This window comes from Capricornis sumatraensis, chromosome 2 (assembly GCF_032405125.1).
Source record: "Capricornis sumatraensis isolate serow.1 chromosome 2, serow.2, whole genome shotgun sequence".
NCBI classification, from domain to species: domain Eukaryota; kingdom Metazoa; phylum Chordata; class Mammalia; order Artiodactyla; family Bovidae; genus Capricornis; species Capricornis sumatraensis.
Window position 1 is genome coordinate 92,577,678 of NC_091070.1, and position 72,089 is coordinate 92,649,766.

At 44.0% G+C, this 72,089-nt stretch overlaps 2 protein-coding genes and 1 pseudogene across 2 annotated transcripts; 1 reads left to right on the top strand and 2 right to left on the bottom strand.

The window, feature by feature from the left end:
• Positions 1 to 1,111: 1,111 nt before the first annotated feature.
• CRHBP (corticotropin releasing hormone binding protein) lies at positions 1,112 to 13,130 on the bottom strand. The gene is made up of 7 exons (XM_068966651.1): positions 13,050 to 13,130; positions 12,583 to 12,682; positions 12,190 to 12,347; positions 10,634 to 10,844; positions 8,797 to 8,945; positions 5,038 to 5,155; positions 1,112 to 1,269 (listed from the first exon to the last, which is right to left on the bottom strand). The coding sequence occupies exons 1-7, from the start codon at positions 13,128 to 13,130 to the stop codon at positions 1,112 to 1,114; spliced, it is 975 nt and encodes a 324-aa protein (XP_068822752.1).
• Positions 13,131 to 36,506: 23,376 nt separating this feature from the next.
• Positions 36,507 to 38,151, top strand: LOC138097296 (ZZ-type zinc finger-containing protein 3 pseudogene; annotated as a pseudogene).
• A 14,765-nt stretch (positions 38,152 to 52,916) lies between these two features.
• Positions 52,917 to 55,059, bottom strand: S100Z (S100 calcium binding protein Z). The gene is made up of 2 exons (XM_068966704.1): positions 54,919 to 55,059; positions 52,917 to 53,075 (listed from the first exon to the last, which is right to left on the bottom strand). Exons 1-2 carry the CDS (start codon positions 55,057 to 55,059, stop codon positions 52,917 to 52,919), a joined length of 300 nt encoding a protein of 99 aa, XP_068822805.1.
• Positions 55,060 to 72,089: the final 17,030 nt, after the last annotated feature.

Here is a 72,089-nt window from a genome sequence, read left to right on the forward strand (position 1 = left end):
ATATTAAATATGTTTGGGGACCTGGAATCAAGCCATTAGTTATGGCACACTTTGCAGTGTTCATCCATTAATCCAAAGAGGACTTGTTCACTCTGGAGTATTTCCTTTGTTTCTCAAGACTTTATTTCTGACCTCAAGGTGTCTTTTTACAGGCCCACATGCTTGGTCTCAAGCTGATTGTGGACAAGCCTCAGTCAACGATAAACCATCTTCGGTACCAAAAACGTACTCAGATTTCTGCTTAAGGCCTTTGTTGACCTTGTTGAAACGTACACTTTTCACTGTGGCCAAGACATGTATTCTCAGTTTTCTTGGAAAAGAGTGGGAAAATGATCCCCACATCCTGCTTCCCTATCACGACCAATCAGTCAGTGTTGTTTGTGCAAACGCTGAAATTTTACCTTTTGCACCTAAAAATTCTACTTACCAACCCAGAGCTCTCTGAGCTCTAAGAAGTCTAAAATGATTTAGCTCAGCATTTGGTTCTCACCTGAGAACATTATTTTCTGATGGTAGGAAGGTAAGTAACTACTCAGGTAAACAAGGCAGGATGCTGAGGTGCCAACATTCTGAATATGTTTATTCATGCTTGTATTTACGATTGCAAAATGTTATCCATACTACAAATGTTTGTTAAAAACAAGCTGTTACAAATCAATAAATAATACTAGCTACAACTATTCTCTACTATAAACAGAATAAGCAGAAAATAAACAAATGCTACTACTTTGGTATACACAGACATGCATTTTCTGTTATAAAACTGATAACACCATCATTTTTATTTCTTTGTAGTATTTTCCCTTGTGATACAAGTTTTTATTACACATTTCTTTGCACTTGTCTTACCAGTTCAGGTTGAAGGCATATAAAAGAATTACAGGAAACTGTTTTTCTACCAAGGGAGAGGGGCTTATTTTCTGCCATGTGGTCATTTATATAACAAATGAAAAAAGAAGCAAGGTACAAAAATTAGTGTGCGTGATATGTGTTCAAAGTTGGGAATACTGACTGGTATGAAAGGTTCTTAACTAGCTGCTCATCAAAATCATATATAATAGCCATTAAAAACTCCCTTAGCTAGCAGCATGGAAATCATTGACTTGTTTATTCAAAGGGTAGACAAACAGAATTCCTGGATACTGTTTCCATTCGGGTTTTCCAGCTCATATGGTTCCAGCTGACGATACTCAAAAGTCACACGATTTATATGTTTTCCACTGGAGACCATGCGCAGCACCGTGTGGTCACAGCCAACTTTCATCTGGGCTATAATTCACAGAAAAAGTAAGTTTCCCAGTAGGTTAGAAACCACAGATTCAAGCCATTTCTGTCCACAAGATCATTCAAACAGGGCGAAAGCAAGGAGACGTAGCTTCCTCTCATGTACTCAAACCAAGTGTCTACCATCAGGTGAAACGGTTTTGTTTTCATTTTCATTATAACATACAGCTGACCCATGAACAACCTGCATGTTAGGGCCGAGGACCCTCCCGCAGGTGAAAATCTGCATATAATTTATCATCTGTCCTCCACATCCATAGTTCCTCCAGATCAGAGGTTCCACATCCTTGGGTTCAATCAACCCAGGGTGGTGTACCCTTGTGTAAGTGGACCTGAGAAGTTCAAACCCGCGCTGTTGAAGAGTCAACTGTGTTATTGTTGAAGAGTCAGCTGTGTAATTGTTGAGTAGTGAAACTGAACTCAGCCTTTCTCCTCGTGTGCAAGAACACTGTCAAATAAAACTAACTATAAAGAAGTAAGATGATATCTCCTTGCGCTTTTTATGTTCTCCTACCTCCAAGGCGTGGTGGTGAAGGCAGAGGAAAGCAACCGTCTGTCCCTGCCGCACCTTTCCTCTAGCTGTATTCTCAGTGGGGGTAGTGCATCCCCTTTGGGACAGGTTGGAAATTTGCAGGGGCTGTTTTTTTCCCTTCTATTTGGGGGCGCACGTGGCATTTACTGGTCAGGGCTAAAGGATGGACTGTACTGCCAGACAGTTCTGTAGACCAAAAATATCACCTGTTTATTGTTTTCTAGCCTAGATAATGATTCTGTTTTACATATAAATAAAAATAGCATTTGCATGGTTTAGACATACACTGCTGCTGCTAAGTCGCGCAAGTCGTGTCCGACTCTGTGCAACCCCATAGACGGCAGCCCACCAGGCTCCCCCGTCCCTGGGATTCTCCAGGCAAGGACACTGGAGTGGGTTGCCATTTCCTTCTCCAATGAATGAAAGTGAAAAGTGAAAGTGAAGTCACTCAGTGAAGTCTGACTCTTTGAGACCCCATGGAGTGCAGCCTACCAGGCTCCTCTGTCCATGGGATTTTCCAGGCAAGAGTACTGGAGTGGGGTGCCATTGCCTTCTCCGAGACATACACTAAATGTACTAATTTTTGTTCTATTGTTCACCTGTACTTTTTCTAATGTTTTCCTGTATTTCTTACATGGAATGACTTTGCGATCCTTGCCTGGCTCCTCTGTCCATGGGATTTTCCAGGCAAGAGTAATGGAGGGGGTTAAATTCTTTTTCAGCTTTGTTGAGGTATAGCTGACAGAAACTGTATGTATTTAAGGTGTACAACATGATGCTTTTATATAAATACACATTGTGGAATGAACATTACAATCAAGCTAATTAACATTCATTACCTCACAGAATTACCTTTTTTTCATTTCCCACTCCCTTCCCTTCTGGCAACCAACTGTTTGTACCTACATGAGTTTCTGTTCTTTGAAACTCAGTAATTATTAAATAATTATTAAAAATTATTTTTAGTTTATTTCTTCAACCTCAAGCTGGTTCCTGAGGCAAGATTTATCTACCCTACAGTAATCCTTCCTGCTATTTTAACTTTCTCAATCTTTTTCACCTCTTTGTCTCTATAAGGACTAAATTCTGAGAAACATTATTATCCTTGTATAACAGCTACTTCAAAAACATGCACCTGGGTTTAAATGAAGTAAAACAGCCAGATAGAGTTATTTAGGTAAAAGTCAATTGGGAGAGATAATAAAATATAAATCCTGTAATTATTTTAATATAGGCGCCAGGGAGTCTAGGCTAAGCTTCTATGACAAGGTCCAAAGTTAATTTTCTTTAAATGATTGGGAAGGTCATTCTTTTCTGATCTTACTCTGAACTTTAATCTACATAACGTGCCTTATTTCCTTTAGTTAATGTGCATATCATTTATTTATTATTTGACATATTCCTAATTCAATCTAAAGGGCAAGATACCTAAGAGTTCATTGTATGAACAATTTAGGAGGGGCTCATGGAAACATGATGAATGAAAGAAAAAAGTGAAGTCTAAAATGAACCAATGAGTCAGATAATTCAAGCCTTCAAATTATCGTAAGACTGGTTTCAATCATTTAGATAAACCAGGCAAAATATTTGGGCTTGATCACACCCTTTTGGAGAAGGAAATGGCAACCCACTCCAGTATTCTTGCCTGGAGAATTTCATGGACAGAGGACCCTGGCGGGCTACAGTCCATGGGGTCACAAAGAGTCGGACTAACAGACAGACAGACAGACACACACATACACACACACACATGTTTACCTAAACCAAATTATATAATTCATGCACCAAAATTACTATAGCTTCAATGATCTAAATTTTAAGGGATGAGTGTTAGATCAGTTCTTAATCCAATCTTTTTATCCAGCTCAACCACATCTCCTCACAGGTGCCCTCCATCAGCATGGAAGGATCCAGTGCCTTTGAGAACGCAAACAGAGAGAAGCCACTGGTTTAAACCAGGGCTCAAGTGTAAACTAGCATAAACTAGCCCCAGATTTTTAGCAAAGTGGGTTTCTAGAAATATTTTCCCTTTATCTATGTATATTAATTCTATTTCAGAGTTTTTGCTTAAGATCCCAGCATTAGCTCAGAGAGTGAAAATACTGGTGGGCAGATCTGGGTTTAATTAAAACAGGTAACAGCTGATCAAAAGGAGGTCTGATTTGCAGTTTCATTATTTAGTTGGTGTGTGATGTGTGCTTACAAGAGGGAAGGGGGCTATGATAAGGGATGAAAGACTGCTCTTCTCTTTGACTTTTGTCTCTTAATCGATAATCTCTGGTTCCTGCATCTGAAGGACAGAAATGGGAGACCTTTATAGAAAGGTGTCACCTAACCCTCTCTCTCCTCACTTGGACTTCATTAATTAATTTGGTCATGAGTCAGCAATTCCACCTTCGCCCCACCCCACCTGAGCCTGATCAAATGGAAACTCCTCACTGATTCATAGTAAAGAAGACCTGATTCTGTTTGGTGCTGCACCATGAGCTAACCCGGTCTTTTATTACCAGCGACCACTTTTAGATTTCAGAATTTACCTCTCTTTTGGCAGTAGTCTTCCAGAGGCTGGTTTTGCTGTTAGAACTTGGGGACATTCGAGCAGTTCTGGGAATTTCTAATAAAGTGAATCATCTTTTGATGTATTTACTATGAGTAATACACACACACATATACATATATATGGTAAAATGACTTAGATATTACTTTATCATTATAGTATTACTAACTGATGATACATACACTATATGAACCATGGTTTTCAGTCGGCAAACTCTTTAGTCTCAAGAGGATGAAAGCAGGGACTTTGAAAAAGGTAGAACAAGCACGGTTCTATGGCATTTTCAGAGTTTTACCTACGGCCAACCTCAAACATGCAAGTTTGTTACTTCACAAGTTTCTCTCCCAATGTCAGATATTGTGGTCGTGCATTCTTGATGCTGTGTATAGGCTCAAATGCAAAATCCTCACATTGGTTCAATGTGCAAAATCAAACTTTTTTTGGTGGAACTTGCCCTTTCATGTATAAATAATTTGAAGTGTTTTATTTAAGGACGAAATCTTGTTGTTCAGTCACTCTCCGCGACCCCACCAGACTGCAATACCCCAGGCTTCCCTGTCCTTCACTGTCTCCTGGCGTTCGCTCGAACTCATGCCCTCAGTCTTTCCCAGCATCAGGGTAAAACTTAATAGGCACATAAATAATAATCAAAGAACCATCTTACCTGGGCCACGTAAAGGGTAGCAGAGATCAGCTAAAAGCAGCATCTTGGAAGGGTCCAAACCAGTTCCTCCCAGCAGCTCCACAAAGTCTCCTATTCCCCCACAGCCTGCGGAGGACTTCTAAGAACAAAGCGGCAGAGGAAGACGTATTTAAATCACCTACCGAAGTCAAACCAATGGCAAATTAGTGAATTCACTCCTTTAGGCCCAGACGTCCTGGAAGTGCCCTTTAACATCCAAGACTCCAGAAATTAAGACTTTTTAAAGAAAAAAAAGGAATTGCTTTTCTAAATTGGTTAAGTAATCATTTTTTAAAATGTGTGTGCATTTAAAAAAATTTTTTTTATAAGTGCAAGGACTAAAATGATGAAATCAGAATCTTTAAACTCCATATACGGTATATAAAAATTGCATCTAAAAGTGGTTTCATTTTTAAATCATTTGGACATACATATTGAATTATTTGAATTTCTTAAAGCATGCAGTCAGCGTTTTTATAAATAGGACTTCCATATCAGTTTTTTCCTTCAACTTACCTCTTTTCCTCTTCTTTATAAAAGACTTTTTTTTTGCTATGGAGACAATTCTTACCCTTTCTACTGATAAGGATTTCGATTAGTTATAAGAATATTAAAGAAAAAAACCAAACCCTCATTTGGGCTCAAATTAGCTAGAGTTACCATCAACTTTCTCCATCCAACTAAAGTAAATTTATTTCAAGCTATTCAAAATAGTTATCTAGTCTAAAACTCTGTGTGATCCACCGTAACCACCTTTTTCTACTTCCCTTCATCCTTTCCACTCTGTCTACAGAACTTCCTGGGCTTCAGTTTCCCAGGCAAACAAAGCCGCCCCTCTCCGCCCCGTCCTGTGATCAGGGCTGGCCTCGTGATCACAAGGCCCAAATCCACAGGGCTCACACTTACAAGGCCTAGAGCTTGGCTTAATGCTCTGTTGTCACTATCTTGAAATTCTTAATAATTTTAAAATAAAGTCCTTGTGTTTTCATTTTGTGCTGTCCCCCACAAATTACACCACCAGTTTGCCTGTGATCCTCTTCTTCATCAAGGTACACTCAAGAGACCTAGCTGAGTGTGGCAAGATGCTTAGAAGTTAACCAGATAGACCATACAACATAGGAACCAAAATCTAAAACAGAGAGTGCTGAATACACACGTGCATAAACACACACAGTCCAACATTAGGAAGATATTGAAATGTAACTGGAACTAAGCAACCAATAGAAAATTATATAACAGCATCTATTTGTCCAGTGAAAGGAAGCAAGTGGTGGTGGGAGGTATACATATTTAAAGCACCCACTATGTGCTCTGTTCTATGCATTTTACACATTTCATCAAACCATAAAATACAGGATTAGTCAGCCCCACTTTGTACAGGGCTCATGTTCTTGTATGAAAAGTAAAGGGAAGTAAAGGGAAAAAAATGTTATTGCCTTTCCCTTGAGTAGAGGGTATCGAGGGAGAACATGACTTAAGACTAAACATTCCAGCTGGTTCTATAGGTTCCAAATTTCACAGGAGGAGGTGAAGGGCAAAAGGCAGACTCAGGAGAGAGAAACGGGAAATAGGAAGTTGGGAAGAAATAGAAACTAAAATGAGGGCAATAGAGATTTCCCTGGTGACCCAGTGGTTAAGACTCCATGCTTCCAACGTAAGGCGCGTGAATTCAATCCCTGGTCAGGGAACTAGGACCCCAAATGCTGTGCGGGGCAGCCAACAACAACAACAACAAATTAAAAAAATGAAGAGAACAAAACCCAGAAACAAAGAGGTGAGGAGCACACACTCCCCGGCATTTGGTGACTTTTCTGTCCTCTTCCCAAACCTCTCAGCTATCCTCAGTAAACAATGGCAGGAGCTGGGTTGTGCAGGGACCTCTAGATTTCTCTGCGGAGGTTCCACCTCCCTGGACTAAGTTACTCTCACCTCTTGCCTAGACTATGACGATGGCCTTTTAGGTGCACTCCTGTACCACTCGGGCCGCTACAGCTCATTCATCATCATTCATGGAAGCCAGAATAACATTAGCACAATCCTCTCCTTCCCATCATGGGCTCTGTGATTTAATTTGGTCATGAAGCCAGCAATCCCAGCCCCCCCTCACCCACCAGATCACGGTCAGATGGATTATGCCCGAGCCCCTTCAGTGGTTTGCCACTGCACAGAATAGACTCTTGCTGGGCTCTCCACTCTGGCTCTGCCTGTTTCCCTGCTGCTGTACCATAGCACAGGCCCCTACCTTTGCTTCTTTCTGTTTCTGGAGCTCAGGAAGCCCCTCCTGCCTCCGAGCCTCTGCACAACTGTCGCCCTGTTCCCAGCGCTCCTGGGGCTGCCAACTCCTTCTTACCTATCACTGAAATCTCACTTTAAATGTCTCCTTTTCAAACGGCTTCTCTCCTGACCATCTTAGCTCAAGTAGTTGCCGGCCCTCTTTCTCCCACCTTCGCCCGACGCCACTCTGCTTCATTTTCTGTAGGGTACTCATCACTGTTTGAAACATATTATTTTTTTGCCTGTCTCATCCCCTAGCATGTAAGCTCCATGTGAGCGGGACCTGTTTTGTTGAGCAGGACCTGTTTTGTTCATTGCTAATTTCCAGCATTTAGAATAAGGCCTTGCACACAGTAGGCACCCTAAAAAAATTTTTTTTGTAAAGCAACAAATACTTAGAACACTGCAGACTTCACACTGTTTTAAATGGTAAGCACCAAGATTACTCCTCATAGCCAAGAATAGCTAAAATGCAGATCTCTCAATCTACCATACTTCTATATTAAACATCAAGAATGACATACAGTCTCAAGCCAGTAAGGTTATGCCAGAGACATCCACTTATCCCGGTCTTTATCAAAGGATTATTCTTCCACAAAGGTTCAACTTAAAAAAATATAAGCACTGGCCTATGAGTTTAGGGCTTAAAGGAAGTTGTACATACTGCTTTTCTCAGCCCTAGTCTTATTCATTTATTAAATCTGTCTGATTAGGAATTTTCTTTGACGACTTTCTTCGATGCCGATGAATATATCAGTTGTCTTAACCTAGGCATAAGAGAACATAAAAGGAGGTGAGGGTGACTCAGAGGAAACGAGCTGCCAGTGCAGGTAAATGTGGTCAAGGTCAGCACAACTGCAAAGTCCATACAGCAGTTCACGAGGGGGGGGGGGGCGGGAAGTAGATGGGGAGTCTCAGCTAAAGTTTTGTTGCAAAATGTATGGCATGAAATGTAATGCAAAAAAAAAAAAAGCTTCAAAACTTTACTGTATTTTGCAATATAAAAATCCAATTTTGTATTTTCTGCTACACTTAGCATTCCTTCATCACACAGTTCTGTCAATGAAGACACTTCCTTCATGTCGAAAGAAAATTCCAATAATCAGAAAAACAGCTGTGTAGATGACTCACACTAGGTTCTGCTAGGAGAGAATTTCTGTAAAAGAGGCGAGTACAAGAGAGTTCAATTGTAATTATATGCCACAACTTTGCCAGTTGGAAACATGTCTTACATCACGAAAAAAGCATTCAAGTAGGCAGAAGGGGCACCTGAGCATGCAGCTTGCAGCATAATAGGAATAGAAGAGGAGTGTGTTCAGGCGGCGACGGCCGGCTCGTGTGAGATGGAACAGCCAGACAGAAGGACCTGCCGCTCCCGGTCATCCACGTTCGCCCTGTATGATTACTTTTGCTCTCAAAAGTTTGCTGGGGCCTTAGGAAGTGACTGGGGAGCAATGAGCAACTCACCTTTAACTGCAGACCATTTAAGTGTCCCAGGGTGAGATCGGATATTTTGATCGCTACAGGATAAATGATGGAGAAGCTGCAGTTGCGATGCTGATGCGGCATGACCAGAGTAAACCTTCCGTTCGGGGTCTGGGAGATGATATTGCAGGCTTTATAGAAAAGCAAAATGACATTTTCACTATCTTGTATGCTGGGCTTTTGTGGAAATTTATCTTATCCTATTCTAAGCTTCTGTTAATGGTCTAGGGGCTTGAGCCCCAGAAGAGAATACATATCACAAAGGTGATTTTGGAGATGGGAAGGACCCGGGGAAGAAAAACCACCAGGGATGTATCTACATTGTTAGGAAGCCCTGGGCTCTAAGGGGCTTCTAATTGTAATCTCAGGGGGTCACCTTATTTTTAACACTCACAAGACATAAATTAATAACCAACCAAACAATACTAGCTGGTATAAGTTCTAGGAATACTTCATTAACTAGGGTCTTAGTTCAATCTGGAAGTCTGGAAGAATCAAGGCTTAAAGAGGAGACCAGAATTCAAACCCCGGTGGTCTGAAACCTTTATTAACTGAACTTGGAGATATATGTTACTTTTTAGATAATAAAGTAAAGAAATATTGAACCCGTTACAAAATAGGCTGAGAAAATCAGAAACCAGGCTTATATCTGATAAATATTTACTGGGTGTTAAGTGGTAAGTTGACTAAAAGGTAAATCTTTAATGTTTATTTATTCCCAAAATTTTCTGAAAATTTTTTTTGTATCTCAGGTCTAGACTTACAATAAATTTATTCTTTTAGCTATGAAATTAAAAGCATCAGAGTTTGTGCTGTTTTCGGCCAATTACTGGACAAAAGTTTCTGACCAGACTATGTCAGAATTATCTTTTGTCTCTTTCTTATATTTTTAATCACACTTAATTTCAAAGGGAACTGAAATTCCTTGATGATTCTAGAAGATTTCTGATTTCTAGCCAAAAAAGATATAGGAGAAACTGTTGTCCTCTAGTATTATTCTTTTCCAGTCCTCAGAAATAGCCCTTCTGGGTGCTTCTTCCATAAAAAGTTACTTTGTTTTTTAAAAATAAAAATTGAGAGATCAGTCAGTAGATTATTTTTTGGCAGATTAGGTAGGCACCATTCTTCAACCACATGAAGTGTTAACATTAATACTATTGTATGTAACCAAAAATGATTATGTTTTCTTTACCTGATTTTTTACAAACATTTTTCTCTTAATGGGGAAAAATAATAAATAGATGAATGAACTCATTCTGATTAAGATAATGTGTTTTAGGCCTGGGCTATTTAGCTTTATAGCATCTTTTCATGTATCCATCAGAAACTAAATAAATTAGAGCAATGGGTTCAGACTCAGAAGGCAACACTGAGGTCCTCCGGTCCAACCCTCTGCTCAGGCATGAAATCTGTCTACACATCCCAGATACCCAGTCTTTCAGCATTTACCTAAGGATCTCAAAGACTTCATATCTGAATCCAGGTCAATGGAATGACTGGAGGGATTAAAGTTTGTCACTGAATACATTGTAGTAACTCAGGAGATCAGAAATAAGACTGGGGAAAAATAGAATTCTAGCCACCATAGGTTAGTATCTTACTTAGCCTGGTAAATAAATTAAAAACTGATTTGATTTTCATAATAATGAATCACAAATATCCTTTAGGTCATTTCTAATTACAAAAGAATTTCCATTCAAATCCTTCCTCACTTCAAATTTCCTAAGTCTGTGCAATGATACTACTTTTGAAAAGTAGAATGGACGCTCTCTCCCCCCAGTTCCTGCCTTCTAACCGAGAAGTCAGGAAGTCCACTTACGGAAGAGGTTAGGCTCTGTCTTCACGGTTATTGTGAATCCGTTTCCTGGCTCATGGACCCGGAAGAAGATCATGGCCACGTTCTGGGAGGATCTGATGCTCCTTCTGCTCAGACCACTGTCACAGAAATCTACGTACCTCTCAGTCGTGGGGAGGGGGTGATCCTGGGAACTGGGGAATTTCTCCCCCTTGAGAATCCAACCATCAAATACCTTCCAACAGAAACACAAAGATGATCACGTCCATCAGCTCCTGAAATTGGAAATGTGTTGAAAAGGGGGAAAAGCTTACCCAGCAATGGACCTCCAATTATAAGTAGGGAATAGACAGACTGCACCCCCCATGCACACTTGCTTTCTATTTGTGTATATTTTGACTGGATTGTTTGCAAGTCATATGATTAATTAATTAATTAATTATTGCTTCCCCCCCGTTTATAAACTCCAATGTGTCCGAACCAAATACTTTCTTATACTTTATCATTTTAGCCACCTTGGTAAATAAAACTACAGATGATATACATTTTTGTATTGGTCATTATTTCTCACACATCCTACCTTCAGAAGAATTCCACAGGATCATAATCTGGACTTCAGTTTTTCTCTTTCCTCATTAAAATATGAACAAAATATCTCAAAAATAGACAGCAAAAGGACAAACTGGAGCAAGAACTTTACCTACCTGCCAACGGTTATACATACCCATTTCCCCCATCTTTAAACTTATCACACATTAAAATGTCAAGAGCTACTTTAACACTTAGACAATAATGTCTGGTATGCAAATTAGGAGTTTTTTCCTTCACTTGTTGAAGTTTGTAGTTTGGCGGGACAAAAGGTCAGAGTCTATTGACTTTATTCTTAAAATCAGAAGTCTCCAATTTAATGAGTTCAACCTAGTTCGAGTTAGTAACATTACCAGCTACAAATTCCTTCATCAGATCAGTTCTCTTCCACTGCATTTGACAGTTTCCAAAATAATTCCACTTAAGAGTTTTAATCATGTTCACTTTCACTGGACTGGAGAAGTCCAGCAACCATCCCAAGCTGACCCCTAAGGCTCACAGGGAACTCGAGTGGGGATGCTATGGGACTGGAGGACTTGTCCACACCTCATCCCTGCCTCAGACTAGATTCCTTTCAGCATGCCTCCCAGTGGCCAGTGCCCTTCTGCTCCAAAATCGGGTCACCCAGGCGTGGAAGACAGCCTTTGGGAGCCTTGAACGATTCCAAGAGAGGGACCTACAGGAGCAAGGCGGGCTCAGATCTCACACGTGTGAGGTCGCCTTCTAACCAGGGCCACGGGCTCGCGGACCTGAGCGCTCCTGCTAAATGGGCTTGTACCACTTTTCATCAGCCCCAGGATGCAACAAGCAGACCGAGAGCTCACAGAGGGGAACTTAAACCACTGCAGGAGGCACCAGCCCTTCAGGGAGTGAGGGGAGGTTCCTTTTGCCTGGGGATCCCGCTCCGGCACCAGCTGAGCGCCTAGTTGCCGGCTCTCGCTGCTGGGTAGCTGGGACACGTCCCTTGCCCACCTGGCCCGGGGGCGCCTCACCTGCAGGATGTCCCCCCTCAGACAGTCGATGGAGACCAGGTCGTAGTGGATGGTGATGAACTCCTCCGGCTCTGCGATGAAGAATGTGGCGCAGTGTAGCTGCGGCCGGTCGGCGGTGAAGGTGAACTGGCCCTGGAGGCTCAGCATGTCCACGCACCCTGGGGGAGGGCAGCGGGGTTGGCTGCAGCCCCCGCGGCGCCGCCTGGGCAGCCCTCTCTCCGCTCCCGCGACTCCCAGCCTCAGCGCCCGGCTCCCGGAGCGTCAGCCCATCTCGCCCAGGGGCACCTCCTCGGACCGACCCTTCGCGATGGGAATCTGGGCCTCGAGCTCCCTCCCAGGGGTCCGGCCAGCCCCCACCTCCCCACGGCCGGCAGCCGGGCAGCCCGCACTCACGCAGAGCGCGGCGGTACAGCGGCTCCCCCTCCAGCTCCCGCTTCGTGCTGGCGCCACCGGCGAGGTGTGGAAAAGGGTCGTGGTCCACTGCTTCCCGCAGCTGGCCAGGAAAATTGGTCAGTCCGGAACAGTCCAGGGAGGGGAAGAGGGCATCAGAAGCGGGGTACCCTCCCTGCCCACGGCACAGAGAAGCAAGTGAGCAGATCAGTGTCTCCAGGGGGATCCGGAGAAGATGGAAAGGTTCAGACCTTTTCCATCAGATCGGGGTACCCCCGAGGGGCCAGAGGGAAAGGGGGAAGAAGTAGGCAGGAAGACCTAGAGGATACCCGGGGAAAGAGGGGGCACAGTGAATGAGGAAGAAAGAGCTAACCCCGACATAATCTGAGAGCAGAGGCAGCCTGCCCATCCCCAAGGCTGGACACTCAGGGCTGGAAGGTGAGATGGGTCCGCCCCAGGGAATCGCTCACCTCCAGGTACCGGCTCTCTCCTCTTAGAGCCAGCAGGCAGATCAGAATGAAGTGACACTGAAGTTTGAAAGTGGGGGCCATGCTGGCCCTGCCTCTGCAGCTGGGGCTTCCTGCTCCGGAGGTCTCAGGCTTTGCTTCCCAGGCTCAGCCAGGCTGAGAGCTAGAAGCTGGTAGGGTCCCTTTGCTGGGTCCCTTTTATAGAGCAGTGAGGAGCGGAGGCTCTCTGCCCCTTAACTGATCTGAGCTCAGTAACCATGGGTTACCTGTCTCCGCGACAAAGTGCGTGGCGATGACGAGGGTCCAGCCCTCAGCCACAAATTTTCAGAGTGGTCCAGCATTATTCACCAAGAATGATTTCAGACACTTACAACTTAGTGAACTAAAGGAGGGGAGAAAGAATGAGGCAGGAACAGAGAGTAAGGGATGGCATTTACTTGACCTGCCACATGCTGGATTATCCTCTCCAGTGGATATGCAGGGAATTTCTGACTTTGCAAAGCCAAGTGACAATGTTACACATGGGCATAAAATGCCCACCCCCACACACAGCCTTATCATACAGCCTTGTCCCATAACCTTAAATGGAATCATGTTGGAAATTGTCAGAGAATATAGTATTCACGCGGTTGCCTCTCAGGACGAAACTTGAGGAATTTTCAGCTCCAAGGAGAAGCTGAAGTGTGATTTTGCAGAATATTGCAGTCATGTAATTCAAGCTTTCTTTCTTCCCTTGGTTGTTGCTGTATCCTGGTCCAGTTTCATGTAAGCATTTCCTTAAGAGAAAGCTAACTCTGGAGTCCGTGGACATCTGGATTTCAGCCAAACTATGTCATATGGCCTGAATGTATAGAGAGGATGGACGCACTCCAGGATCTTAACATCCATCTGAACCCCTGAGAGATGGAGTCCTTCCATTTCATGCCCTCAAATACCCGGATTACTTTCATACTCCAGTAGAAAGAACTCCTGAGAAGCTTTATTAAAATGGCTCATTAGCAAATTTTCAGGGCTAAACAAACGACTTAGAGATGCAGGCATAAGTGAAGCTTATCTTTGCTGATTAGATGAGAAAATTGCTTCTCCTTATGTCCAAAATTATAGGAAATATGAATGTCTCCACTTCTGGTCTTTCCACCCCTCTCCAATCTCTGGGATTCAAGACAACTACAAATTCTAGAAAACTGCACATTTTTACCTTTGCCTGACAGAAAACTTGGTTTCCACCCACAGCTTTCTTTGCTATTAAAATTACTACAGATAATAAGACTGTCATAGTGTTTTAATTCAAGAAAATGGTTGCATATTTAGTATATAAATATTCTGAAGCAGTAATCTGCCCACTGGTTCAGAACTTGATATTTTCTTATTTTTTTCTTTTTATATGTCCTTATTTAAGACAATTCTGAGCTCTGAAGGAGCCACCTCTTTATTGTTTAACCTGGAGGCCTTCCTACCATTGTCCAATTCTGTAAACAGACCTCAGACCACAGAGAGCCTGGGAGGAAAGGGCACCCAAAGGTCATAAACACTGGCCATCATCTCCTTCTACCCATTCTGGGGTTGTTCAGATGTCTGAATTTTAGAGATGATATAAAGAAACCTGAAAGGAATTTTTTTAAAAAAAGTGAAAAACACACCGCTTAATCCCAACTTGCCTGGCCCAACATGCTAGGCCTGTCTCCCACCCTGGCTGTGCCTGGAGGGAGGCTATGCTACTCACAGGCCCATCCTCCTTTCTAGTCAACCCAGCCATGGCCTTGAACCACTGAGAGATGGAGTCCTTTCATTTCACACCTTCAAATACCTGGATTACTTTCATACTCCAGTATGTAGCCCAGTGCTCAGCTTGGAGACCCCTGTGGGTCTGGTTTTATTAGCATTGTCACAGAGACATTCTGCTTCAGATCAGTCCTGCACACACACACACAAGCTCATGGACCCCCGTGATGGTCCTAGCATGCATTCGCGGGTGCTCCTCCTCAGAAAGCACACCCGGGGGGAGCTGGGATGAATGAGGTGAAACTCGATGACAGACGAGCAACATCCTACTTTATGGAAGAATCTACAAACTGTAGTATTATAGAAGATGGATTTCATTCCTGCCAAAGCCTATGTGGGGAAATTCAAGTGTAATTTTCACCAGTTTGATAAATATCTGCTAAGTCAGTGGAGACCATGTTCTATTTTGTTTTTATTTAAATAAGAGTAACTAAAGGATGAAACTAGAACCTACAGGGGAATGTCAAGAAGACGGAATTGGAGGGCAAAGAGAAGCAGTTGGCCATTCTCTATGAACAAAAGCATTAAAAATGGGGGAGAGCGATAGAGGGGGTCAGCTGGGTTAGACAGAATACTTTCTGGACAGTAACTAGGTCTGTGAAGAGGAATTGTTTTTGTGGACCGATTCAGTCATTCAACTAGCTTAATATTTGTTTAACCAAATTTGATTATTTTGGTGTACGTTCTAAGTAAACTCAGAGTCCCCATGCACCCTGGTTGGAAATTATTGGTATGTTCACCTCCATTCTCAGCCCACGTTTTAGTTTCTCTCCATATTTTTCTAGACAACCTCTCCCATGCTGATGTTAATACAATCCCCGGTCGGTGTTTTTTAGATCTTAAATTATTGTTTGGCAGGGTTAAGACATCCTTTTCATTAGGTAAAAGATATTTTCTTTCACAAATCCCCAGAGAAGACCGTCACCATGTAAAGCCTGAAGGTCCAGGTGACCACATGGTACAGAACCATATTCAATCTATGAACATGGCAGGGATGAGGTTTTAAAATTGCGCTGAGGCTGAAGAGGTGCACATAGCCAACTTCTAAGCAGCATGGAGAGGAACTCTGTTGTCACTCGTGGGGCCTATGACATGACTGTGATAGCCAACCGCTTGCTGCTGGAGACTGCCAAGGCTTATGCACTGTGGTGTCAGAAGTAGCAAAGGGAACAAGGTAACCCCAAGTCTCTCTACTCTGGGGTTGGTCCAAGACGCCCTTAAGTATTCCCTATACATAATAGTGGGCTTCCCCAGTCGCTCAGCAGTAAAGAATCCACCTGCAAGGCAGGAGATGCAGGTTCGATCCCTGGGTCAGGAAGATCCCCTGGAGAAGGAATGGCAACCCACTCCAGTATTCTTTGCCTGGAGAATCTCATGGACAGAGGAGCCTAGCAGGGTACGGTTCATAGGGTTGCAAAGAGTCAGACATGACTGACGTGACTTAGCATGCACACATAATAGTACCCTTTTTCTTTTGTTGATCACTTGAACAGACAACGTCACGAACATCCACTCTAAAGATCTTCCTTTTCTCTTTCCTAAGTGGGACATGAACTATTGAGACTGGGAACTATGATTGACTTCTTTTTAAAAACTTTAAAAAATAATTTCATTTATTTATTTACTCTGGCTATGTTGGGTCTTTGTTGCCACCCAGGCTTTTCTCTAGTTGCAGTGAGTGGGGGCTGTTCTTCATTGCAGTATGCAGGCTTCTCACGGCAGCAGCTTCTCCTACTGCAGAGCACAGGCTCCAGGGAACTCGGGCTTCAGTAGTTGTGGTTCCCAGGCTCTAAAGCACAGGCTCAGCAGTTGTGGTGCATGGGCTTAGTTGCTCCAAGGCACCTGGGATCTTCCTGGATCAGGGATCCAACCCATGTCTTTTACACTGGCAGGCAGGTTCTTTACCACTGAGCCACCAGGGAAGCCCAAGAATACTGGAGTGGGTAGCTGTTCCCTTCTCAGGGGATCTTCCCAACCCAGGGATTGAGCCCAGGTCTCCCACACTGCAGGCGGACTAACCACCACCAACGAAAACAAGCTTTCAGTTTCTTTCAAGATAATTTGCTGTTTGAATGAATTTGACTATTTTTTAACAGATATTTTTAATAGGTAAGGTTGAGGCGACTTAGCAAGGTTTCTTTCTCAGATGTGTTTGAGGTCAGGAAGGAAGAGACTAAACTAGCTCCTTGGGGAACCTAATGTAAATTGGCCTTTGAGTGAAACCATCATACATCAGTGATTTTCAACTCAGATCTGTGATCTCCTTTTGTTGTGATTATGACGACCAGCTGTTAATAGAGGTTAGGACTCCGGGCGGCTGCAAGAGACTGATAGCAAGCTGGAACTGAAGGGGAAAGGGAAGTCATTATGCGAACACTGGCTTGCAGAAAGGAAGGGCAGAAAACAGGAGTGGGGGGCAAATGCTGTTTCCAGTCTCTCTGTCTCAAACTGCCTACGCCCAACATCTGTGGTGCCAGCCACCAACAGTTCCTAAGCTTTCAGTTCACTAAGCTTTACATGTTACCATTAGACAAGTAAAATACTCTGAACCAGGGTACTTATAATTCCCAGCCCACAAACTATGTGAGAAAAGGCTCAGAGGCCAAGGGATAGGATCTGGTCAAAACATGACTGTCCTCATGATAGCCATATGGATGGAGAAGGGGAGGCAGTTTCCAGGATTAAAAAAAAAAAAAAAGTGGGGGTGAGGGTGGGGAGGGGGCAGCTACTGGACTCACAAAATAATTAAAATAATAAAATAAATCCACTGTTTCCCCATCTATTTCCCATGAAGTGACGGGACCAGATGCCATGATCTTAGTTTTCTGAATGTTGAGCTTTAAGCCAACTTTTTCACTCTCCTCTTTCACTTTCATCAAGAGGCTTTTTAGTTCTTCTTCACTTTCTGCCTTAAGGATGGTGTCATCTGGATATCTGAGGTTATTGATATTTCTCCCGGCAATCTTGATTCCAGCTTGTGCTTCCTCCAGCCCAGCGTTTCTCAAAATAATAGGGTCTTCAAAAGAGAGAAAAAACAAAAACAAAAACCCTGTTTCAATGCCTTTGTTCATCATAAGTTTTCTCCCCTATAAAATGGTGATCTACGCTAGGCTTATCACAGGCATACCTCATTTTATTGCACTTCACAGATACTGCGTCTTTTACAAATCAAAGGTTTGTGAAAAATCCACATAGTCAGTGATTGGCCTTCTTTAGCAATAAAGGATTTTTAAACTAAGATCTGTACATTAAAATTTTAAGACACAGTGCTATTGCATACTTAATAGACTACAGTCTAGTATAAACATAACATTTATATGCACTGGGAAGCCAAAAATTTTACTTGATTAACTGTAATATTCACCTTATTGCAGTGGTCCAGAACCAAACCCACAACGTCTTCGAGGTATGCGTGCATAAGAATTAAATTCTAATATAATATATACCCTTCAGAGAGAATGGCCTGAAATGATAGCTATTATTAAATTATACCAATAGGGACTTCCCTGGTGGTCCAGTGGTTAAGAATCCACCAGCAATGCAGGGGATGCGGGCTCAATCCCTGGTCAGGGAGCTAAGATTACACATCCCCCGGAGCAACTAAGCCCATGCGACCAACTACGGAGACCACCTATAGCACCACTGGAGTCCGAGCACTCAGGAGCGTGCCAGCTGGAACTACCGAGTCCATACACCACAACTAGACCGTCCGCATGCTGCAGTGAGAGACCCTGCAGGATGCAACAAAGGCACCTTGTGCCGCAACTAAGACCTCAGTTCAGTTCAGTCGCTCAATCGTGTCCAACGCTTTGCGACCCCATGGACTGCAGCATGCTAGGCCTCCCTGTCCATCCCCAACTCCTGGAGTTTACTCAAACTCATGTCCATTGAGTCAGTGATGCCATCCAACCATCTCATCCTCTGTCATACCCTTCTCCTCCTGCCTTCAATCTTTCCCAGCATCAGGGTCTTTTCAAGTGAATCAGCTCTTCACATCAAGTGGCCAAAGTATTGGAGTTTCAGTTTCAGCATCCGTCCTTCCAGTGAATATTCAGGACTGATTTCCTTTAGGATGGACTGGTTGGATCTCCTTGCAGTCCAAGGGACTCTCAAGAGTCTTCTCCAACACCACAGTTCAAAAGCATCAATTCTTTGGTGCTCAGCCTTCTTCACAGTCCAACTCTCACATCCATATGTGACCATGGGAAAAACCATAACTCTGACTAGATGGACCTTTGTTGGCAAAGTAATGGCTCTGCTTTTTAATACGCTGTCTAGGTTGGTCATAGCTTTTCTTCCAAGGAGCAAGCATCTTTTAATTTCATGGCTGCAGTCACCATCTGCAGTGATTTTGGAGCCCAAAAAATAAAGTCTGTCACTGTTTCCACTGTTTCCCCATCTATTTCCCATGAAGTGACGGGACCAGATGCCATGATCTTAGTTTTCTGAATGTTGAGCTTTAAGCCAACTTTTTCACTCTCCTCTTTCACTTTCATCAAGAGGCTTTTTAGTTCTTCTTCACTTTCTGCCTTAAGGATGGTGTCATCTGGATATCTGAGGTCATTGATATTTCTCCCGGCAATCTTGATTCCAGCCTGTGCTTCATCCAGCCCAGTGTTTCTCATGATGTACTCTGCATAGAAGTTAAATAAGCAGGGTGACAATATACAGCCTTGACGTACTCCTTTTCCTATTTGGAACCAGTCTGTTGTTCCATGTCGAGTTCTAACTGTTGCTTCCTGACCTGCATATAGGTTTCTCAAGAGGCAGGTCAGGTGGTCTGGTATTCCTAAGGCAGCCAAATAAATAAATAAAATTATGCCAATAATATTTTATATCTTTATCAGTAGGCTTTCCCTTCTAAGGATAATTTTATAAGAGTACATTGTAAGATATGTTTTTCATATTATTATTACATTAGAATGAATGACTTCATATCAAACCCAGGTCTCCCACATTCAGGTGGATTCTTTACCAGCTGAGCCACCAGGGAAGCCCAAGAATACTGGAGTGGGTAGCCTATCCCTTCTCCAGGGGACCTTCCCGACCCAGGAAAGGAACTGGGGTCTCCTGCACTGCAGGCAGATTCTTTACCAGCTGAGCTATCAGGAAAGTCCGATTAGAACATTAACAGTTATTAAAAGCCATAGTTAGAAAAACACAGAACTAAATTGAAACATATTACAGAACTGCATTTCCAAAGACTAGCTAAGGGGTTATGCGTAAACATATAGCTGATTCACTTTGCTGTGCAGTGGAAACTAACACAGCCATTGTAAAGCAACTATATTCCAATAAAAAATTTTTTAAAAATACTAGCTAGGAATGGGTCCCAGTAAAGATGATGCATCATAATGGATAGTGGCTTACCTGTATCAGAGAGAAAAACTGAAATGTGGGGAACAGAGACAATTGATAAGATTGAGGAAAGGGGAACGCTAAGTAATGAAGCAGAAACAGAAAATAAGGTAACTAGGAACTACCCAAACAGAATAATACTTTGATTCCATATCAGAGATTACTGAATGACATCATCCTTTAAGCCTTGGGGATAGTGGGAATAAGAAAGCAATGATTTGGCAACACGGCCCCAAACAAAGAGTTGATGATGTGAGGAAAGAAGAGAGATTGAATGATCTGCACAGATTATCACCATGAGTCAGAAACAAAGTCTAGGCTAAGAAGATCTCTATCCAGCCAGGTCATCAATCCTGCTTCAAAGACAACAACCCTGGACACTCATCCCCCAAATTATATTTTAGGTTTTAAAATTACCAACAGCAAAAGAGAGATGGCACGGGCCAAAGCGAGACACCAGCAGATCGATAACTACAAAGGAGATGGGGGTGGTTTATGTTTGTGCAATAGCTTCCTTGACTTTGGTGTGACATTGTTATCTCAGGCTTACTCTAAAATATGCCGTGACTAACGTCTAGCCCGTAGATCATAATGAGATGCCATTTAGTAATCCCTCACTGCCTGCATCAAAGGGAAAAGTACAGCCGGGTCCAGAACTGGTGCGCTTCTCATCAGGTCGTGGTGACGCGCATGGGCACGTAAGTAACATCGGCTTCTTCTCTGACGGCAGACAAATCAAGTGTACAGAGGCTCATTGCCTAGTGCCTTAGAATAGATCTAAAGGAGACAAGTCTGCCAGTTATGTGGAGTGACACCAGGGGTTCTAAATAAGGAAAGCAACTGAGAAAAATGCAAGCAAGCACAGCGGCCGTGAGCTGTCTGCTGCAGTGCCTTCTTAGCTGACCTTCATCAGCGGGACCCCTGCCAGTGGCCAGCCTGCTCCTCTCTTCTGCCAACTCCTTCATCCCCTCCCCTCCCTCCCCTTCTCCCTTCTTTTCCTCCTTTCCCTGTGTCCTTCCTTCCACACACTGAGCAACAGACTTGGCTGCTCTAGACTCATGGCGTTTTATATAGATGCCTGAAAGCCTTTACCATATTTTGTCATGACTTTTAACATGCCTGTATTCAACCCTAAAGGTAGACCCCTGGAAGTCTGCCCCTGCATCTCATTCATCACTATCCTCTGCATCTAGTACACACACCCACACCCACACACACACACCCACATACCCACACCCACACACACACACACACACACACACACACACACACACGGCACTCCTAGCACTCCTGGCTGGTAGCTGAAAACAAATTGTTAAAGGGCCTTCTGCTTTTTCCACCTAGTTACAAATTAAAGTACTGTCACCACTCAAATATTAGCTGACAACATCCAAAGACGTGCCATCAGCCAGGTAATGAGAATCAAATGTGAAACCTGGAGAAAGGGGAAGGAGGAGCCGAAGCGGTTCTGGAGTCAGCTCTGAAGACCACAGCCAGCTGCGTGGGGTGGCAGTGAGAAGAGTCGGGGAAAATGGGAAGACGCAGCCGGGATTCGGGCAGGGCAGTTAGGGCAAAGACTTATCATGCTGAACAGCATAATGCAATATAACTTAAAGGCAAATCAGCGCAAAAAATCCAGGATGAACAAAGCACCAAAGTTTTAGATAAAGACACCAGTGCTCTTAGTGACTTCCTTTTGCCTCAGGCTTAGCACTGTGAAGCAGCTCTGTGAAGCAACACCCTGTAGGAGCAATCAAGAATTTCCAGGGTTTTATTCTGGTTTCCATGTACACCAGCTATAGGGTGAAAACAAAAGGGGTCTGGATTAGGTGTCCCAAGCCCCAGATCACTGAGTGGGAGCTTGGGCAAGCCATCACCTGATCTCTGAGAGGGAGATGGATATAATAGCCAATGTCAGAGCAGGAAACAGATGGCGCTCTCAAGGGGGTAGTTGATGGAGCATATAATACAAGGATAGTACAAAGGTGTGGGCAGTGTGCAGGGAAATCATGAGGGCACAGAGTCCCAGGACTAATAGCAGAAAGGGGCTGTCACCCGCTTCCTGGGCCACAGGACTGAGACAGGAGGGTGAGGAGGAACAAGAGTGGTTAGTAGAAGCCATCCAGCCCTCAGGGGCTATCAGGTCTCTGAGGACCCGCGCTGGCTTTAAAACTCTTCTGCGATTCTTTGACACTCTTCTCCCAAAAAGAGGGAGCCCAATTCCTTTCCCCTAGAATACTGCATGATATTAATGACAAGCTTCTAATTGACAACGTGATCCTGTAATCTGAGGCTAAGTTAGGAAAAAGCAACATACCTCCAGCATGGTGTCCTCCCCCTCTCTTGGGACTCGTGCCTCTGGTGGCCTGAGCTACATTGTAAGAAGTCCAGCTCCCATGAAGCTGCCGTGCTGGAGGAGTTATGTGGAGAGAGCACACTGCGAGAGTGGGAGAGAGCTGGGAGCCCCAGCCGTTTCAGTCCCCAGATGTTTTGATCATCCCAGCCCAGGTCCCAGACATGTTCTCAACCACCGTCTGACTGCAAATCATGAGACACTCTAAGCTAGAACCACCCCTACTGAGTATTTCCCAAATACCCAACGCATAGGAGCCCTGAGAGATCATAAAGAACTGTTAAGTCACAAGTTTGGGAGTGATGTATTATAAAGGAAACATAACCAATACTGGCCTGTCTTCGTTTGTTCTGACTGCTATAGTAGAATACCATAGATCAGGAAGCTTGTAAACAGCAGGTTTACTTCTCACAGTCCGGAAGCCCCAGATGAAGGTGTTGGTGAGACTCGGTGTCTGGTGAGGACCCACTTTCTGGTTTGTAGACAGCTGTCTTCTTCCTCCGTCCTCACATAGCAGAAGGGGCAAGGGAGCTCTCTGCTGTCTCTTTTGTAAAGGCACTAATCCCACTTATAAGGGTTTCACTCCTATGACCTAATCACCTCCCAAAGGCCCCACCTCCAAACACCACCACACTGAGGATTAGGTTTCAACATACTGATTTTGTGGGGACCTTAACATTCAGTTTACAGCAAGGCCCTTTCCATGTATAATCCACATTCTTTGATGCTTTAACTTAGGATCCCCAGATGCCCACGCTCTGTGACACAGCCTTTGTCTGTGAAGCCCTTGAGCTGAATCACCATCTTCAAGGCATGCCTTTGGGCCCAGACAGCTACATCAACATCTGTATAAACAAGCTGGCTGGTGCCAAGCTTAGTTTGTGGGGTATAGTTAGTGGCTGGACAGTAGACGTTAATCAGCCCTGGAGAAACTGAACCCTGTGCCTCAGCCCTGCAACCAGCTGGCTGAGGGAATGACGTGTGAAAGATCAATAAACACTGCTCCCTTTAAAATGCTGACCTTCTCCATTTTTAATCATTACAAACGTGCAAACAGAACAAGATTGCTCTAAGGCATTTAAAGGGAAGTGTTAGTCACTCAGTTGTGTCTGACTCTTTGTGATCCCATGGAGTGTAGCCTGCCAGGCTCCTCTGTCCATGGAATTTTCCAGGCAAGAATACTGGAGTGGGTAGCCATTATCTTCTTCAGGGGATATTCCCCACCCAGGATTGAACTCAGGTCTCCTGCACTACAGGCAGATTCTTTACTGTATGAGCCACAAGGGAAGCTATAGGAGGCCATCTAATATTAAAGAAATGGGTTTTAGCCAATATAATAATTATATTTTAGGTCTCGTTCCTGCTTTTAAATCTCATGCTATATAAACTGAGCTGAATACTAAACAGCTTTAGGTTAGAAAGTAAACCTGCAGTGTTAACTGGAAGAGCTTTCAGTAGCCAGAACTAGAACAATCTCAGTGGCAAAACAAGGTATTATTGGATTATAACCCAGTGTATAAAGTTCCTTGAGTCCACAATGATATAAATAAATGATTGAATACATTAGTAAATGGGAAGAAGAGAAAAATCTTCCATGCAGAAGAATTCCAGATAGTTTATCTTACTTAGTATCAAGGAGAGGAAACATAGCTCCCTACTGAACAGGTGTGGGCTGTTCACAGTAACTTCCTTCCCAAGAGTACAGTGTAGGAAGAAGATGAATGGAAGGTAACTTCAAAGCATAGACACCTGATAAACACTATCTCAGCCAGTTCAAGGTCAATATCAAGAGTCATTTCATAAATCACATTGCTAATACATACCCTTGATGTGACGTGATGAAAATGGCACTTCACCTCTGTGACCTTCCTCTCATAAACCCATAACCAAGTCTAATCATGAGTAAAATATCAGACAAATTTCAACAGAAGAGCATCCTTTGATATACCTGATCAGCATTCTTCACAACTGTCAAAGTCATTATAAATAAGGAAAGTCTGAGAAACTGTCACAGCCAAGAGGAGTCTAAGGAGAGAAGACAGTTAAATGTAATACGGTATCTTAGGTGGGATCCAGGAACAGAAAAAAAGTCATTAGGCAAAAGCCAAGGAAATCTGAAAAAAATGATGGATTTCAGTTAATAACAATGTATCGGAATTGGCTCATTGATTTTAACAAAGGTATCATACTAGTGTAATGTAAATATGAGAAACTGTATGCGGGGTATATGGGAACTCTGTATTACCTGCTCAATTTTTCTGTAAATCCAAAATGTTCTTAAACTGTTGCATATTTCTAATAAAATACAATTTCTTTTTAGAAAGTAAGCATTCCTATATGGACTTTCTAGCATCAGAATATATTTGATATTTGCCAGGCAAGACCCAAAGAAATTTTATCTCCAAAATTTGTTGGCTCTTCTCCTCTGTCACTTAAAGGGACAGTCTCGCAATGCTGTGCATCCCTGTGAAGCCTTGTCTCTCCCTCAGCCCCCCTCGCTCCTCTTGTTCGCGCCCCCGCCATCCTGCAGGAACTCCTCCCGTTTTGCTGCTGTTCAATCGCTGAGTCGTGTGTGACTCTTTGTGACCCCATGGACCGCAGCACACCAGGCTTCCCCGTCCTTCACCATCTCCCCGAGCTGGCTCAAACTCATGTCCATTGAGTCGGTGACGCCATCCAACCATCTCATCCTCTGTCGTCCCCTTCTCCTCCCGCCTTCAATCCTCTTACTTAGCTCACTCCTAATTTTTATATCTAAGGGCCACTTTCATTGATCTTTGACATCTCTGCATGATTTGACGCTTTCTCCCTTTTTTTCTGTTTGGAATTCTTATTCTTTCGCTTTTAGATGACCTTGATTTTTATGAATCAGACATATACCAAATTTGAAGACATTGAAAAAATGAGTTGAGCCCCAGTGTTGTTTCATATTACTTCACCCTTTATATGGCTTTCCCAGGTGACACTAGTGGTAAAGAGCCCACCTGCCAATAAGACTAAGAGACACAGGTTCCATCGCTGGGTCAGGAAGATCCCCTGGAGGAGGGCATGGCAACTCACTGGAGAATCCCACGGACAGAGGAGCCTGGCAAGCTAAGGTCCACAGGGTCACAAAGAGTCGGACGTGACTGAAGCAGCCGAGCCTGCATACATGTACCCTTTATATGATAGATACAAATTTGAAGCACCATACTCAACAGTTGATTTGCCTTGGATCTTAATCAGAAAGGCAAAGTCAAAGAAAAGCTTAAAAGTTTTTTTCCTTAAAAAATCTTTTATTCTCCCTAACCCTGAAATAGATGATCCTAATCATTTGCACTTAAAGGTATTAGTTGTGTGGCAGCAGGATGTGGGAGAAAAAGAAACTGTTCTTATATAGAATTTTTTTGTATGTAAAGGAGAAATATCACAAGATTTCAGGCTTGAATTTGAATGCTTTTTGTATGAGGAACAAAGAAAGGGATAAAGGCACATTCTATCAGTTTAAAGATGTGAGTTGCTGAAACAACTGGGTAAAAAAAAAGACTTCATTTGATTCCTACCTCATACCATACATACACAAAAATTCATTTGAGATGGATCCCGGACATAGACATGGAAGCTAAAACTCTAAAGCATATAGAAGAAAACATGAAACCTTGAGATAGACAAATAATTTTTAGGTTACAGAGAGAACTAACCATAAAAGAAAAACTGATAAATTGAACTTCATTAAAATTAAACATTTCTGCTCATCAAAAGATATCATGAAGAAAATGCAAAGACAAGCCACAGAATGCGATAAGTATTGTTAACTAAGATATCTGACAAACCAATAATACAAAGAAAACAATTCTATTTTGAAACAGGTTTAAGATGATGGAGTAAAAGGAATGTACTCATCTCCTACAAGAGCACCAAACTCCCAACTAGCTGTTGACCAATCATTGACAGGAGGAAGGATACTGGAGCCCACCAAAAAGAGACCCCCACATCCAAAGACAAAGGAGAAGCTGCAACAAGGTGGTAGGAGGAGCCCAATCACGATAAAATCAAATCCCATACTTGCTGGGTGGGCAACCCACAAACTGGAGACCAATGATATCAAAGACGTTCTCCCACTCTTGTGAAGGTTCTGAGCCCATATCAGGCTTCCCAGCCCAGAGATCCAACAAAGTGACTAGGAATCTCCAGGGAGTCTGACCTTGAAGGCCAGTAAGCTTTGATTACAGGACTTCCACAGGCCTGGGGGAAACAGAGGCTGCACTCTTAGAGGGCACAAACAAAATGTTGCATGTACCAGGACTCGGAGGAAAGGAGCAGTGACCTCACAGGAGACTGAAACAGACCTACCTGCTCATGTTGGAGGTTCTCCTGCGGAGGTGTAGGTCTGTAGCGGCTAGTCCCGGGGCTGGGGGCACTGGCAGCACCAGTCCTGGGAGGTGCCCCTTGGTGTGAGCCCTCTTGGAGGTACCATAAAGCCTGCAGACTCCAGGGCTGGGTCGCTTCAGGCCAAAAATCTAACAGAGAGGGAGCACAGCCTCACCCATCAGAGGACAATCAGATTAAAGTTTTATTGGAGCATGGCTCTGCCCACCAGAGCAAGACCCAGTTCTACCCAGCATCAGTCCCTCCCTTCAAGAAGCTTATACAAGTCTCTCAGCCTCCTCCACCAGAGGGCAGACAGAAGAAGCAAGAAGAACTATAATCCTGCAGCCACCAGAATGAAAATCACATCACAGAAAGTTAATCAAAATGAAAAGCCTATGTCCCCTAATGAAAGATTATGTCCCAGTGGAAGGGACAAGACAAAATCCAGAAAAGCAACTATACGAAGTGGAGATAGGCAACCTTCCAGAATTCAGAATAATGATAGTGATGATGATCCAGGATGAAGTTGCAAGAAATGTTTACCGAAGACCTAGAAGACCTAAAGAACAAACAAACAGAGATGAGCCGTACCCTAGAAGGAATCAATAGCAGAGTAACTGAGGCATAAGAACAGATAAGTGACCTGGAAGACACAATGGTGGAAATCACTGTCACAGAACAGAATACAGAAAACAGGATGAAATACAAAAAAGAAGACAGCCTAAGACACTAACACTGTATCCTACCATGTATTGACATAACCATGGACAGATATAACCAGGATTAACATATTGGTATTTATATTTTCATATATATATATATATAATTTTCCTTACAAAAATAAAATGGCAAAATGATCTGTTCACATCTTACATCACTAACATGTTTTTGTGTTATTAAATATACTTTTCCCACATCACTTGAATGGTTGTATACATTCTATTGGCATATTTTATTTAACCAATACTCTATTGATAAACTTTTCTATTGTTTCCAATAATTTACTATTGCAACCAAACCAATGAATCATTTTAATTCCTTATTTTGATTCTCTAGACTTAAAGACTTAAATATATCCTTACCATGGATTCTCAAAGGTGACATTTCTTTAAGTCTGGGACCAAGGATAAATCCACACACCAGGGAGAAGATAGTACCATTTACGGTGTTAGAGGGAAAATGAATCAATTTCTTTTCATAAAGTCATGAGCACTCAGAGTCAGATGCCTCCTACAACACTCACTCATTACCTTCCTTTCAACTTAGAAGAGGCTCTGAAAGAAAAGGAGCTGAGGCATGAGGCCAGACTGGGCCAAGTGGTTGCTTTATTTCTGAGGCTGGGTAGTGGATTTCAGGTTGCTACACATGGCAGCTCACAGCACATTATCCCTGACTGTAAAGACCTGTGGGTATTCTGAGAGCAAGAAAGGTCAAATTAATCTCAATGATGTGTCAAACTAGTAATCATATTAATTCCATATTGTCACCTGCTCTTTGGCAGGTTTGATAAGCCACATGTTAAATTGATTATGCAAATTACCTTAGGTAAATTAAAACATCTGTTGCACACATCACCAGATTTCAAGGTGAAAGTCTTTCTGAAGGTGAGCTTTCAGGCCCACACTAAACATGATGTCTCTTCTGGCTACACTGTGCATTGGTTTGCCAGCCTCTCAGCTCATCATCAGTATCTTTCCTTTCTTATGCCATTCACCAGGATGCTACATTTTCACTGCACTGATGACAAGCTGGCTTGTTTTTCATACATAATACATGTTGACACGATCCATAAAAATGGGAATGAAAAACATAGCATAAGTACAAGAGATTTATCTTTTTGCTTCATGAAAGGAGAAGTCATGAGGCCACAAAGGAGATAGGAGTGGACACTGGAAACCGTTCCAGGAGACCCCACAGAAAATATAGGCTTAAGAGCTCCAGGAGTCTTGCTCACTCATTTGTTATTTCTAGTGAAATCACCTAGCATTGAATTCATTATTATGCCTTCTTTCTCTCCACCACCATCATTTCTAAGCTGTGTTTTCAGTAAAAAAGGAATGAAGGGCTTCTCAAATTCTAGGTTTACATAAGAAGCAACTCAAGAGCTAGTTAAAAATACAAAAATTATCATTTAGTAGGACTGGGTTGCTAAAGGAGGGCATGGCACCCTGCTCCAGGATTCTTGCCTGGAGAATCCCACTTACAAAGGAGCCTGGAGGGCTACAAAGAGACACAACTGAGTGACTAAGCACAGCACAGGACCGGGGTGGGGCCCAGAGAGCTACATTTTTGAGGTGTGCAAGGTGACTCTGATGTAACAGTCTATGGTCTGCATTTGGAAGACACTTGTGTCAAGGATGGTTAAGAGCAGGAATCCCAGCATGCGACATCAGATTTGAATTCTTCCTCTGCAGCCATGAAATTAAAAGATGCTTGTTCCTTGGAAGAAAAGTTATGACCAACCTAGACAGCATACTAAAAAGCAGAGACATTACTTTGCCAACCAAGGTCCATCTATCTAGTCAAAGCTATGGCTTTTCCAGTAGTCATGTATGGATGTGAGAGTTGGACCATTAAGAAAGCTGAGCGCTGAATAATTGATGCTTTTGAACTGTGGTGTTGGAGAAGACTCTTTAGAGTCCCCTGGACCGCAAGGAGATCCAACCAGTCCATCCTAAAGGAAATCAGTGCTGAATATTCATTGGAAGGATGGATGCTGAAGCTGAAGCTCCAATACTTTGGCCACCTGATGCGAAAAGCTGACTCATTGGAAAAGATCCTGATGCTGGGAAAGATTGAAGGCTGGAGGAAAAGGGGACAACAGAGGATGAGATGGTTGGATGGCATCACTGACTCAATGGACATGAGTTTGAGTAGGCTCCGGGAGTTGGTGATGGACAGGGAAGCCTGGTGTGCTACAGTCCATGGGGTCGCAAAGAGTTGGACATGACTAAGCGACTGAACTGAACTGAACTGAACTCTGCACTTATTCCCCTTATGGCCCTGGGCAAGTTATTCAATGCAAATATCAGATACCCAGTCCATAAAATGGGGATACTGTTTATCACATTGTACACTTTAGATTTATACAATGTTATGTCAATGATATTGCAATAAAAAATAATGAAATTAAAAATAAAATAACACCACAATATGGGTGACACTTGAAAACACGATGCTAAGTAAAATAAGTCAGACACAAAAAGACAAGCATTGTATCATTCCACTTATATGAGAGTCCTAGAATACGGAGAGGATAGAGACAAAGTTGAACGGTGGCTGCCAGGGGCTGTGGGGAGAGGGAGGGGAAGATTTTCTCTCATGGGTACCATTTCAGTTTGGGAGGATGGTGGTGGCATAACAATGTGAATGTATGTGATTTATTAAACTGTATATTTAAAAATGATTAAAAGTGAAAAACTTTATATGTGTTTCTGCACAATGAAAAGAGAGGTACAGCCATCAGAGAATGAGATAAATAAATTGATGTTGTATTATTAAAAACCGGGGGGGACTCATTTCTTCTCCTGAAGGTTGTTGTGAATCTTGCATGAGAAAATGCATAAATACCTCTGACTTAATACAGGGCCTGGCACGGACCAAACTGCCAGCAGAGGATGGTTCTACCCCAGGGCTCCTTCCTGCACACAGCAGCGGGTCACAGGGCATGCTAATCCTAACCCTAACCCTAATTCATTATACGCCAAGGCTCAGACTGGTGTGGCCCAGACTCGATCGTCTCAGTTCTCACGGGGTGCCTTCCAACTGTCCAGTGGCCACCCCACTTGCCCCAGTTCTTCTAAAAGAGGCTACCTCACACTCTATAGGATTCTCCCTGCTCCCTGCTCTTGCCAGAGGAAACACAGCTCCACACAGCATTGCCCTCTCCAAGCCGTCCCTGAGGGAGTGAGAATGCTACCCAGCAACACGGTGGAGGATAGGAGAGAGGAACCTTGCCCCCAGGGCCCCTGCGGACATCTGGCTCCTCCCCGGCTTCTCAGCCACCCCACCCACCATGCAGGTCTTGAGCTGCTATTAAGACCTCACCTCACCTGCCTGTTCTGAAGCCTTCTCTTCCTTCTTCCCCTTTGAATCATCTACCTTCTATAGATAACTCAACAAATTGTTGATGTTTTACAAAATACATGCTCAGGCATTCTTTTAAAGAAAACCCCCATAGTTGCACACAGTAACAACTAAGACCGTTACATCAAATTAAACTTAATGACAAAAGAGCCTCTTTGTTTTCCCTTGGATTTATTTTAATATTGATGAAGCAAATACAATTTTGATTTCTAATTAATTTTAGCTCCCACTAAGCCACTTTGTTTAAGCTTTAAATGTTACAAAGAATAACTAAAGGCTTTCCTTTTCCTATTTGTTTATTTTAATCTTTGTTCCCAAACAATACTGGCAAAAAAATTAGACTAGCTTCATTTAATGTTTATTTTTTAAATGTTCATGAATCAAAAATTGACTCTTCTTTGAAAAAGGTAACAAAGTCATTCATCTATGGGACGGGGATTGCTGAGCATCCCAGTGGGCTCAGTTTTCCTAACTTCCCCTTTTTCCATTTCATAAAAGGCCTTTAAATTGTGGTCCTGGAGAAGACTCTTGAGAGTCCCTTGGACTGCAAGGAGATCAAACCAGTTAATCTTAAAGGAAATCAATCCTGAATACTCATTGGAAGGACTGATGCTGAAGCTAAAGCTGCAAGACTTAGGCCACCTGATGCGAAGAACTGACTCATTGGAAAAGACTAATGCTGGGAAAGATTGATGGCAGGAGGAGAAGGGAACGACAGACGATGAGATGGTTGGATGGCATCACCGATATGATGGACATGAGTTTGAGCAAGCTCTGGGAGATGGAGAGGAACAGGGAATCCTGGCGTGCTGTAGTCCAGGGAGCCATGAAGAGTCAGACACGACTTGGCAAATGAACAACAACAAATGGTCTTCACTTCTGTCTCATAACTGTAAGGGCACCAAATCTCATGCTGTTGAAAGCCTCGAGGAGAGCGCAGAAAAACACTTAATCACTTAGACTGCAGCTATAGGATATGAAAACAACTAGTCAGTCTTACACAAAAGCAAACCACCAACAACAGCAAATATATCAGTATGGTGGGAAGGAAAATAAGAGTTAACACTAAACGCCTGAATTTACAACCTATTGGTTTGAAATACACAGACACAACACAAGTGACCTTTGAAAAAGAACTCAAATCATGAAAAGATATATTGGGAGGATTTGGAATATCAATTTTATATATACACAAATAATAAACAGGTCATTTTAGAGAAGTAAACACTACAGATAAATGAAAAAAAGATCAAATAACTTAGAATTTCACCTTCCAGAATTAACTAATGTAATAGACTCTAACCCTATTCTATCCCTCTGTATCGCTCTCCATAGATATACGAGCGTGAATGTACGTACTGTGTGAGTGTGTACATACTGGCATCAGATTTACATGCTACGTGTTAGGGTTACAAAAGAAAAAGGAGAAAAGAAATGCTCTTTCTTTCCTATAGATGATCTCTCATTCTCAAGGCTACATCTTGCCCCTGGGAACGCCTCCTGTTGGCCACCAGGGTTCTCAGATCCCTACCCATCTGGTCCTTTTTACGGTGCTTCTTCAATCCCTGCCAAGGCTCAGCAAGGGGGCAGGAAGTGAGGACATCTCCTACTGAGGACTGACTGTCTCCCTTCTAAGTTTATATATTGAAGCTGTAACTCCCAGTGGGTTGGCAGTGGGAGGTGGGGCATTAGGGAGATAATTAAGTTTAATGAGGTAATGAGGAGGGGCCCCATGATGGGATTAGCATTCCTATAAGAAGCAGAGAGACCAGAACTCTCTCTCTTTCCCAGGCATGTAAGGACACAGCTGGAAGACAGATGTCTAGGAACCAGGAAGAAGGCCCACATCAGGAACCCAATCTACTGCCACCTTGATTTTCGGTCCCCAGCCTCCAGGTGTGTGAGAAATAAATGTCTGTTGATTAAGCCACCCAGCTTGTCGTGTTTTGTTATACAACCTGGGCTAAGACAAATCCAGATTCTACCTGTGCAACTCAGCAATTTGCTCACGTCCCCACGCATGGGGTTAATCTGTGAAGCAGTGATAATCCTAGCCAACTTTTGAGTTGTTAGAGGATTAACTGAGATCATATGCCAGAGGCTTTATATCTCTACCAGGAACAAAATAGAACTGAACACTATCTCCCGCCTCCACGCATTCTCCACCTGGAGAAATAGACCCAATGTAGTTAAAGTCTGTGTGTTCCCTGTCTCAGAAATTAACTAAACTGCCAAGGAGAGCCTCAGCAATTAACCATAAAAAGAACAGATCATTTTGTCTGAGTTTAAAGTGTCAGTGTGTGGGGCGTGCTTTTTAAGGCCCACCCTTCCACCCCACCCAGCAAATCACTCTAAGAAATGCCCTTGTCCCTGTGAGAAGCAAAAGTACTGTGTAAACAGGAGGCTTGATCGGCTCTATTACTTTACTCTTTATTTACTACTAGCAGGTCTATAGGTTTCAAACCCACATGTTTTAAAACTTTGACTTCAGAAGAGCTTCTTAACCCCACCTCAAAACAAATGGCATGTATCTATGTGCAAAAATACGTTAATATCAGCCGAGCTTTGTAAGTTTGGAGATTCTTTTATGACTTGACATAGGATAAACACTAAAACCACAGGTTTAAACAACAACAACCAAAAGGAATGAGTGTCTCTACCTTAAATTAACATCTGAGGCAGAAAAACATTAATAGAACTGAGTCTACAGCTGTTTCTCCAACACAGGTTGCAAATAATCATTGAGTTGACCCAAAGGGGCCCCTTTGAGACAAGATCAGACTTCCTTTGCTTTTTTGCCAAGGTCAGACCCACTCATACTGGCTCCACAGCTTCAGGCAAGGAAGCTCTACATTCTAGCTCTTCTGGATTTCTCCTGAATTAAGTTAGGTGTCAATTTTCACAAAAGTGTGGTGCTGAGCTGTATTTTTTAAAATGTCTTCTCCAGTAGACTCCTAAACCATCTCCCAGATGGGTAATATGCCAGGAAATTGCAGGACCACAAACTCCTTCTTCCCTCTGGATCCCCCATTTACCTGAAGTAATGGTCAATTGTTCAAAAACATCAGCAGTGAGTCAGACTCAGCGATCAATAGAACAGAGCCCCGAGGCATTAAATAGAGAGATAACCTAAAGGTAAAGTTTAAGCAGCCCCAGCTGACGTGCTAATCAGGCATTTTCAGAGCTGGATGATGGTATTTCTCCCAGGGTGTCAGCAGCTCAGTAAAGAGCTTCCTGGTGCAGACTGAACAGGACAATTGATCCAAATTGCCTTCTGCTCTGAACAACCGAATCTTCAGATCCGTGGCCCTAAAGCCCACAATGCAAGGTCTGTGCCTACTGACAAAGGAAACGTGGCTTGATTGGGTTTTGATGTGCTCTGGAGCTGAGTTCAGTCCTGGTTCTGCTGTGCCCAGAGGCTCTCGGGTCCCTTCTGTGGATCTCAATTTCCTCCTCTGTAAAATGCAGATTTGCATTAGTCAGGGCCCCACATCTGCCCAAGCTCAAGACCCAGCAGAGAGACTGTTCAACAGAGAGATCCCAGCCAGTGCAGGCAGAGTCCAGGACAGGCCTCACAGATGGCTTTGCTCTGCCCAGAGTTGAGGAAACACTGGATTTGGAGCTTGCTTTGTCTTCCCTGGTTTTCAGATTTCTGATTTAAAGACATAAAACTACTCTGGGTAGGAGTAGTTTTTCTTTAACATGTTAAGATGTCTTTACCATGTTATAGGAAGAGCAGGCCAGCAATGGGTACCAGGAGCATCTCAGGATGCTGACGCCCAAGATGGTTTTATTAATATTTGCCTCTTCACATGAAGGTGCACAAAGTATCTCCTTTCATCTGTCCTGACAGCTCTCATTAACACCATGCTCATCCTTCCTTCGGTGGGGAGGCAGGGGGGTGGGGCTTGGCATCCTTCTCCCTGAATTAGTAATGAGGCTTCCAGGTGAGCTGGACTTACACAGGAGAGGATAACAGGCAGGAAGGCCAGGGGTCTCCAAACAGAGGAAACAGGCTGCAAGTGTCAGACATTTTTCTATCCCTCCCCTAAGTAGCAGGAAGAAACCAACTCTCCATGGAAATGGTTTTCTTAAGCTGTGTTAATGAAACTATGCATTTGCTTTGGAATCTGCCTTTCTTCAGAATGGTTCCACCTAAAACTAATTTTTTTTCTTTTCTCAAACCTTGGGGTGATAATAGCTCAACAAACCAGTATTCATGTCAATTGTTTTACATCTAGGGGATGACACACCTCGTGCCATCCTATCTCAAAAACACGTACTGTGGGAGAGGGGCCTGGTGAAACTCCTCCAGCCTTGAGGTATCTCTCTTATCTGATTAATAGCTTTCTAACAGACATAAAACAGCTTGCTAAAACTAGCAAGGGGAGCACTCTCCGCCCCCTTCTGATGTCTGTGTCAGAAGCTTTCTCTGTCCCTTTTTCACTTTAATAAAACTCTGCTGCACGGGGATGATCCAGAGAGATGATATGGGGTGGGAGGTGGGAGGGGTGTTGTACACCTCATGGTGTATACCCATGTACACCCGTGGTGGATTCATGTCAATGTATGGCAAAACCAATACAGTATTGTAAAGCAAAATAAAGTAAAAATAAAAATTAAAAAAATTTTAATTAAATTTAAAAAGATTAAATGAGAAAAAATAAAATGTTAGAACATGAAAAAAAATTAAAAAAAAAAAAAAAACTCTGCTACACAAAAGCTCTTGACTGATCAAGCTTGGTCCCTGGTCCCTGGTCCCTGGTCCTGCTAAATATTCTTCTTCAGAGATCACTGTTCACCATAAGCTATCACACACACACACACACACACACACACACACACACATCAAGCCTCACTTGTGAACTTTTTCCAGCAAAGAACAGCACAATATGCACCTAACTTCTCTCTGCCACGTAAAAATCTAGGATGGATCTATCACTCAAAGACCAACTTTTTTCCTATGTGTTGGGAACATTGGTCAACCAGGAGCTTTCATTCCACAGCCAACCCCTTTTAATTTTCTCTCTGTAGTGTCCATCAGCAAGGTTGATGGTACGTTCCTCCTGCTGCGGCTCGGACTCTAATAGTGAAGGAAACACAAGAGCCAGCCAAATAGTCAACTTCCAACCCAGTAAGTGATGCTGGGAGTCTGCAGAGGATTACAGAGCTGCATCTGGATATGAAAGGAGCCCTCCTTTGTGACGGAGCGCAGGCTGCTTTGGCCTTGAAGTCATCTTCTATCGTGTTGATGGAAGGGGAAGCTGAGTGTGGCTTTGATAGTTTACTACTCTGCAGCGCAGTTTGGAAAGAAAGCAGCCGCTCTAAGTAGCTTCTCCCTCCTGGTTCATCCTGTTATCACTGTGCAAAATGTGTCAGGAGGGATGATTCTCTCTCCCACCCTGAAGATGCATTATCTCATTTTCAAAATAGGCTGAGACAATGTAAGCGCAACAACACTTATTTCTGTCAAGTAAAAGGATTACTCGAGAAACAATTAAATTCTAAAATTTCAGGCATCTTTTTGCTGCATGTATGTCCACCTCCTCTACACGGGGGAGATTCCTGATGGCCCAGTGACAGTCTTTGGTTCCTTTGCAGTTGAAGGGCCAAAACGCTATAATTTATAGAGGCCCCCATTGTGTAGAAATACCAGGGAAGGTGCCCTGGAGCCTCTGTCGAGCTTCCCTGAGGTGGCTTCCTGAGCCGGTGCCAGGTAGGGCCGGAGGGCAGTCACAGTGGCCAGAGAGGCCTGCGGTGCTCGGCCCCGCATGAAAATTATCAGAGATTGTTACAGAAGATTGCTGTTCTCAAAGTGCCGTGTGCCCAAGCAGTTCAGGACCTTGAGAGTTTGGGCAGACTTCAGACAGAAACACTTAAAAATCCCATTGGATGTGTGGGAAAACTCCAGAGGAAGGCTGGTATAGGGCTTCCATGTCCACAGAGTTATTCAGGTACCTCAGATTGTTTGGGACCAATTAACCAATAGCCTTGGGAACTTTGAAAGAGAATTTTAAAATCCTAAAAGACATATGAGGAGAGTTAAACTAGTTTTTGATAAAGTAAGTTTACCTGCTAGACCAAAAAGTCCTTTAGATCCTAGGAAGGATGGGGAGTCCCTCTCATACTCTATATTGCCTTTGAGTGATGGTCCAGAAGGTCCAAACAGTCAACCTCGGATGACAAGAGGACACCTGTGTGATGATACATTTAGCCAACTGTGGACTGTTGAAGTCCAGAAGAAGCTTGAATGACTACTCCTGAAATGCCCTCCTGAAGAAGTAGAGTCTCGACGCTAGCAGAAGAGAGCAGGGGAGGGTAAGAGGACAGCAAGGGAGGTTGCCAGCCAAGTGCAGAAGGATTTCACAAAGCTAACTAAAGCTGGCCTTCCAGTCCCAGGCAGAACACCGAAGTACATACATTCTCCAAAGAGTCCTCCGCAAGCCAACGACAGCACGTCTTGAAAAGCATCTCTTTCAGCCTTCCATTTCATGAGTTCCCACGAGCCACTGAGTGTATGTGGGAAAAGATGATGACTGACCCCGTCTCCACAGCCACATGAACACTGCTACTGAGGAGGCATCAGATGAAGACAATAGTTCTACTATTTATAGGAAGTGGGGGCTTCCAGGGTGGCTCAGCAGTAAAGAATCCACCTGCCAGTGCAGGAAACGTGGGTTCGATCCGTGGGTTGGGAAGATCCCCTGGAGGAGGAAACGGACTCCCTCCAGTATTCTTCCCTGGGAAATCCCATGAACAGAGGAACCTGGCAGGCTACAGTCCCTGAGGTCGCAAAGAGTCAGACATGACTTAGCCACTAAAACAACAACACAGGAATTTCCCTGAATATAAGGAATATTAGAGTTATTAAAGTTAAAAAACAACAACACAGAAAAACTTCAGCAAATGCAAGCTGAAAGTGGATTTGTGCAACACGCGGGTTTCAAGTGTGATAACTATGGGACGGAACCTATCCAGGGTGTTCGGTGGCACTGCCAGGATTGTCCTCCAATTCTGCGATTCTTGCTCAGACTACCTTCATGAAACAGATACTCACATGGAAGATCACCAACTAGAATCTGTTTACAGGCCAGAGACATTCTTAGAGACTACAGGGTGTCCCAGGGCCCTAGTTATAATGACCTTGACCCAAAGTGCTTTCTAGCAAACAGATAACATGGAAGAGAACATCATATGCTAGTCTTCTTCAACACATAGCGATAGTACCACTGTGCCACTCACATAACTGTGAATTATGTGCACAGTTTGGAAAGATTCTCTGAAATGACACTCACAGCACAACAGCTTCCTGAGTGTTCTTGTCGAGTCCAGCTCTGCGCTGCTGTGGCTTTAGAGCACTGCTCAGCAGCTGAACATTCCCAACGAGCAAAGGGTTTCCCTGGTGAAATTCTCACCACCACTTTAAAGCCTATTAGGTAGTCATCTTAAATGGGTGAGATCTAAATAAGAGCACCTATTAAAAAGAGAGGAAATTCCAAAGGTTTCAGAGAACTTGGTCATAAATATGCTAATGAGAAGGAAAAGTACATTAAAACAGCTTAGTAGCTTTCAGTTTTGTGAAAATAGTTTTCAGCACAGAAACTGACTTTTTAGACATTTTAACCAATGATGGTCTTCGGCGCTAGGATATATACACTGCAAAAGAACTCACTGTCCCAGTGGTGGCCACCGATGGCCTTTAATGAATTGGAACAAGTTAACCATATTGATGTCTAATTTCTTTTAACCACAATGTACTGTCCTTATTACCAACAGCAAGGCACGACAGGAGGCCACTGCAGCATTGCCTCCTTAACCAGCTCATGGTGTGTGAATGTGATAAAACTGTCACTCAGATATAGTTTTTAAATGTAATGTTATATAAGATGATCGTGTGGTGTGCACAAACCATGATGGAAAGTGCCAGTGGTGATACCGTGTAGTCTCTAACTCATAATATTAATTCCTTTAAAATACACAGCCTTCTGCTTCGATATTTGGAGTTGTCAGTGCAGCTCACTGAAGAAAACTGCCTAATAAAAAAATCACATATGGCAATAATTTCCCTCTTTTGTAGTCTGTACAAGATCCATAAAAGATTGTATTTTTATTACTATTTAAATAAGTGATTGGATTTAGTCTGTGCAGTGAGCAAGAGCTCACGTGCACTCTTCTATACTGCTGGATTTTGCTGTGCATCATTGAAAACATTTTGTTTCTTCTTATCTGTGTACACAGTGTGTTCTTAAATAATTTTCATTTGTCAGGAGAATGGTGAGAAATAAACCATGTGGCTACTAAATCATGTCTGTTTATATTATTTTTAAAATGACAGTGAATTAGACCCTTTGTTTCAAGACAGCAGAGCCTGTTCTGCTGCAGGTGCTTCTAAAGCATATTTGAAATCAATGTAGATGGTTGGAACATGAGAAGTGTTCTTCAATCCAGTTCTCATGGGTCTTTTAATATCTGTGTAATGTCAGCACCCCCTTTGCTCCATTCCCACCCCTGCCCTTGTCTTCAGAGCAGAGATGGCAGAGGTGGGGCATAAGAAACACACACACACACACACACACAAGCTGGAGTCAGCATGACCTTAGCTTGAACCCTGGCTTTGCCACGTATTAGCTATTTGATCCTGAAAAATTTGCTTTACCATTTTGAGCCTCAGTTTCCTCATCCATCTCCAAATACCATCACGTGGTATGAGAGTAGACCTTCACAATATGAATGTTGAGAGGACACAAACATTTAATCCATAGAAGACACTTAATGATCAAACCCACAGACCAGATAACGCTAGAAGTGCAATGAAGATAAAACAAGAGAAAAGAAGCAAGAATCACTGGTGGGGGCGAAGTCCTTTAGATAAGAGATCAGAGGAGCCATCCTGAGGACACGTGAGCAGAGACAAGAGAGGTGAGAAGGAGCCAACTCCATGAGGGTCCGGGGCGGAGGGAGAGCAATCTGGCAGCCTTGACTGCACACCTGAACCCTGGAAAGGGGCCAGTGGGCTGCAGCTTAGGAGAACACAGTGTGAGTTGAGGTTGGGGAGGTAGGTGGGATGAAAAAACCTGTGTTTTGCAGGCCAAGACAAGGAACCTGGGCTTTAGAATACATCTCACCCAGAACTTCAGAAAAGACCTGAAGGATTCAAACACCCCTGAAAAAGGACAGGTATTTGCACATTTCGTTTCTTGTGGGTCAGAATCTTTACTTTGGGTCCTATTGCCTTGCTCTTACTATCAGTGCAAGAAGGAAGCAGAAGTCTTAAAGCCATAAACGCCTAAGAGAACCACAAACAGACTGAATGGGGCAGTGGCCTCAGCCACTAAGTGGTAAAGACACTGTCTTAACTCATAGACAACAAAATCGATAATGAAACATCCAGAGGAACCACAACACGAAATTAAAGGCAGGAAGCGGGGAGAGACAAAACCTAACCTTCATACATACTATGAAAATGTATAAGGAAAAGCATAAACCAGATAAATGTGTAACTCTATTTTGAAAAGATGACTCTACTGCTTTGATATGAAGAGAATGTCAATCTGGTTTCATCAGCCTCTTCTCTCTGCAGTCCCCTCATCCTATCTTTCTCTGCGTTCTCATCTTTCTCCTGTCCTAGGGCCTCCTTTGTCCTTTCTCCATCTCAGACATTTAGCTTCTTCCTCAAATCCAGGCAGCAGGGACCTCCCTGGTGGTCCAGGGGTTAGGACTCCGCCTCCTAATGCAGGAGGTGCAGGTTTGGTCCCTGGTCAGGAAATGAGATCCCACACAGTGTGGCCAAAAAGAGAAGGCCATGCAGACACTGTAGCAGGGGCTGAATCGCAGCCCTACTCACTCCCTCAGCCCTTCCTCACTCCATCACTGAACCACCACTTCCATCTTTTCCCCCAAAGCTACTACCTGAATGTTGGGGGAAGTTGAACTCCTTTTGCGTTTCTTTATTGTAAGCCTTTCCACCGGACTACCTGAATTCAGCAGCATGGGCATAGCGGGAAAATGAGGAAGGGCTTGTTGAGGGTTAAAGGATATTCAAGAGACTTAACAATCAAATGTATTGTGTGGATCTTGTTTAGTTTCTAATTCAGCCAAACCAAGGGCAAGAAGAGACATTTGGAGACAACCAAGAACTAGACTGTGAACTTTGTATTGGATGATACCACCCAGTGATTATTGTTACTAGGTGTGTCGTGGCATTTTTAAAAGAATATGCCCATATCTTCACCCAACAGTTAACGTTTATTACTGTTGTAATAAGAAGAGGTGACAGATTTTTCTCTTACTGTGGAAGTTGCAAGTTTTAGGGTAAAGCCACACTCTGGTGGCTGATGCTGCTGTGGACTCATCCTCACTACTCTCTGCCCAAGTATCAAGTGAGTGCTTTGCCCTAAATGCTAGGCACTGCTCAAGACAGTCAGCACTATTCCAGACAGACCCCTCCTGAGAGTAACACTTTTCAAGGATGCTTTTCTATTTTCTTTAGCCCTAGATGAGCACTCAGGAACTTCCTGACATCATGTGTCCCCATGGTCGCTGGAAATCCAGCAGATGGTTGTGGAGTATATTTCTTGCTGATTATTATAATGTGGATACCGGGTGTGTTTATTGGAAGTTTATGTATCACTCTGGGTAACTGTGCTCTATGTTGAAGAAGTAAGTAGCATTACATCATATTCAGAATTGATCCTTGGGTCAGGAAGGTCCCCTGAAGCAGGAAATGGCAACCCACTCCAGTATTCTTTCCTGAGAAGTAACACGGACAGAGGGGCCTGGCAGACTACAGTCCATGGGGTCGCAAAAGGATCAGACACGACTTAGTGACTAAACAACAACAACATAACCTTTCGTGGGAGCTCGATAGATGTGTCCTTCCTGAGTTAGACAAATTCCAATGAAAGAGAGCCCTGTGTGCATCAGGACACCACGTGTGAACACCTGCATGGGAAGAAGTCTCAGCAGCGGACTCAGCCAGCTCCCAATACCAACTGAAGTCAAGTATGTGTTTCAGAAAAAGAACCACAAATGGCCAGCAAGCAAATAGCAAGACACTCCAAAACATCCATAAGTCTTTAAATGCAAATTTAAAAGGCTATTATATGGGCAAAAAATAAAGTTGGATAATATCCAGTGTTAGTGAAGATGAGGAAAAACAACTCACATAGAGATCTGGGACTATAATTGGTATAAGGTTTTTGGATGGAAATTCAACACTGTAAAATAACATTTTAAATGTATTTACCTTTGACACAACAAGTCAATTCCAGTCTTAGGAGTTAATCCCACAGATCGACTCTACTGTGGACTGCCTGTATCCCCTCAAAACCCATATGGTGAAGCTCTAGTCCCTTTGTGACCATCTTCAGAGATAGGGGCTTTCAGTTCAGTTCAGTTCAATTGCTCAGTCGTGTCCAACTCTTTGCGACCCCATGAACTGCAGCACGCCAGGCCTCCCTGTCCATCACCAACTCCCGGAGTTCACTCAAACTCATGTCCATCGAGTCAGTGATGCCATCCAGCCATCTCATCCTCTGTCGTCCCCCTCTCCTCCTGCCCCCAATCCCTCCCAGCATCAGAGCCTTTTCCAATGAGTCAACTCTTCACATGAGGTGGCCAAAGTATTGGGAGTTTCCGCTTTAGCATCATTCCTTCCAAAGAACACCCAGGACTGACTTCCTTTAGAATGGACTGGTTGGATCTCCTTGCAGTCCAAGGGATCTCAAGAGTCTTCTCCAACACCACAGTTCAAAAGCATCAATTCTTTGGTGCTCAGTTTTCTTTATAGTCCAACTCTCACATCCATACAGGACCACTGGAAAAACCATAACCCTGACTAGATAGACCTTTGTTGGCAAAGTAATGTCTCTGCTTTTGAATATACTGTCTAGGTTGGTCATAACTTTCCTTCCAAGGAATAAGCGTCTTTTAATTTCATGGCTGCAGTCACCGTCTGCAGTGATTTTGGAGCCCAAAAAATAGTCTGACACTGTTTCCACTGTTTCCCCATCTATTTCCCATGAAGTGATGGGACCAGATGCCATGATCTTCGTTTTCTGAATGTTGGGCTTTAAGCCAACTTTTTCACTCTCCTCTTTCACTTTCATCAAGAGGCTTTTTAGCTCCTCTTCACTTTCTGCCATAAGGGTGGTGTCATCTGCATATCTGAGGTGATTGATATTTCTCCCAGCAATCTTGATTCCAGCTTGTGCTTCTTCCAGTCCAGCGTTTCTCATGATGTACTCTGCATAGAAGTTAAATAAGCAGGGTGACAATAGACAGCCTTGACGTACTCCTTTTCCTATTTGGAACCAGTCTGTTGTTCCATGTCCAGTTCTAACTGTTGCTTCCTGACCTGCATACAGATTTTTCAAGAGGCAGGTCAGGTGGTCTGGTATTCCCATCTCTTTCAGAATTTTCCAGTTTATTGTGATCCACATAGTCAAAAGCTTTGGCATAGTCAATAAAGCAGAAATATATTTTTCTGGAACTCTCTTGCTTTTTCCATAATCCAGCGGATGTTGGCAATTTAATCTCTGGTTCCTCTGCCTTTTCTAAAACCAGCTTGAACATCTGGAAGTTCACATATTGCTGAAGCCTGGCTTGGAGAATTTTGAGCATTACTTTACTAGCATGTGAGATGAATGCAATTGTGCGGTCATTTGAGCATTCTTTGGCATTGCCTTTCTTTGGGATTGGAATGAAAACTGATCTTTTCCAGTCCTGTGGCCACTGGTGAGTTTTCCAAATTTGCTGGCATCTTGAGTGCAGCACTTTCACAGCATCATCTTTCAGGATTTGAAATAGCTCAACTGGAATTCCATTGCCTCCTCTAGCTTTGTTCGTAAGGATGCTTCCTAAGGCCCACTTGACTTCACATTCCTAGGAGGTAATTAAAGTTCAGTGAGGTCTCAAAGTAGGGCCCTAATCTAATGAGACTTTGGCCTTCTAAAAAGAGGAAAAAGGAAAAAAAGAAGAGAAAGAGAGAGAGGGGTAAGGACACAGTGAGAAGGTAGCTGTGGACAAGACGGGGAGTGAGCCCTCACCGGAAATGGAAGTGACTGGACCTTGTCCCAGGCTTCTCAGCCCGCAGGACTATGAGAAGATAAGCTCCTACAGTTCAAGCCACCCAGTCTGTGGCATCGTGTTATGACAGCAAGAGCAGACTGGTACAGCCTCCCTAAGGTTAGGAGAGATACATGCTTAAGAATTGTCACTGCAGCTCTGTTTGTAACAGGAAAAAAATGGGAAGCAACCTAAATGCCCATCAACAGGAAACTAGAACTTTAACACAATGGAAGTACTGGGTACTGAGGTGCACTAAGCTTCAATTCTAGCCTTGCTATACAGTCAATTTCTGATTTTTTAGACCTAACATTCCCCTTGACCTCTGGAAGACAGAACGGCCAAATGATTACTTACCTCATTCCTGATTTTGTGTGATTGTGAGATTGTGTTGTCACCACCTCAAACCGAGACAGCCTGACAATGTCAATGATACCAAAGCCTGTCAGTCAGAATTATTGGGACTGTCTATGAAGAGCATATGGGACCATGCTGGATAAAAGTCAAGCTACGAATCTCAGGTGTCATATGTTCTAAAACATTATTGGATGGGTGAAACAGGAATTATTTTTTATACATAAATATAGGCATGCCTCAGATACTGCAGGTTCAGTTCCAGGCCACTGCAATAAAGTGACCATCCAAAAAAGCAAGTCACACAAACTTTTCGGTTTCCCAGTACACATGAAAGTGCATTATGCCTACACGGTACAGTAGGCTACCTGTGCAATAGCATTACAGCTTTAAAAAAACCCAAGTACCCAGCTTGATTTAAAAGAGGACAAAAGCAGACATATGGATAAATGGAGCAAAATAGCTCAGAAATAAACCCACACACCTACAGTCAACTAATCTTCAACAAAGGAGGCAAGACTATATAATGGACAATAGACAGTCTCTTCAGCAAATGGTGCTGGGAAAGTAGGATAGCTGCATGTAAATCAACGAAGTTAGAATACACCTTCACATAATACACAAAATAAACTCAAAACAGCTGAAAGACTTAAGTGTAAGACACGCTACCATAAAACTCTTAGAAGAGAACAGGCAAAACACTCTCTGACATAAACTTTCTGACCAGTGTTTTCTTGGGTCAGCCTCCCAAGGAAATAGACATAAAGACAAAAATAAATAAATGGCACCTAATCAAATGTACAAACTTTTGTACAGCACAGGAAACCATAGGCAAAATGAAAAGACAACCTACAGACTGGGAGAAGATACTTGCAAATGATGCAACCGACAAGAGCTTAATTTCCAAAACATATAAACAGCTCATACAACTCAGTAACAAAACAAATGACAACCCAATTGAGAAGTGGGCAGAAGACCTAAATAGACATTTCTCCAAAGATGACATACAAATGGCCAATAGGCACGTGAGAAGAAAGTCAACATTTGCTGATTATCAGAGGAATGCAAATCAAAATTATAATGAGGTACTAACTCATGACAGTCAGAATGGCCATGATTTAAAAGTCAACAAATAACAAGCACTGGCGAGGGTGTGGAGAAAAGGGAACCCTCCATACTGTTTGTGGGAATGTAAGCTGGTGCAACCACAATGGAGAACAGTATGGAGGTTCCTCAAAAAACGAATCGCACTCCTGGACAGATATCTGGAGAAAACTGTAATTTGAAAAGACACATGCATCCTAATGTTCTCACAGCACTATTTACAAGAGCCAAGACATGGAAACAGCCTAAATGTCCATCAACAGATGAATAAAGAAGACAGAGTATATAAACCCAATGGAATACTCTTCAGCCACGAAAAGGAATGAAATGATGCCATTGGCAGCAACATGTGTGGCTCTAGAGATTATCATAATAAGTGAAGCAAGTCAAAAAGACAAACACCCATATGAGACCATGTAATATGACTTATATGTGGAATCTATAACATGACCCAAATGAATATGGTGAAAGGCAAGTGTGACAAAGTGGTTTCAGACAAAAAGACATTTTAGTTGGTAAGAGGTGGGTAAGGAAGGAATAAAGACATGTAAAGCTAAAGTATGGGAATGCTCTAATAAAAATAAATAACAGGATACTTTCTTCTGATTATTGTTCATTACTGAAACATCAGAAGCATCAGAAATCAGATAAAAGTATAAAGAAAACATGAAAATCACCTACAAAGAACATTTAGAGGGGTTCCCTGCCAGGCTCTTTTCTAAAATAGAATTTTGGCTGAAGCCTCAAGATAATAGACACTATATTCTAAAGGAAAGTTGGAGAAAACAACATTAAACTTGCAAAAGGCAATGGTAGAAACCCAGAGTATACCCTTAACTGATCACCAACCCCCATGTAGTAGGTGATCTACATCAAAGAAGATGGGGAGATGGGAATCCTAGAAGAGGATTCCAGGGAGAGGTCATTCAGACACTGAGGCCTGTACTTCTCTAAGGACCAGAAACATCTCTCCTCCAAAGCTCTGGGGAAACCCTTTCTTCAGGTTATAATTCCGTTTCTCTTGACACTTTCCTTGGACGCTTCTCACGTAATTACCTTAATGGCTTTAGCTCTGGAAAACAAAAGCTAGGAAGACAAGTGGTTTTCAGGCAACTTGCACAGGCCTTCACTTTGTAAGGAAGCCTTACTTTTCTTGACTGGGATAAAGAAAGTGAAAAACTGCAAGTAGAAGCAAGATAGTATCTTAAAAACTCATGTTATAGCACTTTTTAAAAACCAGATTGGGACCATATCAAACCTCCTTTGTTTAAAGTTAATATTATACAGTAGACACTTTTCACTGTAGTCAACAGTCTTTGAAAACACGTACATAATGACCTCATAGCATTCCCTTTCTTGATAAGAAACTGAGAAAGGTGGAGAAGTCAAGGGGAAAAATAGCCTCTCCAGGTGGCAGGCAGCCAGTGGCACCAACCTGAGAGAATAGGTTGGATAAAACCCATGAGCTGCAGAATCCAGGCTGGACCAGAGGTGCTCAAGCTGTCACCACCACCACCGTCTTCACCCGCACCCAGGACAACTGAATCAGCATCTGAGTGGGAGGGGGGCTCATATTCATCTCTATTTTTATGCAACACCTTGCGTGAATATAATGTGAAGTTGGAATTCAAAACCACTGCTTTAGGAACTTCCCTGGTGGTACAGGGGACAGGAATCTGCCTGCCAGTGCAGAGGACTCAGGTTCGATCCCTGGTCCAGGAAGACTTCATGTTCTGTGGAGCAACTAAAGCTCGTGCACCACAACCACCGGGCCCTTGTGCTGGAACCACGGGGGCCCGTGCACCTAGGGCCTGCGTCCCATTACAGCAGGAACCACGGGGGCCCGTGAACCTAGGGCCTGCGTCCCACCAGCACTGGGACCACCGGAGCCTGTGCACCTAGGGCCTGCGTCCCATTAGAGCTGGGACCACAGGAGCCCATGCACCTAAGGCCTGCATTCCACCAGAGCTGGGACCACGGGGGCCCACGCACCTAGGGCCTGTGTCCCACCAGAGCTGGGACCACAGGAGCCCATGCACCTAAGGCCTGCATTCCACCAGAGCTGGGACCACGGGGACCCACGCACCTAGGGCCTGTGTCCCACCAGAGCTGGGACCACAGGAGCCCACGCACCTAGGGCCTGTGTCCCACCAGAGCTGGGACCACGGGGGCCCACGCACCTAGGGCCTGCGTCCCACCAGAGCTGGGACCACGGGAGCCCACGCACCTAGGGCCTGCGTCCCACCAGAGCTGGGACCACGGGGGCCCACGCACCTAGGGCCTGCGTCCCACCAGAGCTGGGACCACGGGGGCCCATGCACCTAGGGCCTGCGTCCCACCAGAGCTGGGACCATGGGGACCCACGCACCTAGGGCCTGCGTCCCACCAGAGCTGGGACCACGGGGGCCCATGCACCTAGGGCCTGCGTCCCACCAGAGCTGGGACCACGGGGGCCCACGCACCTAGGGCCTGCGTCCCACCAGAGCTGGGACCACGGGGACCCACGCACCTAGGGCCTGTGTCCCACCAGAGCTGGGACCACAGGAGCCCATACACCTAGGGCCTGCGTCCCACCAGAGCTGGGACCACGGGGGCCCACGCACCTAGGGCCTGTGTCCCACCAGAGCTGGGACCATGGGGACCCACGCACCTAGGGCCTGTGTCCCACCAGAGCTGGGACCACAGGAGCCCATACACCTAGGGCCTGCGTCCCACCAGAGCTGGGACCACCGGAGCCCGTGCACCTAGGGCCTGTGTCCCACCAGAGCTGGGACCACCGGAGCCCGTGCACCTAGGGCCTGTGTCCCACCAGAGCTGGGACCACCGGAGCCCGTGCACCTAGGGCCTGTGTTCCGCTCGAGAAGCCACTGCGAGGAGAAGCCCAAGTACCGCAGGAGTACCTCTGCTCACTGCCACCAGAGGAAGCCCGCGCAGCGACGAAGACCCAGGACAGCCAAAAAATAAAACTAGTAATTTTTAAAACACACCAAACACTGCTTTAAAGATTCAGATATTTTAGGGGGACGTTTAGAAACAAAAAAACTGCTTTAAGTAATAAGAAAAAAATGATGTATCATTACATTCAGGATAAGTTTCAAATTTCTCACATTAATACTCAAAGCCCTTTCTGATTCCAAGCCCTACCTCTCCAGCCCCATTCCCTGCTCTCTCACACCCCAGGAGACCCCAAATAACAACATGTCCTGGGACTTCAGACCTGCACGATTAGGCCCATGTTCTAACATCCTTTCCCCATTTCTTTGCTTCCAGAAAGCTTTCTTTCAGCCCCTGATTCTTAAGCAAATACAAAATCTGCTTCTAAAATTAAAACTCAACGTCTGGGAGCTTTGTTAATGCTTCCTAGCTGTCTGTATTGTCAGTCACATATCCAGGCTAGGGCCCCAAGCAAACGTAGGCTGTTGCCTTCGTAAGCCTTGTCTTCCAGTAACCACATTGAGAAAATGATAAACATCAGAATGTACTCATTTAGAGATGACCCTTGAATGTTGTTTAAAGTTGATTTAAGCTCCAGAAATGCAAGGTCAGTGCCTCTGAGCAGAAGAAATAATCAATTTTGCCTCCTGCAAACTTATTGTAAATACCTAACACACATATAAAACAAAGTCTCTACTAGAAAAGAGCTTTTGGTACATCATGTAATTCTTACTCATTTGAAATCTCATTTGACACATAAATTGCTTTTCCTCACTTTTGATCGATTTTTAGAAACACCAGGAAATGAACATTGTTTTTCCATTTATTTCTCCCTGTTGAGAATGTCCTTTCTTGAATAAAATGTGGGAAATTTTTGGATTTACTTCTCATAAATTAGTGGCCCATTTAAGAATATGTAAACCTGGGGACCAAATTAAATGAAAAGTTTAAAGACCCCTGAGGAATAGTCAGATCTTCTCTTGCATAAGCAATATAACTTCTTATAAGAAAAAAATCCTAAATATCCCTGAAAAAGTGTTCAATTTTTTTTCTTCCAACCTTTTGAGGGATAGAAGAAATAAATACTTCTTTTCTAGAATGTTCTGACCTCTAAATTCTCTCTGTCCTATCTGTTCAGAATTGGCTTACGGGAAATAAAAAATAATACTATCCTATTTAAAGAAAAAAATGACAAGTCTTACTTAGCACTACAAAATCAACAATTGGCAGATTCTTTTATTTGCTTATTAAATATTTATTAAGCACCTACTATCGGAGAAGGCGATGGCACCCCACTCCAGTACTCTTGCCTGGAAAATCTCATTGGCAGAGGAGCCTGGTAGGCTGCAGTCCATGGGGTCGCTAAGAGTCAGACAGGACTGAGCAACTTCACTTTCACTTTTCACTTTCATGCATTGGAGAAGGAAATGGCAACCCACTCCAGTGTTCCTGCCTGGAGAATCCCAGGGACAGGGAAGCCTGGTAGGCTGCCGTCTATGGGGTTGCACAGAGTTGGACACGACTCAAGTGACTTAGCAGCAGCAGCAGCAGCCAGATAGGGAGATAAAATTGTTAGTTGCTCAGTCATGTCCGACTCTTTGCATTTCCATGGACTATAGCCCACCAGGCTCTTCTGTCCATGGGATTTTCCAAGAAAGGATACTGGAGTGGGCTGCCATGCCCTCCAGGGGCTCTCTCCGACCCAGGGATTGAACTCAGGTCTCCTGCATTGCAAGCGAATTCTTTCTTGTCTGAGCCACCAGGGAAGCCTGAACTAGGGAGACAGGCGCCTCTGTAAAGAATCACTCTGGTCAGGGTCATTGATTCACTGATGACCCCTGTCTTGGCAAATGTAAAGGGCACGTCTCTGTTCTCAACTTATTCCTCCTCTCAGCGGATTTCACCCTCTTTCCTTCTCCAAACACTTTCTTCCCTAGGCTCCTGAAGCCCCACACTTGCCTGGTTTTCCTCCTACTCCCTGACCACGACTTTGCTGTATCACTTGCTGGCTCCCCTTTTCCCTGAGAGCTAACCATTGGACATTTCTTCTTCTCTATCCACATTCTCCTCCTAAATGATCTCCTCTAGCCTTGTGGCTAAACACCGTCTAGATGCTAATGGCTCCCAAATCTGGATTCCCAGTCTCTTGTTTAATCTGAGATCTGGACTAGGTCCTATATCCAACCGCTCATGTAATACCTCCACTTGGATGTCCAACAGGGATCTCAAACAGAGCTATTTCCCATATGTCCCCACACAAAGCTGCTCCTACCCTAGTCTTTCCCATTCCGTAAAGTGCATCATTTGCTTGAGCCAAAATCTAATTAGGGATTACGTTCATCTGTGTATAACGGAATCCAACTTAACCAAGGAGCAGTTTTTCTTTGCTTTCACATAACGAGAGGACCAGAGGCAGGCAGGCCAGGGCTGTGCAGCTATTGATTCCTCTCAGCCAACAATGTCCCGGCTCCTCCTTTTTTCTTCCCTGTCCTCATGGTTGCAAGATGGCAGCCCCACCTCCAGCCTCACAGCTACATGCCAATGAAAAGAAAAGGAAGGAATTAACAAGGTAAGGCACGGAGCCTGTATGGAAATAGCAAAAATTGCCAAAAACTCCTAGTAGATTTCTGCTTATTTGTCATTGTCCAGAACTGTGTTACAAGCTCCACTTCAGATGTAAGAGAGGCTGGGGAATAAGACTTTTTAGCTCAGTTCATTGCTACCCTGCACAAACCAGGGCTCTAGTACGTGGAAGAGAGGTGGAGTGGATATCAGATAGGCAACAGAGTGCCCACCCTATGGTCCTGGACTGCTCTCTTTTCTATGCCTCGTTACCAATCCCTCCGCAAGCCCTATCACTCTCACCTCCGAAAGATGGCAAATTCAACTGCTTCTTTTCATCTTCCCTGCTCAGACTCCAGCCTGAGATGCCATTGATTCTCCCTCAGAATACAGCCCACGGCCTCTTCCACACTTGCCCCCTTTCTAGCTCTTTCTTCACACCACAGCTGGGACAAGGACTTGAAAGTATAATCACACCATTCCCTTTCTTAAATTCTCCAAAGGACCCATCACAAGTCTCCCCCAAGTAGACCCTGAGTCAGCAGTTTATTTGAGAGGCGCAGGACACATTGGAGGGGCTTTGCTGAGACCAGGAAGGGATGGGAACCCAGAGCAGGTGCAGGAAGCCCTCCTCCCCACTGGCCAGGGAAACTCAGCCCAGAGGAAACCACAAGACGCTTGCCAAAAAATTACATGACCCCAGGGGCATGGCACCCCACTCCAGCACTCTTGCCTGGAAAATCCCACGGACGGAGGAGCCTGGTGGGCTGCAGTCCTTGGGGTCACTAACAGTCGGACAGGACTGAGTGACTTCACTTTCACTTTTCACTTTCATGCATTGGAGAAGGAAATGGCAACCCACTCCAGTGTTCTTGCCTGGAGAATCCCAGGGATGGGGGAGCCTGGTGGGCTGCCGTCTATGGGGTCGCACAGAGTCGGACACGACTGAAGCGACTTAGCAGCAGCAGGGGCAAGTCAGTAATTCTCCACCAGGCCCCAAGGGTGGCCGAACGCCTTAGCCCTGGACTTAGCCCTTCCCTGAGCTAAGTTGAAAGTTGAAAGTTAAGTCGCTCAGTCGTGTCCGACTCTTTGTGACCCTGTGGACTGTAGCCCACCAGGCTCCTCTATCCATGGGATTCTCCAGGCAATACTGGAGTGCATTGCTATTTCCTTCTCCAGAGGTCCTGAGCTAACTCACTGCGAAAGCCAGTGCTTCTTCCCACTTCTCGGTCTTTCTGCTCCCAGACCCACAGCCTCTTCCTCTTGAAGCAGAATCACAAGAGGATGCAAGAACCACTTTATTTCTTTAATAGGATAAATTCAAAGTACAATTGAAGGGTGATGAACATCTGTGAGAAATCTGCTAAGTTCTAGTCTCATTTGAAAGAGCTAATTTTTGTGATGGTCTCTCTTTAACAGACAAAAAAAGCATATAACATTTTTAACTGAGATTAATAGATACATACTATCATATAAAAAATAGGTAAATAAAAAGGACCTGCTGAATAGCACCAGGAACTATATTCAATATCTTGTAAAACCTTTATTGGAAAAAATTGAAAAAGATATATAAGTGTATATATATATATATATATATGAATAAACACACACACACATGTATATATAGCTGAATCACTTTGATATAGACCTCAAACTAACACAACAGTGAAAGCCAACTACACTTCAATAAAAATAGGAAAATTCCATACACATAGGAAAATTCCAAGTAGGGCATACAAGATTTGGAATATTTATTCAAAATCAATTTATTAACGTATACATCGCCTAATAATCCTAGCAACTGATCATAATACATGTATATTATACCTATAAACGGCATTACTGTGGCTATGGCTCTGGAAGGAATAGACGAACAGTAACTGTGGGTATATTTCTGCCTTTTATTAGCTTACTACTTGTCTTTATTTTCCTTTCTTCTTCAGCTGTTCTACAAAGTAGTCATTACAAGCGACCATCAGAGCTGCCACCATGACCACGAATTCATTAAAATCCACTTCATTGTCCTTGTTGGCATCCAGGTCCTGCATCATCTTATCAACCAGCTCGGGATCCTTCTGGCACTAAAAGGAAAAAGAAAGCTTCTAACTCCCAGGTTTTGAGGTTCATGACAACTGAAATCACCCCTTCCCTTTATCTACGTTGAAGTCTCCATTTCCATTTTTAGCATCGAAAGCAATCTCCAAGAGCCTGTTTGCAGGTGGGTTTGAACCCGGGCACACATTCTAAGTGAGTCTGGGCCTCTGCCCCCAGGCCATATAGTCCTCAGACCTAAACACCAAGAGGAGCAAACGGCAACACGTCAAAGTGAGCTGCTGATGCTGAATAATGCATTTCAGATAGCACAGGTGGAGGGCCAGAACCGGGGGAGGCAGCAGTGGTCAGGGGGCGTGGGGAGACGTGAAAAGAAGGAAGCTTTGAAGCCAACCAGGGAGCGTGAGTGACTCTGCCATTTACCAACAACAAGACTTGGAGCAAATCACTTAACGTGTTAATATTTCCTTTTTCATCAAATGAGGAGAATAATATCTCCTACAAATTGAGGGGATATCTCAATACACTTTTATGAGCACTTAGCACCAGGTTGTTAGATTTAGCAAATAACAATTCAGGACACTCAATCAAATGTGGAGTTCAGATGAACAACGAATACTTTTTTGGTAGAAGTATTGTCCCCAATAAGGTATGTCATATTATCTGTTATCTGACAGCCTGTTTTGTGTATCACAAAACAAAACAGAGGCTCCCAATAATGGGTAGATCTTGTAAGAATGACTCCATTTTATTGGTGGACAGGAAGGCAAGGAGCCCATTGAGGAAAGCAAGGTTCAGAAAGGATGGGGCTATGCAGCACCCGCTTTTCCTATAATTAGAGGTTGATGAGAAATGTTTCCCAAAGTATAGTTCATTTCCTCCAAGAATTTCCCATTGTCCTCTTATTAGCTGCCAACCACTAAACGGCTGGACATTTAAACTAAGCTGATCAGTTCAATCAAAAACAATCACAAATTTCACTTGAATAAATCAATGTGCCAAGTTTCACTTGCTGAGTCTTTTATTCTAAATGTTACATGACAGTTGCCAAATTGAATTTGAAAAATAAAAATGTTCTTGGGGACTCCTAAAATCACTAAAAAGGCATTGTATGTTAAATTTCTTAAATTTTTTCCCATAGAGGGTGGGGATAAAAGACTGTCATAATTATTGCTGTCTTAACACAGCGTTTGGACAGAATAACATCATGCCAGGCTATAAAGTGTACTAAAACTCCAAAGCTCCAAAAACACCAGAGTGAGCATTTTCCTCAGGGCAGGCTCCAAACACTCCATTGTAAGGTTTCACCTGTGGATTTATTCAACTCCTGCCTGTTTTGAGATGTAAATCTGTTTGCTGTTCACAGGCCAGACATCTCCTGCCTCAGTCCCAATCAGCTTGTTCTTGGCTGACAAACTTGCTAGTATTTATCATTCACTAGGAAATTTGCTACCACAGCGTGCAGTACCCCTGGCTTCATTTCTGGCCCCAAACATCATATTTACTCATTGACAGACAGCTGGACAGAGCTCCAGGTCATGGTGTAACTATAGCTGGTGTAACTGGTGTCACTATAGCTCCAACCAAGTATAACTAGCTGTACTTTTGCTGCACTGGGACACTGAATAATTGACAAAAGCCTCAAATATAATTTCCAACACCTGGAAACCCTACCCCGCCCCTCCAGACACCATGGAAAGTGGTACGTGCCCACAGACACAGCAAAGGTCCTAGTGTTTGCTCCCTGGTATTTAGAATCTCGATAGGAATTACATGGTGTGGACCGAGCCCAGGCGACGGTGGTCACAGAGGCTGTCCCTGGACGGGCACGGCTTCCACCCTCACCTGAATGGGGAGGACAGCTGGACTCACCGAGAGGAATTCCGTGAGCTCTCGCTGCAGGAGAATCTTCAGCTCCCCCTTGCTGAGCTTGAACCTGTCTCCTTCCCTGCAGGAGTGGCGGTGGAAGGTTCTAATCATGATGTCCGTGGCAATCTCCAGCTGGGTGGGCATGCTGGCAGCAGAGGGGAGCACTCCAGGGTGGGCCACCAAAGCCGGGGAGAAAACGCTTGTGAAGGATAGGCCGGTGGAGAAACACCAACACCTTCATTAAAACGAAGTATTGCCATCCCCTGCTCAGCTCACACCCAAAGGGATGATTGCTAAAGCAGGATAATCCTCAATTAACCAAGTGTTTTGCCTCTCTAAGGCAAGCTCCAGAGATCTCTGCGGGTGAGTTTTTTCCTCCTCCCATAATCCCCTCTGCTCCATGATGGAGCTGTTCAGAGGGTTTGGAAGTTAGCGATTAGACAACAAAGTCAGAGCCATGATAAAACACAGGTTAAAAAATAAACAAAAAGAGAAAGGAAACACATAACTTCATACCTATTCAGCCAAAGTAGGGCTCCATCAACAGGTGTTTATAATTAAACTCTAACCATTTATACCTGGGGGGGGGGAGTCCGCCTCAGCACACCTGTTTCCAAGAAAATGAAAACTGCCAGTGACAAGAGATTCAAGTGGAAATAACTTTGAGCCTGTTTTTAACCAGGAAAAGGAACAGGTGTGAGCTGCTACCCCAAGGGCCATCAAGGAAGGGCTGGCCCTCACTGTGTGCCCTGGAGGAGAAGGTGAAGAAGAGCCTCCGGTTACCCCTCATTAAGGGGAATGTGGGTATAAATGCGGTCAGTTGCTAGGAAGTTGCTGTTTGGAAAGAAATCTAAATACAGAGAAGCAGAGAAGAAACACTGGTTCAAACCTGGAGACTCCTCAGCAACGCCAACAGCGAGGTCAAGGGAACACACTCAGAGAAGACCCATTAAACCCATCCAATGGACAGGGACTTACTTAGCTCTAAAAAAGGGGGGGTGGCGATGAGAAAGCTCTGTGCGTGCCAATTTAGAAAGAGGAAAAATCAGTGACTCTGGATATGTAGGAAAGAAATAAAAATAAGGATGTATATGTGTTCCCTGATCAGGGAACAAAGATCTCTCACATGCAGAGAGGCACAGCCAAAAAAAAAAAAAAAAAAAAGAAGTATATATAAGTGCATAAAAAAAGTGAAGTCGCTCAGTCATGTCCAAGTCTTTGCGACCCCATGGACACCAGGCTCCTCCGTCCATGGGATTTTCTAGGCAAGAGTACTGGAGTGGGTTGCCGTTTCCCTCTCCAGGGAACTTCCCCACCCAGGGATCGATCCCAGATCTCCCACATTGTAGACAGACGCTTTCCGTCTGAGCCACCACTTGATCTTAGCCAAAACTTGAATATGCCTAAGCAATCACTGAAAGTTTACAAAAGAAAGAAAAAAGTAGTAGCTACAAGGGTCAAGATGGAAACCGAGAAGTTGGGAGTAGGATTTCTCATTTACCCCTTTCAAACTGATTTTAACTTTTTCTGTTATTGTACTGTATTGCCTAATTAAAAAAGGAAAGAAAGAAAAAATCAATGGGATGAAGCCATTGAAGCCATGTATGCAGGAATCCACGGTGGAGAATTTCCAAGTGAGAGAAACTTCCCAAAGCAAAAGTCACTGGGAAAACCAAAGCCAGAGACTGGCCACTGTGCTTTCAACGCTGCCTGCGCTCAACTTGAGTTATATGGAAAGTAACCAGTTATCCCCTTGTATCTCCTTTCACAAGCCAGTTGGGCTGCGTCCTCAGCCCATCCCTCTCGTCATCAGGCAGCCCACAGGACCTCCCGAGAGGTCCCCAGAGACGCTGTCACCTTGTACCTAAAGCTCAGTTCTCAAAAAAATAATTTTAAATTAGCTTTTTTTTATGATGAAAGTAATAATGCATGTGGTAAAATAGTGTTCTGAATACTCAAGAGTAGGAAATAAAAGTAAACTTCTCTCCACCATGTCCCACCCAAGTTCTTCCCGGTTAACACTTAGCTGCGTGAGAAGCAGGATCGTGGAAAGCATGGACTGCCCGTCTCCAGCTCTCACCTCTGTCCCCGATTAGCTGTGGGATCCTGGGCTAGTCGCCTACACTGTGTCCCCATTTCCCAATCTGTTTAAACAGGATCACGGTACTGCCCACCCAACAGAAAGGATTAAACAGGTGCCTGGAACATACTGAGTGCTTTGTTTGTATCAGCTATTATTATCCTTATAGAAAAAAAGATACATTTATCATTTATATAATTATATGGAATATTATTGGCTTCCCAGGTGGCACTAGTAGTAAAGAACCCACCTGCCAATGCAGGAGGCATAAGGGACTCAGGTTTGATTCCTGAGTAGGGAAGATGCCCTGGAGGAGGGCATGGCAACTCACTCCTGCAGAATCCCATAGACAGAGGAACTTTGTGGGCTACAGTCTGAAGAGTTACAGAGAGTCAGATACCACTGAAGCAATTTAGCGTGCACACACCTGATAGCATTAACACGTGTGCACTTTGTTTTTTTAATTAATATAAATCTTAGGGAGGTGGGAGGGGGGTTCAAGATTGGGAACTCATGTACACCCATGGTGGATTCATGTCAATGTATGGCAAAACCAATACAGTATTGTAAAGTAAAATAAAGCAAAATTAAAAATTTAAAAAAATAAATAAATAAATCTTACTATGTCAGCACAGATAGATCTACCCCATTCTTCACTGAGATCGTGTATTATTACATTGGATGCATATCCCTACATATAATCAGGAAATATTTGTCAGGTACTGATGTTATGCTAGGCCCTGGGTCAATAAAGGGGAAGAACCTTGCCCAGCAAATCTGATTGCTTGTTGTACTGGGGCTGTGTTAAGTGGAGAGAATGCAGGAAATGCTGTGTCTTTTTCATGTTGGGTCTTCTAACCAAGAACTCCCCTATGGCTTTGTGACTATACTCTCCTGATGTGCTCATTTCTGAATGCAATTTCTCTGACTCCTAAATGTTGGCAATTTTAGCCACTCCTATCATTTACAACAGGATGGGAAAGACAAAAGATCTCTTCAAGAAAATTAGAGATACCAAGGGAACATTTCATGCAAAGATGGGCTTGATAAAGGACAGAAATGGTATGGATCTAACAGAAGCAGAAGATATTAAGACATGGCAAGAATACACAGAAGAACTGTACAAAAAAGGTCTTCATGACCCAGATAATCACGATGGTGTGATCATTCACCTAGAGCCAGACATCCTGGAATGTGAAGTTAAGTGGGCCTTAGAAAGCATCACTATGAACAAAGCTAGTGGAGGTGATGGAATTCCAGTTGAGCTATTTCAAATCCTGAAAGATGATGCTGTCAAAGTGCTGCACTCAAGATGCCAGCAAATTTGGAAAACTCAGCAGTGGCCACAGGACTGGAAAAGGTCAGTTTTCATTCCAATCCCAAAGAAAGGCAATGCCAAAGAATGCTCAAACGACCACACAATTGCACTCATCTCACACAGTAGAAAAGTAATGCTCAAAATTCTCCAAGCCAGGCTTCAGCAATACGTGAACCGTGAACTTCCAGATGTTCAACCTGGTTTTAGAAAAGGCAGAGGAACCAGAGATCAAATTGCCAACATCCACTGGATCATGGAAAAAGCAAGAGAGTTTCAGAAAGACATCTATTTCTGCTTTATTGACTATGCCAAAGCCTTTGACTGTGTGGATCACAATAAATTGTGGAAAATTCTGAAAGAGATGGGAATACCAGACCACCTTACCTGCCTCTTGAGAAATCTGTATGCAGGTCAGGAAGCAACAGTTAGAACTGGACATGGAAAAACAGAATGGTTCCAAATAGGAAAAGGTGTATGTCAAGGCTGTATATTGTCACCCTGCTTATTTAACTTACATGCAGTGTCCATCATGAGAAACGCTGGACTGGAAGAAGCACAAGCTGAAATCAAGATTGCTGGGAGAAATATCAATCACCTCAGAAATGCAGATGACACCACCCTTATGGCAGAAAGTGAAGAGGAACTCAAAAGCCTCTTGATGAAAGTGAAAGAGGAGAGTGAAAAAGTTGGCTTAAAGCTCAACATTCAGAAAACGAAGATCATGGCATCTGGTGCCATCACTTCATGGGAAATAGATGGGGAAACAGTGGAAACAGTGTCAGACTTTATTTTTCTGGGCTCCAAAATCACTGTAGATGGTGACTGCAGCCATGAAATTAAAAGACGCTTACTCTTTGGAAGAAAAGTTATGACCAACCTAGATAGCATATTCAAAAGCAGGGACATTACTTTGCCAACAAAGGTCCGTCTAGTCAAGGCTATGGTTTTTCCTGTGGTTGTGTATGGATGTGAGAGTTGGACTGTGAAGAAAGCTGAGCACCGAACAATTGATGCTTTTGAACTGTGGTGTTGGAGAAGACTCTTGAGAGTCCCTTGGACAGCAAGGAGATCCAACCAGTCCATTCAGAAGGAGATCAACCCTGGGATTTCTTTGGAGGGAATGATGCTAAAGCTGAAATTCCAGTACTTTGGCCACCTCATGTGAAGAGTTGACTCACTGGAAAAGACTCTGATGCTGGGAGGGATTGGGGGCAGGAGGAGAAGGGGACGACCGAGGATGAGATGGCTGGATGGCATCACGGACTTGATGGACGTGAGTCTGAGTGAACGGGAGTTGGTGATGGACAGGGAGGCCTGGCGTGCTGCGATTCATGGGGTCGCAAAGAGTCGGACACGACTGAATGACTGAACTGAACTGATCATTTCCCTGGTGGTTCAGACAGTAGATAATCTGCCTGCAGTATAGGAGACCCTGGTTTGATCCCTGGGTTGGGAAGATCCCCTGGAGGATTGAATAGTAACCCACTCCAGTATTTGTGCCTGGAGAATTCCATGGACAGCGGAGCCTGTCCATGGGGTCAAAATGAGTCGGACGTGACTGAGTGACTAACGCTTAAAATTTCAGTCACTCCCTAAATCATATCTTTTGGCCCAGAGTTCTCTACTAATCTCCAAAACCACTATCCAATCACCTGCTGGACCCCATTCCTACGAGTGACACACAAGCTTCTCACACTCAATGAGGACCAAAACCAAACCCACACCCTCTCCCCACCCACCTGCTCCCGTCACCCAGCATCTGGCACCATTTGTAAATATCAGTTGAATGCATCCATTTCTGTCCATCCTTCCCCACCTACAGGACTTGGTGATTTGGAGTCTTGCTACTGTGATAGCTTCCTTACTGCTCTCTCTACTCACTCTTCGCTTTCATTCTGCTCGCAAGAGTAGTTAATCTGAAACACAAATCAACACCCACAGTCCTGGGCATTCATCCATCTGACCTGCCCACAAACTGACCACCATGCTGTGCTCTCTGCTTCTTCCCTGCCTTAGCTGTTCTGGCCCAGTGCCTGGAAAGCCAATTCTGTCACTCCTCGAGGCTCCGTTCAAATATCTCCTCTTAGAAGTTTTCTTGCAAGCTCCCCAGCTGCTCACCGTTTCCTCTGACAGGTGCCCACCTCTGCTCTCACTTGTCCCCTAGAGCACCTCCTTTTCTTTCACTTTTTTTTTTTTTTTTGGTCTGCCCACATACTCCTCACTCTCCAGACTGAATGGGCAGAATTGATAGTTGGTTCATCCTTGCCCTCCACAGCTTTTAGCACAGCGTCAAGCATCATAAGGAAAAGCTTTGAATCTGGCTGTTGACCACCAGACACCTGACTGCAAATATCTTTTCTTGTATTCCCATATTTCTAGACAATGATTTTTGTAGGAAAATAAATTTATTCATTATAGATTATAAAAAGAGCGCTGTGTTGATGGATGGATTAATAAACAAATGCCTCAGAAAGGGAAACTAAGCTCCCCAAAGAGTTGAGCCTTGTCGGGTTTAATTGTCCAAAGAATTATTTGATTTGCATTTATTCCACATACAAAATTTGTTTCATCGAAGAGACAGACAACAGTTATTTCCGAGAATATAAAGAGTTTGAATTTATAAAACTCAAGTTTTAAATGTACTAAAATGGGTAAGTCTTACAGAATATGTGGGTCTCAGCAGTATTATATCTAAATCATATTCAACCCAAAGTAATTTACTTGAAAAATTCGATTGGCAGGGAAAATGTTTAATATTGAAAATTATAATGTTGTAATTATAATCTGATTCTAGAGATGCAAAATACATATGACCTTGGTGTGCTTTGCTCTTAGGGTTTAAAAGCAAGGTGATTGCTGCTCGGTTAGCAGAGCTAGATGTTTCCTTTGGTGTATGGTGCCCTCTAGTGTCGCCCTGCAGCACTGCATCTGGACGCTCTCTAATTCCCAGATGGCCTTGGCATTATTGCTTGTATGCTCAGTCGGGTCCGGCTCTTTGTGACCCTACGGACTGTAGCCCACCTGGCTCTTCTGTTCATGGGATTTTCCCGGGAAGAACACTGGAGTGAGACGCTACTTCCTCCCCTTCCCAATTCAGGGATCTAACCCACATCTCTCGGAGAAGGCAATGGCACCCCACTCCAGTACTCTTGCCTGGAGAATCCCATGGATGGAGGAGCCTGGTAAGCTGCAGTCCATGGGGTCGCTAAGGGTAGGACACGACTGAGTGACTTCACTTTCACTTTGCATTTTCATGCATTGGAGAAGGAAATGGCAACCCACTCCAGTGTTCTTGCCTGGAGAATCCCAGGGACGGAGGAGCCTGGTGGGCTGCTGTCTGTGGGGTCGCGCAGAGTTGGACACAACTGAAGCGACTTAGCAGCAACCCACATCTCTTGCATCACCTGCATTGGCAAGCAAATTCTTTATCACTAGTGCCATCTGGAAAGCCCCCTAATTTCCAGAGTGTGCTTGAAATTGTAAACCATGGCCCTTCTTCAGGGACTGATCTGTGGTGGTGATGGTGGTGTTCAGTCCACTCAGTCATGTCTGACTCTCTACGATCCCATGGACCTCAGCACGCCAAGCTTCCCTGACCTTCACCATCTCCTGGAGCTGGCTCAAACTCACGTCCATCAAATTGGTTATGCCATCCAACCATCTCATCCTCTGTCGTCCCCTTCTCCTCCTGTCTTCAATCTTTCCCAGCATCAGGGTCTTTTCTAATGAGTCAGCCATTCACATCAGGTGGCCAAAGTATTGGAGTTCCAGCTTCAGCATCAGTCCTTTCAATGAATATTCAAGGTTGATTTCCTTTAGGATTGATTGCTTTGATCTCCTTGCCGTCCAAGGGATTCTCAAGAGTCTTCTCCAACACCACAGTTCAAAAGCACCAGTTCTTCAGCACTCAGCCTTCTTTATGGTCCAACTCTCACATCCATACACAACTACTGGAAAAACCTTAGCTTTGACTATTCAGACCTTTGTCAGCGAAGTAATGTCTCTGCTTTTTAATATGCTGTCTAGGTTGGTCATAGCTTTTCTTCCAAGGAGCAAGCATCTTTTAATTTCATGGCTGCAGCCATCATCTGCAGGGAATTTGGAGCTCTTTTGGAGGGGCCTTTGGAGCACTTTGTTTTATTATAGTCTGTCACCTTTTGCATTGTTTCCCCATCTATTTGCCACGAAGCAATGGCACCAGATGCCATGATCCTAGTTTTTTGAATGTTGAGTTTTAAGCCAACTTTTTCACTCTCCTCTTTCACCTTCATCAAGAGGTTCTTTAGTTCCTCTTCAATTTCTGCCAGAAGGGTGCTATCATCTGCATATCTGAGGTTATTGCTATTTCTCCCAGCAATCTTGATTCCAGCTTGTGCTTCATCCAGCCACAGTCTCTGCCCTCCGGGAGACTTTCAGAAACAAAGATAATGTCAAAAGGCTCAACAGGACCCTGTCAATCTAGAGACACAAATTTACAGGTGATAGGAAATCCCAGGGTGGGCAGGGAGACACACCTGGTTGTAACCCAGAGGAGCCCTCCAGTGGCACCTTCCTTGCTCTGTGAATCACTGATTATAGTTTTACTTTTCAGTTTCTGGTGTGCCTCAGGATGCTTAGGGCTAAAAATTACGTCTTCACGTCTAATGCGTGTGAAGAGCGAGAGAAGCGGAAATATCGGATTCGGGGGAATTTGGAAGCAAGGACAACTGCAGAGGAAAAAAGCTAATGCAAACCCTAAGGCAAAAAGAGCAGAGCTGTTGGGGAGTGGGACAAGACAAGTGAGCTAGTAAACTAAAAATCATACGTATGCTACAATGGGAAATGTGTGTACGTACAGAAAAGGAACATACAAATAGTTTCAATAGTTATTCAGTTGGAATTATATAATTCAGGACAGATATTCAAAATATTAATACACTATAGATTACTGTTAATTGCTGCAAGGAGATCCAACCAGTCCCTCCGAAAGGAGATCAGTCCTGGGTGTTCATTGGAAGGACTGATGCTGAAGCTGAAACTCCAATACTGTGGCCACCTGATGTGAACAACTGACTCATTGGAAAAGACCCTGATGCTGGGAAAGATTGAAGACAGGAGGAGAAGGGGATGACAGAGGATGAGATGGTTGGATGGCATCACTGACTCAATGGACATGAGTTTGGGTAAACGCCAGGTATTGGTGATGGGCAGGGAGGCCTGGCGTGCTGCAGTCTGTGGGGTCACAAAGAGTTGGACATGACTGAGCAACTGAACTGAACTAAAACACATCGAAGGTACATGACCTAACTGGGCCTCCTTCTGCACTTGAGGGAAATGACAGCTTTAGGCTAAAGGCCTTTGAAGCTCCTTTTCCTTTTAAAACATGTTTTATTTCAAAATTGGTTTGAGGATCAGTGTGTACATTTGTATGTGAGGAGGCCAGTGTGAGATTTCCATCCTTCAGGAAACATCACTATGAGGGCAGAGGTCCCTAGAAAGCCAGGGGGGCCCACTTTCTCTCCTTACTCTCAGTGCAGTTCAGTCGCTCAGTTGTGTCCACATCTCTGCAACCCCACGGACACGCCAGGCTTCCCTGTCCATCACCAACTCCCAGAGCCTACTCAAACTCATGTCCATCGAGTTGGTGATGCCATCCAACCATCTCATCCTCTGTCATCCCTTTCTCCTCCTGCCCTCAATCTTTCCCAGCATCAGGGTCTTTTCCAACGAGTCAGTTCTTCACATCAGGTGGCCACAGTACTGGAGTTTCAGCTTCAGCATCAGTCCTTCCAATGAACACCCAGGACTGATCTCCTTTAGGATGGACTGGTTGGATCTCCTTGCAGCCCAAGGGACTCTCAAGAGTCTTCTCCAGCACCACAGTTCAAAAGCATCAATTCTTTGGTGCTCAGCTTTCTTTATAGTCCAACTCTCACATCCATACATGACCACTGGAAAAACCATAGCCTTGACTAGATGGACCTTTGTTGGCAAAGTAATGTCTCTGCTTTTTAATATGCTGTTTGTTTGGTCATAGCTTTTCTTTCAAGGAGCAAGCGTCTTTTAATTTCATGGCTGCAGTCACCATCTGCAGTGATTTTGGAGTCCAAGAAAATAAAGTCTGTCTCTGTTTGCGTTGTTTCCCCATCTATCTGCCATGCAATGATGGGACCGGATGCCATGATCTTAGTTTTCTTGAATGTTGAATTTTAAGCCAACTTTTTCACTCTCCTCTTTCTCCTCAATCAAGAGGTTCTTTAGTTCTTCTTCACTTTCTGCCATAAGGTGTCATCTGCATATCTGAGGTTTTTGATATTTCTACCCTCACAGTCCAGAAAAACAGGTTTAGAGGCCCAGCCACACATTCCTGCCACATAAGTCATATGTTTCTGCCTCACCAGTTGCAGAAAGGGGATTTTCCCCTCTCTCTGCCTTCAATCATGTCCCTAAGCCCCTGAGTTCCTTGCTGAATTAAAGGCATTTATCTTGCCTTTTACCCACAGACAGCTGAGAATCAAAAAGAGGAATCCTAAAGGCAAGAATTTCTTTAACACAATTAAAACATCTATTTTTCTTGGCCAATATGAGATTTCTGCCCTTTGCTTGAAAATAATCCAGTTGGAGAGAGGTAGGTGATATGGTGGGAAGTGGGCAGAAAAGACACTAAACCAGGTTGGCCGTGAGTCAGGGAACTGTTGAAGGTGAGTACTGGGGACGTGAGAGCTCTTCAGAGAATTCTACACTCTGGTTTTCTATACATTTGAAGTCCTCCTAAAAAAACCGTACACATTCACGTACATACACACAATCCCCATCCCAGTCAGCACGAGGCAAAGGTAAACCAAACTGGAATTGTCTGTCAGAAGGAAAGAAGTAACTTGACGGCATTGTGTATATGGAGGCATTCTGACCGGAGACGCGGCCACTTGCTTTCTGCCACTGTTGCCATCAACTGAAGAAGAGCAACTTAACCAATACTAAAAGACTATTTTAAAACCCTAATCCTGAAGGCTGTTAAACACTGAGATAAATCACAGGAGAAGATAGCTAAGGAAAAGCTTTCACTGAAAACAGAACGTGAAAGAAAAAAAAAGAAAACAGAACGTGAAACTGTGTTATTCATATTGATAGTGAAGAAGGAAAACACGAATGCTTGTTAGTGGCCCAAATTTACTCTGGGGCCAAACAAGGCAGTCTGAACTTAGACAGCCATGATGGCTAGACCGAAAGCAAGCAGGTAGAATGTGTTTGGACAGTGGTGTGTATCCATGCCACAGGCCTGAACTGCATTCCTGTGCCTATTGTTAGGACTAGCTATTAGCAAGTCCAGCAATTACGCTTCCCTTGTCAGCTAAAACCACAGCCCCTCTCTGCAAAGTTTCAGTGGTGACCCACCCTCAGAATGGCCCCCAAGGATCCTTATCGCTGGTACTCACACCTCTGTGTAGACGCTGCCCACAGGGAATGGAGCAGAGCTGTGTTAGTGACAGGATATTGTGTGTGACTGACAAGGCAAGGGCATAAAAGACACCATGGCTTCAGCTTTGCTTCCTCTTGGATCACAGGCTCTGGGGAAAGTCAGCCGCCATGTTGGGAGGATACTCAAGAAGCCTTCTGGAGAGACCCTTGTGGCAGAGACCTGACCAAGAGCCAGCACCAGTCTGTCCAATGTGTGATGGGCTCCCTTAGAAGCGGGCCCTCTAGCCATGGCAAGCTTCCGGATGTCTGCAGCATGACCTCTTGGGAAACCCCAAGCCACAACAACAGCTACACAGCTCCCGAATTATTGTCCATTGGAAAGTATGAGAGACAATAAATGTTGTTTTAAGCTAAATTGGGGTTATCTGCTATGCAACAGCAGATAACTAATATAGTTTGTGCCAAGCCTGGGAACAGATGGCAGAAGACTGAGAAGGAATGAGTGACTGTCAGAAATGCCTTGAGTTTCACGTACTTCTGGAACCCTGTTTAGATTGCCTCCAGAGAGGCTCCAAGCCAGGCTTCAACAGTACATAAACCGAGAACGTCCAGATTTACAAGGTGGATTTAGAAAAGGCAGCGGAACCAGAGACCAAATTGCCAACATCTGTTAGATCATAGAAAAACCGAGAGAATTCCAGAAAAACATCAACTTCTGCTTCACTGACTACACTAAAGCCTTTGACTGTGCAGATCACAATGAACTGTGGAAAATTCTTAAAGAGATGGGAATACCAGACCATCGTACCTGCCTCCTGAGAAACCTGTATGCAGGTCAGGAAGCAACTAAAACCAGACATGGAATAATGGGCTGGTTCCAAATTGGGAAAGGAGTAGGTCAAGGGTGTATATTGTCACCCTGCTTATTTAACGTGAATGCAGAGTACATCATGTGAAATGCTGGGCTGGATGAAGCACAAGCTGGAATCAAGACTGCTGGGAAGAAAAATCAATAACCTCAGATATGCAGATGACACCACCCTTATGGCAGAAAGCAAAGACAAACTAAAGAGCCTCTTGATGAAGGTGGAAGAGGAGAGTGAAAAAGGAGAATGTAAAATTCAACATTCAAAAATGAAGATCATGGCATCTGGTCCCTTCACTTCATGGCCAATAGATGGGGAAACAATGGAAACAGTGAAAATTTTATTTTCTTGCACTCCAAAATCACTGCAGATGGTGACTGCAGCCATGAAATTAAAAGGTTTGCTTCTTGGAAGAAAAGCTATGACCAACCTAGACAGCATATTAAAAAGCAGAGACATTACTTTGTCAACAAAGTCCATCTAGTCAAAGCTATGTTTTTTTCAGTAGTCATGTACGGATGTGAGAGTTAGACCATAAAGAAGACTGAGAGCCAAAGAATGGATGCTTTTGAACTGTGGTGCTGGAGAAGACTCTTGAGAGTCTCTTGGACTGCAAGGAGATCAAACCAATCAATCCTAAGGGAAATCAAACCTGAATATTCATTGGAAGGACTGATGCTGAAGCTGAAGCTCCAGTACTTTGGCCACCTGATGCGAAGAGCCAACTCATTGGAAAAGACTCCAATGCTGGGAAACATAGAAGGCAGGAGGAGAAGGGGACAACAGAAAATAAGATGTTTGGATGGCATGACTGACTCAACGAACATGAGTTTGAGTAAGCTTGGGGAGATGGCAAAGGACAAGGAAGCCTGGTGTGCTGCAGTTCATGGGGTCAAAAAGAGTCAGACATGACTGAGGGACTGATCAACTACGAGAGGCTCCATCCATTGGACCTACCAAAAGATAAATGACACACTGAAACTGGTCCCGCAGGTACATCTTCTAGCAAGCAAAGATGTTATTGCCTCAATTTCTGGGTAGACAACAACTTCCAGAAAGCCATTTTTTAAAACTGGCTAGGGAAATCGCCCCCTGGAGAAGGAAACGGCAACCCACTCCAGTACTCTTGCCTAGAACTTCCCATGCAAAGAGGAGCCTAGCAGGCTATAGTTCATGGAGTCACAAAAGAGTCAGACATGACCGAGTGACTGAGGACAGGGAAATTAAACAAAGAATGTACATTCCTAAGAGCTCATGGGGTTATATTGTGTTACAGAATTTTTTTTATGATTCCCTCAAAATCCTAGACTAGCAAGTTTCTATGGAAGACTTTAGGAAAAACAAGACTGGGATAGACCAGGGCAATTTTTCTCTGCAGAATGACATCTCAGGAGTGTGTAGAGGTCCAGATTTCTTAAGAGTTTCGTCCACAAGTCCTTATATTAAACTCAGATTTCATATGCAAGTCCTTATATTACTGGGCTGAACTTGACATTGTTTCTAAAGATTCTTTTCTCTTGGTTTCCATCACCTCTTGCCATGCTGACTTTATTACAAGTTCTCTCTTCTTCCTCTATGTTCTTTCCTCGCAGGAACCTTTAATGCCTGCCCTTTGAATGTGGGTGTTCTCCATTCCTTTATGTGGTCAACCTAGGCATTTCCATCTACTGTGGTGGTTTTACCTACAAACTATATGATTCCAGCTTCCAAGTCTGTTTCCCCAGTTCCGCCCTGACATCTGAAACCCTTGAGAATCTTGTGTGCATGCTCCGTCGCTTCAGTCGTGTGCAACTCTGTGTGACCCTATGGACTGTAGCTTACCGTAGGGAAAGCTATGTCCTCTGTCCTTGGGATTCTCCAGGCAAGAATACTGGAGTGGGTTGCCATTTCCTTTTCCAGGGGATCTTCCTGACCCAGGGACCGAACTTGAGTCTCCTGCATTGGCAGGTCGGTTCTTTACCGCTAGCACCACCTGGGCAGCTCTTAATCACACCAGTATGGTTTTATTTCTACTCATCGAGAATGTAGATCTGCAACTTCTTGTGGCTTGTCGATGTTGTTCACAACTCATCTGCTTGCCTCTTCAATACCTATACACCCTGGAAGAAAAGTTAGATTGTCTATGGATTTCATTGCTCTTTCTTTGCATTTGAATTGGTAATTGGTTTTACTAGATATGGTGTGTGTCAGCAAATTAAAGTAACCAAATAAAAGTAGTTTAATAAGGAGATTTATTTCAAACAACAAGGGTTGGTTGTTTCAGTGTTTTAACAATGTCATTAAAAACCTGAAACCTTTTGTCTTTCCTCCTTATCATCTTCTGTATGCTGGCTCTCACCCCTCATGGTTACAAGGTGGCTGCTGCAAGTCCAGACATCACATCTTTGGATCATGTATGAAAGATTACTTGGAGTCCATCCATTTCTCCAGATTTTGTATATTTTCTAAAATTATCCCTATAATAGGTCAGTTTGGTAGAGAATTAGGTTCCTGAACTATATCAGAATGGCTTCCCCTTTGTGCCTGGGGAAATACCACTTGACTAAGTTGAGGGAAGCTTCTAGAATGAGCCTTAGATTTGTATACACTCTGGAGATGGAACATATCATTCCTTCTCTATGAAGACTCTCAGGAGAAATTTCTGTGTGGTCTTGTGCTGAAAAGAGTCCTGATTTGCTTAAGCAATCATCTTATGGAAAAGATGAATTGCCTGGCTTGTAAGATGTCCTCTTTTTCTTTGACTGCTTGAAAACCCAGCGCCAAGTCTGTGGGCCACCTAGGCCAAATACATGAATTTACCACCTGTCATAAACTCAAATTCCTACAGGAGGAGCCATGTTTAAACTATTCAACGGCAGGTACAACAAAGGCACCGATCAGAATGCGCAACTGTTGTAAACCACAAGCAGCAGCCTTCATTAACAGCTAGGCAGCCACAGAGTGAAACAGGCAAACCAGAGTGAGAATTAAAAAAGAAGTCTCGATCTATTTTTTTTTTCACATTTGATAGAGATAGTCCATGATGATAAATGGGACTGACACGCCACCTCAGTGTTGGGGAGACAATAGGGAGTGGTGGGGACTGTGGTAAATTGGAGAACCCACGTCCTCTTAAGAACAATGTCTGCTCCTCAGATCCAGATAATTGCTGCCAGATTAGATTATGGCTCAGGGCTCCCAGAACTTCCAATATGTTTAAAACAAAGCCAGAAATCCTAATTTTTGAGGGTTCCTGGATTTTAGACTCTACTCCAAAAAAGCAACAAACAAAAAGCCCAACCAAAAATAAACAAACATCAAAGTACAGGCAAGTGCAAACAATACAGGTCAGACGACTCTAGTCGGCTTGTGACTTCTGCTTTCTGCTGCGTATTTTGTATTAACTTCCTGTTTTACATTCCATTCTTATTTTTCTTTCTTTTGCTTCTACTCAATTAATATTTTCCTCTACTTTATGTAACCTTGCATATCACTTTAAATTCTACCTGGGACGGTTGTCCTGCCAGGCTCCTCTCTCCATGGGATTTCCCAGGCACGAATACTGGAGTGGGTTGCCATTTCCTTCTCCAGGGGATTGTTCTGACCCAGGGACCAACCCACTGGGGCAGATAATTTACCACTGACCCACCAGGGAAGCCCCCTGTGTGGGGCAGAGAACAGGATAAATGCACTGACTGCAGGACGCCTCCCCTTAGACAGCCTATTGGCTCATCAAATACCCGAGTCACACCAGACTGGACTGGCCCCTTCCCTTCCTGACTCCGTCACTCCTCCTCTGGAGGACCCAGATGGGGCCCCTCTTTGTGTGCTATCTCAACCAGCAGCAACGCCCCTGCTCATCTGACTGCGTGAGCCAGGAGCCTGCTGCTGCTGCTAAGTCGCTTCAGTCACATCCGACTCTGTGCGACCCCATAGACGGCAGCCCACCAGGCTCCCCCGTCCCTGGGATTCTCCAGGCAAGAACACTGGAGCGGGTTGCCATTTCCTTCTCCAGTGCATGAAAGTGAAAAGGGAACGTGAAGACTGCAGCCTACCAGGCTCCTCTGTCCATGGGATTTTTCAGGCAGGAGTACTGGAGTGGGGTGCCATTGCCTCCTCCACCAGGAGCCTGAGCGTCACACTATTTTTGATCCCTCCTCCGCTCATTCAATCATGGTCAGGCTTTACCTCCTGAAGTCCCATCCCCTCCTCTCTGACCCTAGCATGGTGATTCAGACCCTGGCCATTTCTGGCCTGAATTACTCCTGCACCCTCTCTGCTTTTCTTCAAACTCCCCCTCTGCCAGCTGCTGGGATGCATGCCTGACCCTCTGCCTCCCTTAACCTCATGGAGGGTCCCCACCATCTCCTGGGTAAGTCCCAGCTCCGCGTCTCACCAGCCCCCTCTGCCCCACAAAACACACTGCTCCAGGGACACTCAGATACTCAGTTCAGGCACTGGTCCTCCCAGGAAGCCTCCCTGACACCCCAAAGCTCCCCAGAATATCAGAGACCTCCTAGCGCTCCCCCGTCACCTCATGCTTTCCTCTGTCCCTGCACAGGAACTAACTAACAGAAAATAATAGTAGTTATAGTAGTTGGGCTTCCCTTGCAGCTCAGCTGGTATAGAGTCCACATGTAATGCGTGAGACCTGGGTTCGATCCCTGGGTTGGGAAGATCCCCTGGAGAAGGGAAAGGCAACCCACTCCAGTATTCTACCCTGGAGAATTTCATGGACTGTATAGTTCATGTGGTCTCAAATTGTCGGACACGACTGAGCCATTTTCACTTCACAATAGCGGTTAATAGCAATCAGCACGCACACTGGCCAAGCACCGTTCTAGGCGGTTCAAATGTATTCGTTTGTTTCATCCTCAAAAACCGTATGCAGAAATATTAGCCCAGTTTTATAGCTTATTAAGCTGAAGCACAAAGATATCAGTAGCTGTCCTCAAGTCATTGCTGGTGAATGTGAACCCGGTTCATTTGGCTCCAGAGTACTTGCTCTTCACCACCAGGAGGCGCTGGTGGTCCCAGGGTCTGTCTCAACCTGTTTCTCCTGCCCATTCTGTTTACTCAGATTTACAGGCTCCAAGTCATAAACTGCAGCTCTGTCTGCGTGCTCCCCTGATAACAAACACCGTATCTGCCCTGCACTGAGTCTGGATTCCATAGCCGCAAAGGCTTCCTCAGACCTAGGTGATTCCCAGCCAGGGCTCCAGAATTAGGTTTCTGCAGGAAGCTTGTCTTCTCCACATACCTGAAATCAAGATAAGAGCGTTCTTCTTACCTCATCCCCCTGGAAGGCAGCTTTAACGGACAAAAAAACAGTAGAGAGTCCCTGGGTGGGGGTTGGGGACGACAGCAAAGGTCAACAGGGTGGTTGCCATGAGGCTTCCTGTGTAAAAGGCATCCTCATTACCTTGATCACAAGGAGGAAGAAAAAGAGAGGGAGAGAGAGGCAGGAGCTGACAGTGGCTCAGAGCCCTGGGCTTCCGGCAGGCCCCCTGTCCTGCACAGCTGGTTCCCTTCG

Excerpts from the sequence above, each read along its gene's own strand:
- CRHBP (XM_068966651.1), bottom strand. The coding sequence starts at position 13,130 with ATGGCCCCCACTTTCAAACTTCAGTGTCACTTCATTCTGATCTGCCTG. Across the intron at positions 12,348-12,582 it reads GCTGTACCGCCGCGCTCTGC|GGTGCGTGGACATGCTGAGC; the intron begins GTGAGTGCGGGC and ends GCCCTCCCCCAG. Across the intron at positions 10,845-12,189 it reads TGAGGGGGGACATCCTGCAG|GTATTTGATGGTTGGATTCT; the intron begins GTGAGGCGCCCC and ends TTCTGTTGGAAG.
- S100Z (XM_068966704.1), bottom strand. The coding sequence starts at position 55,059 with ATGCCCACCCAGCTGGAGATTGCCACGGACATCATGATTAGAACCTTC. Across the intron at positions 53,076-54,918 it reads AGCTCACGGAATTCCTCTCG|TGCCAGAAGGATCCCGAGCT; the intron begins GTGAGTCCAGCT and ends TTTTCCTTTTAG.